At 48.7% G+C, this 65,168-nt stretch overlaps 2 protein-coding genes across 12 annotated transcripts; one reads left to right on the top strand and one right to left on the bottom strand.

Moving 5' to 3' along the window:
- The first annotated feature begins 6,213 nt into the window (after positions 1–6,213).
- On the top strand, positions 6,214–18,599 carry SMIM29 (small integral membrane protein 29). 7 transcript variants are annotated; one of them, XM_077839088.1, is made up of 7 exons: positions 6,214–6,327; positions 7,579–7,690; positions 8,489–8,539; positions 10,259–10,447; positions 11,912–11,937; positions 12,766–12,871; positions 17,526–18,599. In XM_077839088.1, the coding sequence occupies exons 4-7, from the start codon at positions 10,337–10,339 to the stop codon at positions 17,586–17,588; spliced, it is 306 nt and encodes a 101-aa protein (XP_077695214.1). In that variant the 5' UTR covers positions 6,214–6,327; positions 7,579–7,690; positions 8,489–8,539; positions 10,259–10,336; the 3' UTR covers positions 17,589–18,599. The 7 variants fall into 7 exon arrangements, with proteins under 7 accessions (XP_077695214.1, XP_077695217.1, XP_077695219.1 ...); XM_077839091.1 differs by having other exon boundaries at positions 8,489–8,540; positions 10,251–10,447; XM_077839093.1 differs by having other exon boundaries at positions 8,440–8,539.
- A 1,970-nt stretch (positions 18,600–20,569) lies between these two features.
- Positions 20,570–41,670, bottom strand: HMGA1 (high mobility group AT-hook 1). 5 transcript variants are annotated; one of them, XR_013348536.1, is made up of 6 exons: positions 40,644–40,771; positions 32,262–32,370; positions 29,558–29,641; positions 27,828–27,878; positions 23,671–23,824; positions 20,571–23,071 (listed from the first exon to the last, which is right to left on the bottom strand). XR_013348536.1 is itself a non-coding variant. In XM_077839383.1 (5 exons), the coding sequence occupies exons 2-5, from the start codon at positions 32,361–32,363 to the stop codon at positions 23,768–23,770; spliced, it is 294 nt and encodes a 97-aa protein (XP_077695509.1). In that variant the 5' UTR covers positions 32,364–32,370; positions 41,517–41,670; the 3' UTR covers positions 20,570–23,767. The 5 variants fall into 5 exon arrangements, 4 of the variants coding, with proteins under 4 accessions (XP_077695509.1, XP_077695510.1, XP_077695508.1 ...); XM_077839383.1 differs by lacking the exon at positions 40,644–40,771 and adding an exon at positions 41,517–41,670 and having other exon boundaries at positions 20,570–23,824; XM_077839384.1 differs by lacking the exon at positions 40,644–40,771 and adding an exon at positions 40,848–41,022 and having other exon boundaries at positions 20,570–23,824.
- Between the last annotated feature and the right edge of the window lie 23,498 nt (positions 41,671–65,168).

The following is a 65,168-nucleotide window of genomic DNA, read 5'->3' as shown; positions in this document are numbered from 1 at the left end:
TTGAAATGCCTGTGTGCTCTTGGGAGGGCTGGGTTCTTCTCCGCCTCGCGCTCTCCTTCCTCGTCTTTCCCTCGAAAGCCCCCTGCACGGCTCCTAGCATGGCTGCTGGCTTTCCGAGAACAGGATGCTGAGAGGCTTGTCAGCTCCTGCGGCCCCACCCCATTTTGCTTTATGGCTCCATTTCTCGTTTGACCCAGTTAGCGGTGCCATCTGGTGCCTCCGCGCCCGCAAAGAGGATTATGCAGCAGCCGGCAGGAGGGATGGGAACTTGTGCAAAGAGGCTCGCCCTCCTCCCCTGGCTAAGCTGAGGTGGGGGTTGGGTGCTGCGGGGAGGATCCAGGCTTGGGCTCCCGTGCGAGACGGCGAAGATAATCGGCTGGCACGTTTGTGCATCTCCCCGGTGCAGCACAGAGGGCTACCCAAATTCTGCCAGGCCAGCTGTATAGAAACAACCCGGTGCACTTTCCACCTGGCGTTCATTATCTAAGCTCGAACCCCACCCCGGGAGCTGGGGGAGTATCAGTTCCATTTTGTTTTACAGGGGGAAACTGAGGCATAGAGAGGTTGCAAAAAGAAAAGGAGGACTTGTGCCACCTTAGAGACTAACAAATTTATTTGAGCATAATATTTCGTGAGCTACAGCATCCGATGAAGTGAGGTGCCACTCTAAGGTGCCCCAAGTCCTCCTGTTCTTTTTGTGAATACAGACTAACAGGGCTGCTACTCTGAAACCTGGCATAGAGAGGTTGGTTCGTTTTCAATGTCCTGCCCCAGATCACGGAGTGAACCACTGAGCCAGGAAAACAAGCCAGTTCCACTTCCCAGGCCCACTAGATAACAATTCCTCCCTACAGATAGCTTTATTCACTACTTCAGTACAGCCACTCATGTGGAAGGCAGCGGCTGTTTGACAGAGCATAGCAACAGTGCAGAATAGGGCAGAAAGTGGAGAATGCCAGTGCCAGTGAAACTGCCAGGGGATTTTAAGAAGGCAGAAGAGATGTCCTGTCAGGACGCTTCGGCTCTTGCAAACAGTGCGATTGCATTATGAATGCTCCCAGGAGAGCAGGAGCCTGGGTTTATGTCTCCTTTGAAAGGTGGCACCTGGTAACAGCGCGGCACTCCCTAATGACACACACTGGGACCCCGGAGACGGTCTAGAGCTGCGTGAATCGGGGGGAAATATTCTCTGCTTGTTTCTGTTTGAATGCCAACGCACATTGGCATTTGTCCGCCGTTGTGATTTCTTTTCGTGTCCTTCAGTGCTTAAGCTTTACTCGCATGTGCGCAAGGAGATGACCCGTCTGGACCTGTGGTTAAGGCACTGCAGTCAGGAGACTCTTGATACTGATACTGCCATGGACTTTCTGGGTGACCTTGAGCAAGTCACTTTATCTCTCTGTGTCTAAAATAGGGGTGATACTTCCTTTCTCCCACCCTTTGCTTTGGGGGCAGAGAGTCTCTCTTAGTGTCTGTAGCACAAGAGGGCCCTGATCTAAGCGCTATGGTGGTAACACACTGAATAAGATGCTCACAGAAGATGGATATAAAACTTGAATGTTTGCCAAAGGCGCATTGTAGATTCACTGGTAAAATTTCCCGTTTATGTGGTGTTGGTCAGTTACATAAATCATCCACTCAAGGAAGGGAAACAAGGCCCCATGTCATTATGATCACTACCCAATGCAGTGCAAATTATGAATAGCTGCTGCATGGCATTTGTGAGCAATAGGCAGGCCAAGTCTGATTCCCTGAAGAAATTTGCACATCATGGTGGTTAGCTAATGAATTTGAGAATCTCATGGCCAGGGCATTAAGCCAAAGTTTCTGATTAAACGATTCATTGTGAATTATTCGCTGTCAGATACTGATGGGGTGAATTGTGCAACCTATTGAATTGCCAACACCACCTGAGCTTTCCCTGAAGGGCATCTGACTGCAGCTTTGGTCCAGCCTTATGAAATTAAACAAGATTGGAGCCTGCGGTGGAACTAGCTGAGATCTCTCCAGCTAGTCTTGTCCATTTTCCCTTTGGTTCCCTGTGACCCTTTAGGAGCTGGGGGAAGGTTGCAGAGATGTGCGCGTGTTAAGGAAAGCAACAGTTTGCAAGAACCATGCAAACTTGGCAGCTGCTGGTAGAAGCAGCCAGTCTCTGCAACATACCCCGAAGACAGCTGGAGGGAGGGAGTGATGGCTGATGCAGGCTGCCATTTGTGTTGCAGGGTCAGTTTCCAATAATGTTCAGAGCAGCTCAACAGTTTGTCCAGTCTGCTCTCCTGTCTCTAGCAGCAGCATCTCCCAGATATTTCAAAGGAAGGTGGTGGTGGTGGGGAAATAAACACAAGGCACCAGACCAGGGGTCCAATATACTGTATCCCAAAGGGAACCCTGACCCCAGCTGGAGAACAGCTCATGCCTTGAAGCATGAGAATGGAAAGTCTGGTCATCTTGGCTACGGTGCCTGCAGATGCCATCACTATTCTAGTGCTGTTCATTCACGCTAGTGGGAAGTGACTGAAAGGCACTAGCCGATCCGATTGGTAGCAGGGCAAAGGAGAATCAGGCTCCTTCTGCCTTATTTTCTTTGTATTCTCCTAAACCATTTGCTGCCCTCATACCCTGCAGCAGTGAGTTTCCCTGGCTAACAATGTGGCATCTGAAATAGCTATAAGTAAGCTTGGAAGGATTAGTTTTTATTGATCCATGTTGGTAAAGGCCGACGTCACTGTACACACACAAACTGACGAAACAATATTTCCATCCACCGTAATCACAATGTACAGTGAGGCAAAGTAAGAAAAACGCTGCTTGGGAACTTATTAGGGATTGATTTGAGGATATTCACTTGGTATATGTTGACATGTGCTGTTGATAATTTGTGCTTTAATGGTTATAAAGCTTTAACTTTGACTCGCAATGCCTACTGTCATTAAATACATAATGTCTTGCCCCTCCCCCCGAATTTCATGCAACTGTGAACATGTAAATCAATAAGAAAATGCTTAAAAATAAATATCTATTGTATCTGTCGAAATGATAAGAAAATAAAAATAAAATTCTTCCAAGCCTAGGTATATGTTCCTCTTAGAATAGTTTCCTAGCTGTTGCTGTTTACATGTATAAAGATAATTCTCTTTTTACTCTTGAACCCTCCTTCTCCATAACAGAGTGTCAGCATTTTCCACTTCCCCATCTTAAGTTTGACACTGAATTTGGTCCATGCATGCACTGAAATTCAGTTATTGTCCCATCCACACAGTGCTTTAGGCACATCAGGTCTGACAAAGCATGGGATTAATCTGTGGAGCTCCATGGGAGTGGATTTACGCCAGCTGACGGTCTGGCCTGGCGAATGAGAGAGGATCAAAAGAGCTCAGAAGAACAGAGACCCCTGCTGGTCTGGACGGTTTTAAGCCACGGGGTGCATAGGCTGTGGAGCATGCAGACTTTTCAAGGAGCCTGAGCCTCAGGTTGAATTCCCCATAGGTTGCACGCAGCCCTGTGTGGATGTCTGAGCTCATAAGCCATGTCCGTGTGCCTGTGGTGGGTGCATGCTCCTCCTTTTGAATCTGCTTGAGAAGACACATGGCATTTCCATTCAGACCTGTTAGCGCTGTGTTTGCCTTCTTGACATGCATGTTAAGGTCAGAATAACCAACTGACACGGTCCTGTCTACACTGTAATCTCTGTCTAGAATCTATAACACAGTAGTCCTCCCACATGGATAAACTCAGTTTGCTCTGCAGAGTAGATAGGACTGAGACAGACTCTCAAACCATGCCACCACGTTGGACACCCCCAAAGCGAGGGAGGTATCATCCCCATTTAACACATAGGGAAACTGAGGCACAGCGGTGATGTGTCACACAGGCAGTCACTGGCAGAGCTGGGGAGGTGGAACCCAGGTGCCCTGACTTTAACCCACTTCTCCTGTGCATTAACCTTGAGACTATGCTTTCTCCCATTCCACAGTTGCTCTTCATGTCCTGCCTACGCTTGCCAGAGCTATTGCCTTGACTACAGATTCCCTGAGGCTGGCTCTCTGCCTCGTGAACACGTTGGTTTTGAAGCATCTGGCCAGGAGCCAATCAGCGCTATGTGAAGAGTGGAGACATCTCCCAGTGGGATAAGGCCGATAACATAATGGGGACATCGGAGGATCTGCCCTCTCCTTGGCATGCAGATCTCTCAGGCGCACAGGGACAGGGAATGTCCAGGGAACGTCAGACTGGCATGTCCTGGCATTCCAACCAGAAAGACTTGGCAAGCCCAGGCGTAGCGTAATGCGGTGTCTGCCAGAGGCAGGTGGCCTCCTCCCCACTGCCATGGACTCTTCGAATGCTGCTTTAATCAAGGAGAGAATTCCCTCTCCCAAGGAAACTGCAACCCAGCCTGGTCTGAATGGCAGGGCCAGAATTCCAATTAGTGGGGAATCCAAAGAGAAGAGTCACAACATGGTGGCCGGGGAGGAGGGAGTTTCAAGTGAGGTCCCTACATCCCTATGGAGGCATCCAAATAAGTGGCCTGATTTCCAGAGATGACCAACACCCCACAACTCAGTGGCAGTCATGGGGCTCTGTGGGTGCTTAATCCCTCTGGAAATCAGGTCTCTTATTTATGTGCTGAGATAAGGATATAGGTGAATAATTTTAAGCATCCAAGTTTGAAGACTTCAGCCACCGTCTTTGATTCAACTCAGCCGTTCCTTGATTGCTAGTACAAGAAAGACACCCCTGTGGCTTTGCTGTCATGAGCTCTGTACTAGCCTGATTTGCAAAGGGGTGTAGAGCCCTCTACCTGCATTAACTTCAGCGAGAGTTATGGGCACTCAGCTTCTTGAAAAATGAGCCCCAAATTGGCCTTTGACACCTCTGCCCCCAAGCTCTCAGGAGGAAGGGACAGCAGACTTAGCTCTGGGCCATTGAAAGCTCCTGGATCTGTGCTGTAAGCATCTCCCATGTTACAGGATCTGGTGATGACACGATAGTCACCTGATGTAGTTAAAGCAGGGTATAGAAGGGACTGAACAAGGTGTTAACAGGGTCCACAATTTAGGGACCGTGGATGCTGCAAGGCCAAACCATGTGTTAATTGGGCTGGACACAACTGTGTTGCAGCTGGATCTGAGGATGCAGTACTAGTTTCTGTAGTGAGGAGGCTTAGAGATGGGCACAGAGCACTGAGGTGATATGTGCTATGGGGCTTGGAGATATGATATGGAACCTCATGGACTATTGGGCCGTCTGTGGCACTGGGCCTTGGAGACCATTTGTTAGGACACAGGATGGGGCCACAGAGCCGGCTGGGGGTCCCCTACTGCCCTATGGCCTTTGCCAGTTGGCTGAGGATGGGGTGGAAGACCTGCAGTTGAGGGACATTTAAAGCTTCTCCATTATGTCTGCCCTGAAGTCTTTGTTGGATTCTACCCATCCTTCCCACAAGTAGGAAAGTCCAGCTCCTCCCAGGAGATCCCTGGTTTTCTCCTCCTCGTGGCCATGGAGGTATGTCAGATAGCTCACCACGCGATAGCTGGAAGGCATCTCCCCTCATCCCTCCCATGGAGCAGTCTCAGGATGCTGACCCGAGCTGGGTGGCAGTGGGGCGCCACTGGACCCGCAGCAGCATCTGAGCCGAAGCAAGGGTGCGGCAGCAAGACCCATCGACGTCAGTGCCGGTGCCTACGGCCCGCCCGTGGCCCTGGGACGGCTACCACGCCCCCGTGGCACTGAGTTCATCCGGAGGTGGGAGGGACCTTAGGCCCGGGCGAGGCGGCAGCAGCCCTGGCGAAAGGAGGGACCCTGCCCCAGAGAAGCCTGCAGGGCACAGTGCACCGAACGGCTCCCTCGCTGCTGCCAGAGCCCTGGGCTGACAGTGCCTGGTCCCCTGCTGTAGCCGCGTGCTGCCCCTTCTCCCCACCGCAAGACCCCCCCCTCCCCCGGCTGGTGTGAACCTGACAGCCCCCCCAACCTGACAGCACCTCCCCGGGGGGGGCTGCCCCACTGCAACCCCTTCCCAGCCCGCCCAGGGCTACTGGGGCAACAGCTCCTCCCAGGCCTTCTTCCCTTCCCTCCTCCTCCTCCTCCTCCTCCTCCTCCCTGCCCCTGATCGCCCCCGTCGCTGGCCGGCTCACCCTGGCCGCGGAGGCGAGCAGCTGCTGCCCCCTGCCGACTCCCCGCTGCACCAGCAGCCGCCCCCGCCGGCCCCGCCCCGCCCCCTGCCCGGCCCCGGCCGAGGCCCCGCCCCGCCGCGGCCGGCTGTCAGTCATGCGCCTCGGGGCCCTTCCGGATGGGTGGGGCGAGGAGGGGGTGCGCGGGGCCGGGCGGCAGGTAAGGGGCTGGCGCTGGCCGGAGCTCGTGGCATGCAAAGGTGGGGGCTGGAGGGTGGCAGCAAAGGGAGTGGGGGGGCCTGGGGGTGGCAGCGAAGGGAGAGGGGACGCAGCAGGGCAGAGGGAGGGTCTGGGGGTGGCAGCGAAGGGAGTGGGGGCAGGGCGGGGGGGGACGCAGCAGGGCAAAGGGGAGCTGGGGGGTGGCAGCAAAGGGAGAGGGGGTGGGGTAAAGGGGAGCTGGGGGGTGGCAGCAAAGGGAGGGGGGTAGGGTGGGGCGCAGTGGGGTAAAGGGGGGCTGAGGGGGGCAGCAAAAGGAGAGGGGGCAGGGCGGGGGGACATAGCAGGGCAAAGGGAGGGTCTGGGGGTGGCAGCGAAGGGAGTGGGAGCAGGGCGGGGGGGGACGCAGCAGGGCAAAGGGGAGCTGGGGGGTACCAGCAAAGGGAGAGGGGGCAGGGCAGTGGGGACACAGCAGGGCAAAGGGAGGGTCTGGGGGTGGCAGCAAAGGGAGAGCGGGCAGGGCAGGGGGGATTCAGCAGGGCAAAGGGAGGGTTTGGGGGTGGCAGCGAAGGGAGTGGGAGCAGGGCGGGGGGGGACGCAGCAGGGCAAAGGGGAGCTGGGTGGTGCCAGCAAAGGGAGAGGGGGCAGGGCAGGGGGGACATAGCAGGGCAAAGGGAGGGTCTGGGGGTGGCAGCAAAGGGAGAGCGGGCAGGGCAGGGGGGATTCAGCAGGGCAAAGGGAGGGTCTGGGGGTGGCAGCGAAGGGAGTGGGAGCAGGGCGGGGGGGGGACGCAGCAGGGCAAAGGGGAGCTGGGGGGTGCCAGCAAAGGGAGAGGGGGCAGGGCAGGGGGGACATAGCAGGGCAAAGGGAGGGTCTGGGGGTGGTAGCAAAGGGAGGGGGGCAGGGCAGGAGGGACACAGCAAGGCAAAGGGAGGGTCTGGGGGTGGCAGCAAAGGGAGAGGGCATGGGGTAAAGGGGGGCTGGGGGGCAGCAAAGGGAGAGGGGGCAAGGGGTGGGGTGTAGTGGGATAAAAACGAAGTGGAAGCTGGCAGGAGTGGTACTGGAAAGCGAAGGGTGGCCAGACTAGGGGAAGGCAGAAGTCTCTTTGGGGCCTGCAGCGGGACTGCAGGCGGGGTGGGTTAGGGGAAAGCGTAGCAAGCAAAGCACAGCACGCTGCAGGGATTGTCCACTAGCTCACAGAGTTTTCTGGTAGGGCTCGAGTTTGAGCCTGTGCTTTTTCTTCCTCTGGACCCAGCTGTAGGGCTTCGCAAAGCCTCCCTGAGCGGGTGATGAACGCAGCTCGGGAGTGACACCTTGCCAGCAGCAGCCGTTGCACACACTGCCCAAGCGCTGTGGAGTTTTTGGTGGTGAGCAGGGCATGCGCTAACAACGGGGGACCTGGGAGGGGGTGCTATGTGTAAGGGGATGGAGAACACTGCGGGTAAAGGGGGACACTGCCACCAGGTTAAAAACGATAAAGCCCCCTAGCTCAGTACCAATAACCCTATAGATAACTAAGTTCTAAACATCTATTCATTTCTCAATATGCATGCAGGCCCTGATCCTGCAATGGACTCCATCCCAGCAGATCCCTGCTATAGGGGGTCAAAAGGCTGATACCTGTTTCAGGATTTTAGAGCTTTATTCATTGCATTTCTTTTTTGCTTGGGCAATGCAGGCTGACTCCTATGAGTCTCGTGCGTACATAAGATAGATGTTACAATTCTATTTTTTTTTTCTGTATTGCCTTTGAGTACAGGGAGACTCCAGGCCCATCTGCTACGGTGTCCGTTCCAGATGGGCTTTAAGGGCGAGTCTGAGTGCTGTCTTTTGTGCAGACTTTACATTCGTTCTTTCTTTGTTGGGCTTTTCCCCCCCAAATCTGAAATAAGCCTTCAAGGTTTGTAAGTCATCTGTGCTCTGTCTGGGGGATACAGCACCACAGAAATGTAGGGATGGAAAGGACCTCAAGAGGCCACCTGTTCCATCCCCCCCCACGCTGAGGCAGGGGTAAGTAAATCATGGATACTAGGATTAATGATACCATGGCCTAGTACTGTGGGGTTTGGGCTGCTGGTGGAGAATGTTTGCATCCAAGCACGACAATATTTCTTAGGACCATTCTGCCTTCTTTCCCCCAAACCTGGCTCTCGACTGGCTGCCAGCATTCCTTCAAAGGAGGAGAGACCAGATCGTGGATTTAGAAGCTCTTTGGGGTACAGACTTTTTTTTGTTTTGTTTTTTGTATAACACCTAACACAATGGGCTCATGGGCCATCATGAGGTGCGACGGTAATACAAACAATAAACAGTGGTGGGGCCTGGGATGAGTCCTGCACAGGACTCTGTCAAGCTGCTCCCTGTGGCTCTTTGGGTAATTCCCTGTAGCAGATAAAGGCCCATTGTGCTCTTCTGAGATGCATCTTCATGGCTGTTTGGTGCGTAAGGGCTTCCAGAGTGTCTCCTGACTCCAGAATGCTCGGGGGTCTGCTCCCAAGCCAAGGTCTGGCCTTTGCTGTTGATTTCAATGTGTGTCTTTATCCATCTCAAGAGAGTTTTTGTCTGTGCTGCGTATTGCAAACTCGTGCTCTGAGATACTTGTCCACGGCAGAGATTCTTTCATGGATTAAGCTGCTGGGGGAGGTCTTTGCACTCACGGAGGAGAGATTTGAGACAGAGTTGAGCTGTTTTTCCCCCTCCTCCCCACCTGCAAATGGCGCATTGTTAATTATTATTTGTATTACCGCTGCACCCAGGGCTCATTGTGCTAGGGGCTGTGAGCTGTCTCTGAAGCGATGTCCTCATCTGGGTGTTTCTGTGGGAGCAGTGATGCTGTGAAGATGTGTTGGCATTTCCTTGAGCCTAGTGCTGTTATTGGTGTCAGGCTAATGCCTAGTGTTCCAGCTGAGATCAGGGCCCTGGTGTGCTAGGAGCTGTATGTGCATGAAGTGAGGAATGGTGCTTACGATCTAAATAGGTGAGACAGACAAAGGGGAGGTGAAACAAAGCATTAACATCCCCGTCTTATAGGTGGGGAACTGAGGCACAAAGAGGGCGACTTGCCCAAGGTCATACAGGAGTCAGTGGCATAACAGGGAACTGAACCCAGGTCCCAAAGGCCAGTGCCTAAACCACAGGCCCGTCCCCTCTCTCTAGTAGATGCAGCGGCACGACAGGGTGGTGGCGAGGGGTGTGGGCTTCAATCCCTGCCCAGGTTGCAGGCTGATATTACCTAGCACTGCGGAGGGCTGTTTCCTTCTCTGGCACCTTTCCTCTCAGTGCCTCATAAACGTTACCAAGGGTGAAGGGAGGCGTATCATCCCCGTTTTAACTGATGGGGAAACTGAGAGAGGTGACTGGCCCACATTTGCACCGGGGCCGACTCTGTCTTGGGCAAATCACTTCCCCCTATTTTTTGCCTCCCCATCTGTCAAAATGGGGGTGAAGTTACTGATGCAGAGGGCTTGGGGCTCTGTGGCTGGGCCGTGTTCTCTGAGCACATTGAAGCATTGGAAAGCAGATGCTCAGCGAGTGCAGGCTTGTTTTTAAATGTGCCGTTTCCCTATGCAGCATGGGTAGCTTTTTAAAGTATCCCTTTCCTGAGTGCATTACTCATGCTCATAGGTTTAAACGCTAAGGATCCGATCCCTTACCTGCTACTCCTTCCCTTGACCCTAATGGGCATTGGGTGGGGTCTGAAGCAACCCGCTAGGCTACATGCCAAAGGCTTGAATATGTTTCCTCTGCGGGAATCAGCCGTCATGGTCAGTCTGTGACTAACTCATGACTCGTGTTATACGCCATGGTACCAATTTGGCAGCTTCACATCCTCCACCCCCCCTCCCCCCCGGCTGGAATTTGGCAGCTGAATGGGAGAAACTGATTTGCATCTTAAATCTACCCTCTTGTTTTGATTGTTTGTTTATGGCCGAGAGGGTCAGCCAAGAGGTTGTCTTCCCGATGAAGATCGGAGCCACCCCTCTGTCTCCTCTCGAGCAGCTGCATCCGATGCAATGAGTAACACGACCACTCCCACCTCCGCCGGGACCTCCAGCGACTCCTTGGTAGGGTATGTCCTGGTGCCCTTCTTCCTCATCACCGTCGTGGGCATCGTTGTGGTGGTGGTAAGAAACTTGTTTTTGTTTGGAAGAGTTCAGCCTGCCCCCATGGTGTATAGATGCGATCCTCTAGGTCGCTGGTTCAGATCCACGTCATTGACCAAAAGTTGTAACTGCCTTGGTGGCTGCTGGTCCCAGTGTGGATCATGCTACAGAAACGATCCCCTCTCATTGGGAGCTCCGGCAGAGACCAAGGGCTGAATGGGCCCCATGGAGACCACACTCCCCTCTTGCCCCTAGACGTGTTCTCTCCAGGTTGGGGCTGACCTATGCTGGTGTGTGATGAGCTTGAGTTGCTGCTGCCTGGGCCATCCCTGCTCTGTGGCTAGAGGATGTCAGTCCACCTGAGGGGTGGCTGTGTGAGGCCTTTCCCCAGTGCTGACATCCCCAAAGAGTTGGGGAGTGTGAGATCCGGGAGGGCGTGGTTCCCTGCTGGCCTGGCAGAATCTGCCCTGTCGGTACAGTGCCTGGTGGCTTCTTGTCTCTGACCTTTGGCTGATTGCTGGGAGGGCACTGGGCATTTAAATGCAGACATGGAAGTGCCTCGACTCTCTTTCTCAGTCGCTAGTGGCCTCCCCAAACACCTGACTACATCTTAGCTCCTTAGAGCTGGGCTGGCCCAGGCAGCTTGCTCAGTCGAAGAGCTCAAATCTAAAACCAAAACCCGAGAGATCCTCCTGCCCCAAACAGTTTTGTTCGAATCGAGGAGGGGAGACCTGGGGTGGGGTTGCATGTGAAGGGAGGATTCATTGTAAGTGGGCAATGATGGGCCAAAGACCATCCCCGGGGTGGTGTCTTGTAGACTATAAGTAGGGTGAGGGGATTGGAGGGCTTTTTTAAATTTTTTTTTTAAAGGAAGTGTGTTCTAGCTTGACCACAAGGCATGGACTCAATGCAGGAATCATTGGGTGAGGTTCTCTGGCCTGGCCTGTGCAGGAGGTCAGAGCAGAAGGTTCTAATGGTCCTTCCTGGCCTATGGTAATGGGGTACAGAGCCTTTCGCCTCTGCCAGCGGGATGGGTACTGCTTGCAGGCCACCCAGCAGCTGTCTGTGAAATGGGCGGATTTATCTGCTTCCTGCTGAACATGTGTCCGGATCACAAATCAGATGCCAATGCTGGCAGCTTGCTAGCAGTGGAATGGACTAGAGAGACCGTGCTTCTTTGGAACCGGCTCTTCTCAAGTGGCCAACCCCTCGCTAACACCCAGCGCCAGCGTCTCCAAAGAGCTCAGCCGCCAGTGTGCGGAGCTGTCCTGAAAATCTGGCTTCAGGTGCCTGGAGACCTCCAGCTAGAGGTTGTGGCCCACTGACGGGGCGATATAGGAGAAAGATAGTGCTGCCACCTTCCGAATGGAGGTCTCTAGGGCTGGCCAGGCCCTTTCATTAGGGCCAAACTCAGCTTAAATGTGATAACGCCAACCGATGGGCTGTGTTCCTGTTCACTACATGCTTTTTTCCCCCCCACTGCAGATGATGTACATTCAGAAGAAGAGGAGGTAAGTGGCTAAGTCTGGGGGCTGCTGGTGTGTTAGGAGGGGACGTCTGGGTTTGCTTTGGCTGGAGAAGAGTGGTGGTCATATGGCATCTGCAGCATTGGCCTAGCTGGAGATAGTAGAGTAGATCCAGACTCACTCGGGGGAAGCATTTGTGTGTCTGGGAGAGAACTCAATGGCTGTAGTCACTTGGTCCCTTTAGATTTAGGGTCTCCCCCCTAGATCAGGAATGGTGCTAAAGGAAGGGAGGGTGTGCAGTGAGAATTAACCTCTGTCCCCATGGTCTGTCCATGTCCACCTTCTGTGGCAATGAGTATCTTCCACCTGACTTGGATACTTGGCTCTGTGACACCACATCCTTTGTGTGCGGCTATGACCTGCGGTGGCAATAGCTGTGGGCTCAAACGCTGCAGTCCTTGCACGGGCCAAACTCCCATTGACTTCAGCGTGCTTGGTCCCAGCGTGCTAGGCGCTCCGCTGCCCCGAGGAGCTTAGACCCGAGTGTAAGAGGCGACAGCAGGTGGATTGAACAAAGAGATGGGGGAGGAGCGTGAGGTAACAGCAAGCTGGTAGCTTTGAATGAGGAATGAGTGCTGGCTTTGGCCCATGGGCTCTAGACCTGGGGTGAGATTTTCAAAGCCGTTTAAACATTCAAATTAAGGCAAGGAAGGTGTCTACATCCCCTAGGCGGCTCTGGAAATCTCAGCCCCCATGACTGTCCCGCCTCCTCTGCTGGCCGTGTGACCCTATTGTCAGCATCAGTCTTTGGTCCATGGCGGGGCTGCGGGTTCCCAGAGCAACCTCGCAGTCCCCTGTCTCTGCCTGCGTCAGGTTTGACAGGTTACGTCATCACCTGTTACCGATGTACAGCTACGACCCCGCGGAGGACCTGCACGAGGCTGAACAGGAGCTGCTGGGGGATCCAGACGACACCAAGGTGAGCTTCTCGGGTCCAGAGCCCATGTGCGAGGGCGGCTATGGATGGGTGGCATGAGCGGGCATGATGCCACTTGGAGCCAGGTGTCGGTCACGTTTGCTTTTGGGGTAACGTGCTTGTGAGTCAGGAGGATTGCCGGAGAGGAACATAGGGAGGCACTTTGGCAGGAGCAGCCTGGATGCTCGGTAATGTTCCTCATCCTATATCACCTGCTGTAGATCTGTCCAGGAAAGCACTGTGCATTCAGCTGTCTTGTACAAGAGACATGGGGGATGGGGTCTGAGCACAGGACCAGGATCAGTGCTTGAGTGACTAGTTAAGCGGGCCAGTAACAACCTTTCGGTGCCACTGTTGGCCTGTAAACACAGGGTGACTCAAGCTTCTGTGTAGTCTCCCAGTGAGCTTGCTCCTGGTGGTTAAGTCCTAAGGGCTGTTGTAAAATGCGAAGTTGAAAAGGTTCACTGTCAACTTGGCAAACCACATTTTTGGTCTGGAAATTTGTATCTAGTATTGTTAATGGTCACAGCGGAGATCACTATCACCAGAGTGTTAGCAGAAAAGTTGGGGGTTGTGGTCGAGAATCAGCTTGACAGGAGCTCCCGGTGTGACACTGTGACCAAAAGGGTTCGTACATCTTGGGATGCAGAAACGGGGATTTTGAGTAGGAGCAGAGAGCTTGTTTTACCTCTGCATTTGGCACTGGTGTGACTGCTGCTGGACTCCTGTGTCCAGCTCCGGTGCCCACAATTCAAGAAGGATGTTGATAAATTGGAGAGGTTTCAGATAGGAGCCATGAGAATGATCAATGGATCAGAAAACCTGCCTTATAGTCATAGATAGACTGAGCTTCTTGAGTCTATTTAGCTTAACAAAGAGAAGGTCAAGGAATGTCTGACTTGATCACAGTCTATAAGTGTCTACAGGAGGAACAAATATTTAACAATGAGCTCTTCACTCTAGCAGATAAAGGTTTAACATGATCCAAGGGCTGGAAATTGAAGCTAGACAAATTCAGACTGGAAATAAGGTGTTAAATTTTAACAGTGAGAGTAATTAACCATTGGAACAATTTCCCAAGGGTCGTGGGGGATTCTCCAGCACTGATCATTTTTCAAAGAAGACAGAATGTTTTCCTACAAGATCTGCTTTAGGAATTATTCTGGGGAAGTTCTCTGGCCTGTGTTACACAGGAGGTGATAATCACAATGGCCTCTCTCTGCATTGGAACCTATGAATATGTGAAATGAAATCGTCCTTTCTCTGGCAGCTCTTTCTGTGTAGTCAGTTCAAAGGATTTCCTCGGTATTGTCAGGACCCAACCTTGCAAACATTTTACCATGTAACTCATTGGGTCTATTCCCGGGTATAAAGTTACCTTTGTGTTTGCAACATTGGTATTTCCTCTGCTGAAAAGAGCCCTAAACTCTAACAAGAGAGCAGAAAAACCTTGTCATTTGATTTTCAAAGGATTTTAACAAGATATTCTTTTTAAAGGGGCTCTGTCAGAAACAGGATTTTTTTTGCACTTGGTCCATTTAAAAAAGAGAAATTCACGTTGATTGTGTTCCTTTAAATATCACTGCTGTTACTCAACAGGAACCATTGAATAGAAATGGAGGTATATTTTTAAAAATCTGGCTTCAGAAAAAAATATGAGGAAATACCCACTTGCCTCTCAAAAATGTGGTTTTGAAAACTCCTTCATCTGCTGTAACTAGAGCTTTGAACCATAATACTTCATAATACTGTGTGCAGTTCTGGTCTCCCATGTTTAAGAAGGATGAATTCAAACTGGAACAGGCACAGAGAAGGGCTACTAGGATGATCCGAGGAATGGAAAACCTGTCTTATGAAAGGAGACTTGAAGAGCTTGGCTTGTTTAGCCTAACCAAAAGAAGGTTGAGGGGAGATATGATTGCTCTCTGTAAATATATCTGAGGGATAAATACCGGAGAGGGAGAGGAATTATTTAAGCTCCGTACCAATGTGGACACAAGAACAAAGGGATATAAACTGGTCATCGGGAAGTTTAGACTTGAAATTAGACGAAGGTTTCTAACCATCAGAGGAGTGAAGTTTTGGAATAGCCTTCCAAGGGAAGCAGTGGGGGCAAAAGACCTATCTGGCTTTAAGATTAAACTCGATAAGTTTATGGAGGAGATGGTATGATGGGATGACATGATTTTGGCAACTAATTGATCTTTAAATATTCATGGTAAATAGGGCCAATGGCCAATGGGATGTTAGATGGGGTGGAATCTGAGTTACCACAGAGAATTCTTTTCTGGATATCTGGCTGGTGAATCTTGCCCCTATGCTCAGGGTTCAGCTGATTGCCATATTTGGGGTCGGGAAGGAATTTTCCTCCAGATTGGAAGAGGCCTGGAGGTTTTTCACCTTCCTCTGTAGCATGGGGTACGGGTCACTTGCTGGAGGATTCTCTGCTCCTTGAAGTCTTTAAACCATAATTTGAGGACTTCAATAGCTCAGACATAGGTGAGAGGTTTATCGCAGGAGAGGGTGAGTGAGATTCTGTGGCCTGCATTGTGCAGGAGGTCAGACTAGATGATCATAATGGTCCCTTCTTACCTTAATATCTATGAATCTATGAATTACCAGGATCAGTAAAAATCTGTACAAGATTTCTCCCTTTCTCAGATTGATCAGTCTGTCCTTTAAAATATGCCTGTAGTGACAGTGACCCCTGGGTGAAAGGAGGCTGCACAGTTGAGGGAATAAGTCATTGAATTGTGGGTCAGGAAAGCTGAGTTCTGTTCTCAGCTCTGTAATTGACCTGGCCGAGTGTCCTTCGCTTCTCTCTGACTGTTTCCCGATCTGTGAAATGGGAATAATATCAGGCTTTGTAATGTGCTTTGAGATCTATGGTTTAAAAGCCCTATATAAGAATTAAGCATTTATAGTAGTATTTTATTTATTATTTTATTATGCACTTGAAATATGTAGAACGTTCTGAATCTATAACTATTTAATGTAAAGCTCTCCAGAATAAAGTGGGCATATAGTGTTAAAAATCACATCTTAAAATAAATGAATTAATAATACTGTAGATTACTAAAACTGTACAGAAGTCCAGATCTGACTTTTCACCATTTCTACTGCTTTGCATTTCATTCCACTTGGATGATGAAAACAGGTCAGTTTCCCATTGTAGTTCTCTCGTGCTAGCCCAAGGCTGCAGTGTTTGGGTTGCAAATACAGCAGGGGAATTTTTAACTTAATTATATTGAATTTAAAAAACAACAACCGGCTTTCACAAAACCTAAATGTGGGGCCTCAAGCTCTAATTTAAAGGGTATAATGGACGGGGAGTTGAGAAGAGGCCAGGCGCTGGAGATAAACAACATCGGCCGTGTGGAAATTAGGTCAGTGATTCAGGCTGAGTGTGGCGTGGCTGATTACTGGGGGCGTGTTAGCGCTGAAATGATCACCAACAAAGCTGCATGATCTTGTTCAGGCCAGCTGTCCTAGGCATGAGCGTAATGCACTAGATCAAAACTAGAGGAAATTTAGATCAAAAGAGTTCAATCCTTGCCTGTTTCTACTAGGCCTTCTTAGTAAGGCCAGGTCTATACTAAAACATTGTCAAGCCAGCTATGTTGCTAAAGGGTGTGACAAATCCATGCGCTGGGTGATGTGCTTAAGCCGATCTATCTCCCGGTGTATGCAGCACTAGGTTGACGGAAGAATTCTACACTGGGGTTTAGGTCGCCTTACTATGCTCACGCTTCCGAGTAATGTATCTAGATTGACCTAACTTCATAATGTAAACCAGCCCATAGCACCTTTCTGAGCTAGACTGCTGATTCAAATCCTGCCTGGATCAGCAGCAAGCTGTGCATTTACTCTCTGGTGGCACTACGGTGCCCCCTGGTGAAATGAAGTGGTTTAGACTCAGTTCCGTTCCAAGCGGGCTAGTGTACACGCTACACAAACTTGTGGTGCTAATTTGGGGCCCCTTTTGCAAGCAGACTCAGCAGAGGCCATGATTTGACTGGCTCAGAGACTGACTCCTTTGGCCAGGGGAAAGGTGCTGGGGACATTTTTCCTGCGCTTGCCCATGTTCTGCCTGTTTGGTGCACAAACCGAAGGCTTGGGTCTGCAGGATTGTGTAGGTTTTACAGGGTGGTGAAAACTCATTTATGAAAATAACTGGTTTGGGCAGGCACTGTGGCTGTGATACTGGGCTTCAATTGAACTTTAAGGCATGTTTCATGAGAGAAACTGACCACTCCAGCTGATCTGGCTTCTCCAGCATCTCAAGAGCTGCCTCTTATTACATGCACTTGAGGAATGCTGTTTGCTGCTATGTCCTAGGCAGACAGCACCCAGAGTTTCTCCTCCTGCTGGAGACTGATGTATGGGATTTCCAGGTCATGACACATGTAGGGGGGGGGGAAGGAAAACCAGCCCCTCATGATACAGACTGTGTTTGTTTGTTTTCACCGCCTCAGTGGACCCTGGGAATTCCCGAGTTCTAATCCCGACGCCTTTCCCACCTCTGGCAAATCGCTTAATCTCTGAGCCTTGGTTTCCTTATCTGACCGAGAGGTTAACCCTGACCTTGCTTTTGTGCCCATGAAGGGGGGAATGCCTGGCACTTGGAAGGCAAATAAGCATGTATTGTTTGTTGCAGGTGATGCGAGGCTGGGGTGGATACCAGCCCCATCGGACTTCGCTCATGGACATGAAAGCGTAACGCAGCTCGGAGAGGCGACGTACTAACCACCTCCACCCCTCTCCCTTGTTGTCAATTTCTGTGCTAACGTCAAGTCCTCCCACCTGGAGTTAATTGTTAAAGCTCCATCCTCCATTTCGCTCTACTTCCACTCGCCTCTCCCCGTTCTGGGGCAGGTGGGTGTAGGCCCTGCCGGCTTTAGCTTCCGAGCATTGTCAGACCGTGCTGCAGCTGCCCCTGAGTGTGCCTGCCGGTGAAGCACTGAAGACATGAGCTGAATCTTGGGTTTGCACGTTTTGACCAGGAGCGGCTCTTTCCCCCTCTTGGTTGTGGATATAAAACCCTCTGAGCCTTTTCGCGTGGGCCCAGAAGAGAGGCTGTCGATCCTGAGAGTGTGTTGATGAAACTCCGTCGCTGGGTGGCTCAAAGACTCAACCCCAATAAACCCAGTTTATCGCAGCCTCCCCTTCAGTATAAGCCACTTAAAGCCAACACAGCTCTGGTATTGCAGATGCATCTGCTGACTGCACAGAGAACAAACCTCCTGCCATGCTGCCTATCTATTTATGCACGTGCTGGGCGTGTTACTTTGCGTGGGGGCAGTCCCATGCACAAATCTGATTGATTGTATCTCTTGCGCTCTCTGTATGGAGACTGTTGTTGAACTGTGCAGCTGGGGATCTTAATACCTAGTTTAATGGAGCCTTTGCTGCGATCTTGAAATAGCTGACAGCGAGCATTTGAAGCAGTCCTTTGATTCCAGTCACCCCAGGGCAGGGATGGGTCCAGTTTGCTTATGCAGTAAAAACAGGGTGCGTTTAGTAGAGCAAAAATGTCTGTCTCTGCATTCAGCCAAGAGGCCTTATGTATTTGCCAAGGAGGAGAAGTCTTCCTGGCACAAAAGCTACTGGATAGTAAAACAACCGAACTCTGTAATAGTTCAGCAAGGTGGATCTTTCTATGTGGGTGATTTTTGTATTCAATAGTAGCTCATCTCTATATTTTGTAAATAAAAAGGCACCATGAACATGAGTGTCTCTGGTAAGATCTCATCTTTTTTTTTTTTTGCTTTTTTTTTGGGGGGGGGTGGGTTATCTGCAGTTCCTGTCTTTCCGCTTAGAGCAGTCAAAACCCGTGCGAAGTGCAGCTTATGTTGTGTTAACCCTTTGTCAACTGCAGAGCTGGGCCTGGGATGTCCTGACTGAAGAGGAACTGTGTCCTCTGAGCAGAACAGAAACACCACCATCACTTGTCTTGAAGTCAGGTCCACTGATCTCTCCAGACTGTGGCATAGAGTGTGCGTGGGGGAAGGCTGGTCCTTGGCTCAGTCCTGTCTGCTTGCTCTTTAGAGAATCCTTTATTTCCAGGATTCTCCTCACACTCCCCCTATCCCTGCCCTGAATGCAGCAGAGATGGGTGCTAATGCTGAGTGCTTCATGCAAGCAGGTTGCATGTGGCTGTGACCCAGTGAGAGATCTTCTGCACTGGGAGATCCTGGGGTAAAAGGGCTGTTTTGTTTGCCTCCTTCAAACTGGGTGACAGGGAGCTTGGAAAAAAATAGAGATCTAAACCAATCGTGGTTACAATGATGCTGAAGTTACAGGTATACATTAGTAATTCAAATGCATGGTAACCATTCCAGAATGTCAATTTTAAAAATCCCTCAAATGTTAAAAACAGGGCTTTGGAGCTGTGCTCCGGCTCTGCTCCAGCTCCAGGCAAAAACCTGCAGCTCCGCTGCTCCACACTCCAGCTCCAGGCTCTGCTCCAAAGCCCTGGTTAGAAACCCAGAAAATGCAGAGTTAGGGCTGCACACTCCACAAATAAGGTGCCTATATCACCTTAACTCTGACCCTTTAGATGCCTCCTCACCATCTTGTTTGAAACCTGGCCTCGCAGTCTGTTCCGTTAGATAGGTATGTGTGAATCTGCTGCCTCGTCCCTACAGTAGCCTTTGCTGTTTTCACAGGCACTCTGTCGCGATTAGTGCCTGCGAGGCCTGTCTGGAGACATGAAAGCAACTGGGGTGCCATAGGGAATTGCAGCGCTCAATTCTGAGCTGAGCGCCCGGGAGGAGCCTTCAGCCCCTGGCAGGATCGGGCTCTCATGAAAGAGTGGGGAATGGTAACGTAGCAAACGCAGTTTAATAGGGAATGCGTAACATGAGCGTGCGCGTCATGGTCACCCAAAGCGCAATGTGGATAGCAGCCCACAAGCTAAGCAGCTGAGACGAGCACACATCATTTGTGGCATTGACCAAATGAAACTTGTAGCGGGCAGCAAGTTTCTAACTTTCTCTGCAGCTCTGAGCGTGCAGGCTTGCAGTTCTTTACTTGCTGAGGTGCTCACGCCGTGTGGAGGGGCACGAGTGGAAAATCTAGATGCTGGGTGTGGTTTTCTTTGACTTGAAGGTCCCACTACTTCCATCGGGTGTATTTCTGGAATCCCAAGGTCAGTGCACGGAACATGCTCTGTGTGGAGCTGTACGTGCCCTGCAGCCTTAACCAAAAACTATACAGAGGATCCATTTGCTGCCAGAAACCCTATTATGCTTGCACCCTTGTTGCCTCAGCTAACGGGCAGGCGGGGGGGTGTCGGATGTTCTCCCTGCCCTGAGGAGAGATCTATAAGGAATACCCCTAGGTGCTGGGGATATAGCCAGGGGAGCTATTTAGCTCAGAAGTGAACCATTGTTGCGAAGAGTAGGAGCTGCTGCTCTCACCTTTCATATATGTCTATGCTCCTGCCCCCCTTGTGGCTCCAGGCTGGAAGAGGGGCCTTGCGTCTAGTGCTGTTCTGCTCACCTGAGGTCTCAGTGGAAAGCGAGTGGCCACCAGCAGCCCTGTGTTGTGTGCTGTGACTGTATGTAGATTGAAAGGCAGAGGCCTGCCTGCCAGGGAGAGGGTTGGTGGTTCTGTGGCAGGGGCTGGGTGCGGCTCTAAAACCAACCCACCAGGTGGGAGAGACAGGGAGGCTGGAAACATCCATAAAATGTTTTATTCAAGTAACTGCAAATAGGAAACCAAAAGGTCTTTAACAATGGACCAAAAACCATCCACTTTTTACCAGTTATCAGCCATCTGCCTGCTTTCTCCAGCCACGGCTTACACTCATGTGGTGTCCCCCCCGCCGCCCTGCTGGACAGGTGACTTGAACACCCAGTAAAAACTCTCAATGTAAACCCCAAAACTGCTTTCACCCCTTTGTTCTTCCCCATAGTAATAACCTCCAGCTCCGCTGCAGTTGGTTGTAGCTAAAGGGATGGAGTGTGGTGTGGCGAAGGGATCTCTCAGGTCGTTGGAGGCAGCCGCTCACGCTGTTTACTTTCCTGCTGAGTCTAATCCCCCAGCCTGAGGCATGGAGCATGAAAAGAGTAAGTGGCCTGGTACCTGAGGTGGATTAACGAGCGAACAATATCTCGCCCCGGCCCCTCCTTTACCTGCCGCAAGCAGGGGCGCCTTCCTGCGAGCTAAGGCGCTCCATGTTGTTGAGTCACCTCACGAACATCATCCCCTCCAGAGGCAGGTGGGGAAACAGAGGCAGGGGCTGACTCCACCATTATTCAGACCCAGGCCTAGTCCCGCGCCCGACCCAGGCTGCTTCTCTCTCTAGAGAGCAACATCTCCAGTTCAGTGATCTCGAGCCGCCGGGGAATGTTTCCAGGCCACGGCAGTAGAGCACTAATCCCAATGGGGCAGAGGGACAGGGAGGGGTGTTTTCCCCACTGGCAAGTGCTAATGGCTGGTGGGGAATAGGTCATGGGTTGCTGCTTTGCCGTTTTCTCTTGTTTTTCTAACGTTGGCTGGAAAGCCCCGGGGAAAGGGTTGACGGGGTGTCTTCACCACACCCCCTTGAAAAATTCTGTCCCTTTCTATAGTAGAATAGCCTAACACTTTAAAATGATCTCCTCCCACCGCTCCCAGCCATCCACCCAGCTTCGGCTCCTGACTGTAAATGAATCATTCCCGGGGGGAGGAATAAAAACCAGAAAGACCATGTTGGAATAATAAATGTTGTAACCAGTACAGCAGCAGTAACAGCAGCAGCATATCTATGGTTAAGAGAATGGAACTTAAATTATCCAGAGGTAGTTGTGAATGGAGGAGGGAAAAAACAAACCAACAAAAATAAACCTTAAAAAAAAAAAATCCCCTGAAATCTGGCCTGGAAGTACAAGTGTCACTAAAAAGCCCGCGATGCTATTCCTGATGGAGAACTCCACAGAGCTGATGGGAAAGAGAAAGAATCAGCAATGCTGCCTGTGAAAGGCAAATTCCCCTTTAAATGGCAGACACCCCTCTGGGGCTGATCCCACAGTCCTGCAATCAGAGGGCTGCTGCAGCATGACTGAGGGTAGCCGGCCTTATGAGCCTTACACACAGGGTGGGGGGAAGCTGAAGCGAAAAGGCAGCCAACAGTGCCGTGTTACATCTATTGTGTGTTGCGGGGAGTCTCGGTCTTCTGCCGAGAGGGAAGTCTGCTTTTGTAAGTTGGAAGGAGGGATGCAGAAAGCATTAGTGCTTCCGTAATAGAAGAGCAAGGGGTGGCTGGACTTTGTAACTTAAAACAAAAGGACAACTATTCTTGAGCACTGAGTCTTAAAAGTTCTCTCAAGATGGCAGCAGGTCAGTTTTAATCTCTGCCCTAGAGTAATTCAGACAAATCTGGCTGCACCCTGCTTCCAGGCTTGTGATTGTGCACTGGTCACCTGTGGGGGCAGGGGTGGATCAGATTGCCAGCTGGTCCCTATACCATGTGTCTGCTCTGTGTTTCAGCTGTGCCATTCTTCTGACTGCAAGGAGGAGCCTGCTCTATCATGAGCAGGATGCTCTGTAGGCTTGTCTAGGGGTCCTTCAAAATGCACCCGATGGTAATACTTAGCTCTTGCCTAGCACTTTTCATCTGTAGCTCTCCCAGCACTTTACAGAGGCAGTTGGTAACATTATCCCCCTTTTACAGATGGGGAAAACTGAGGCACACAGGTGATGTGACTTGCCGCAGGTCAGCCAGCAGGCCAGTGGCAGAGTCTGGAATAGAACTTGGGTCTCTCTAGTCCTATCTCGTGGAATATTCCCCCAGCGGGGCTCTGCGTGCTGGGTGTGATCACACCTCAGTGCCAACAGAACATGCCTTGGTTGAACTGAAACAAACCGTTAACACGTAGCTGCAGCTCAGAGGCCCTCGTGCAGCCAGCCATGGATGCACTACTATTGCCCTACCCCCTAAAGTGATTTTAATACATAGCCCTGCTCTGCTGCTGGGCCCAAAGGAGAAAACTACACAAGTGCTGGTTCCCCTAGGCCAGCACAGAGCTTTGGGGAGCTCAGCCGGAGCTGGATCAGCACAGGAGAGGGAGCTTCCTTCATGTCCTCTCAGTTAGGGGATCCCAGAGCAGAAAGGGCGGCCTCCACCTTTAAATCTTCCCCGCAGGGCCAGCAGCTGAGGAGGGTGGGCTCGAACATCAGCACCAAGGAAAGAGGGGGAAGTGTCAGACGGTTCTGCAGCTGTGTGTGACAAGGGAGTTTGAGATGGGGGAGCGGTGCTCAGCCAGCCCTGTCAGACTAACATTCCCCACTCCCCTCGACAGACCTTGGCTCCCCTCTCAGGGCTGCAGGGAGAAGCTCATATCACCTGCAGCTTTGGGGAAGCTCCTGTGCAAAGTAGAGATGCTGCAGGGAAAAGGGGTGTGTGGGTGGAGGGCTTTAACACATCTGTCCCCAACTAGTTTAAAAAGAAAACTAAAAATACAGACAGCCATAAGCAGCCCCCTCTCCTCCTTTCCCTACCCTGAAGTGTGTTTGGAAAAAAAAAAAAAATCACAAAACAATAAAGCAACCGTTCTACAGGAGCCTTCCCTCAGTGAATTTCACTAGGAACAAAAGAAACTACATCAGCCAATAGGCTAAATTTTAACCCTGTCCAATAAGCAAGAGAAACAACAGAGCCCGGTTTCCCCCTTCGAGTTAACAGCGTCCGTCAGCGAGCACGGTGGCCGCTCTGTCGGTTTGATCTGAACCCCAGTGCTGCTGCTGTTTGAGGGTGAGAAAGTTGTGCGGGGGGTGGGGGGCACGGAGGAGGAAAAAAAAAAAAAAAAAACTCCCACCAAGGATTTCTGTTTTGTTTTGGTTCCTTCCTCAGTCCAAGAACTTGACGAGAAATTGGTAAGTTGAACGATGAGGTAGTGCCGGGTTCAAGCGTTTTCACTGCTCCTCTTCGGATGACTCCTGCGAAACGTTCACTTCCTCTTCGTCCTTCTGCTGTAAGAGAAGGGAGGAGTGAGGCAGCACCCGGCCAGCCTGGCTCCAGGTCAGCCTAGGGAGCATACGCCATGGCGAGTGCTGCACCCTTAAAGACACAGCCCTCATTAGACCTGCCCCTTGACAACTCTGTATGTTTAAAACGTTCACACTCAGCGGTCTTTGAGTGGAGCCCTAACCAGATTAAACTTCAAATCAAGCTCCCAAGTACCTCCAGGCCCAGCCAGGCACTTGGAACTGGCTCCGCTCCAAGGCATAGATCCGAGCTAGGATGCCAGGATTCTAGTCCCAGCATTGCCATGGTGACTTTGGGGAAATCACTCCGTCTCTTCGCCCGGGTTTCCATACCTGGGAAATGGGGATAAGGGCACTTGCCCGTCTTTGAGAGCTCCAGATTAAAAAGTGAGTGAGAGACAGAGTCACGTAACCAAGGTAGTCGGCATAATTGGCGATGGCTGGAACTGAACATGGAAGAATCCTGACGCTCAGTGCCCTGCTCTTAGCGTTGGACTATAGCGCCTCTGCCAAGGAGACACCCCAACTTCTGTGCCTCCAACGGGCCCCTGTAATGGATTCTGGTTACCGTCCTCAGGGAGAAGCACCTGCGCCGGCTGGTGTTGGCAGGGCCAGTCTCGGGTACTAATGTGGTGGTGGGCGCCCTGGTCCTGAGTAGGTCTTTAGCCTCGGCCATAGCAGAAATACTCAACACTAGTAACTTCCATGGACGTGAACAGCCCAACAAAAAACATATCCAGCGGCTAGATGTAATGCTTCCCAGAGGCCACAAGAGGGGACCGCAGCAGCAGCTGGAATCTCAACATGCCTGTTAAGACCAACCCTACTCTTCCTCCCCTTTTGCAATCGACCTCTGTTCGCCCACTCGGAGAGCAGCACCCTCCCTTGCTCACCCCACCTCCCAAACCTGCAAAGCAGGGAGCACGCGTCAGCACCGCTGGCAGGAACCCCTGGGCCGAGTGCCCCAGCGATGGCATGAAACGGAGCCGGGGAGCTAAGGCATTCCTTGAAATGCACTCTTCCGCCTGGCTCTCTTTAAAGAGACACGCACGCTCGCAAACCAGTCTGAGTCACCCTCACAGTCAGCCCTGAGTCAGCAACCTCCACTTCCGCGCGTTTCATTCATAAAAAAAAAAAAAAAACAAACCCTTGAAGCCGGCATGGAAAGCAGCTGCCAATTCCATACAAAGTTTTCCAGTGACACAGGCCTTCTCACTTAGCGAAGGAAGGAAGGGAGTGATGGGCCCTGGTTAACCCTTCTCCGCTCCTGGGAAGCGGATTGTGGTTAACTAGCATGCCAGGGCAACCCAAAATAGAAAAAGGGGTTTGGCAGCCCCACCTGGAGAGTGAGGAAGCCGGTTAGAAAATCCTGCAGCTGTGCGAAGCCAAGGCCCTGCTCGCAGGCAGAGTTGTTTTCAGTTTAGACATTGCTTTTGCTTGGAGAATTTCGGGTGTAGAGGTAACAGCTCCCCAGGGGAGCCTGCAAAGGAATTTGCAGATTTCAAAGCCAAAGACACTGTAAAAATAATTGGAGGCGAGCTTGGTGGATCACTTGACAATTACCTGTTCTGTTCCTTCCCACTGAAGCACCTGGCATGGAAAACAGGATCCTCTGGACTAGACGGACCTTTGGTCTGACCCAGTGTGGCCATTCTTATGTTCTAGAACACTAGTGAGCGAGGGATTGTGCAAGTTTCAACGAAGCAGCTTTGGGCTAGACCCCTGCAGTGCCAAACCAGCCCCCCGCTGCTGTTGCCATGGCAAAGCACCCCAATTCCCTCCCTCCACCACACAGGAATGCTGGGGACACTTGTGTCATCTGCATTGTGCAGGAGGTCAAACTAGATCATAACAGTCCCTTGTGGCTTTATGAATGCACCTCAATCTAGATCTGAAGCCCACCCCTTGCCATTCCCATCTCAGGCCTCATTTAGCTAGGGATGGTTCCAGAATTTGGCAAGTCAGGCATTTTCCTACCAGACAGGCCTAGAACAAGTATTCCCCTCTTATTATCCAAGCTGGGATTTGAACTTACGTCTTGAAGAGCGAGCGGCCAAGTGCACTGTGCACCATGTACGTTGTTATCCCTGGTCTTGAGTTTCCAGACAAACTCCCTTCAAAGCTGCATTTAGGAGCCCCCTCCAAATCTGGTGGCAAGCGGCAGCATCTTGCAGCACTGGTGCAGGATATTGGAAACCAACTATCCAGGCTCCCGCCCCTTCTCTGGATGTGGAGTCAGTACAGCCAACCAGCAGCAGGTGAGCATGACACATTTAGCCAGGCTGTTTCTGCCAAGGGCTGAGGTGGGGGGCGGGGGGGGTCCTGCTATGCAATGTGACCCTGACAGTGGCATAATGCTTAGCTTGAATGGAGTTACACCAGGGAGAAAGTTACGGGGTGTACAAAGAGAGGTGGTGGCTGGAGACAGCAAAGACTGAAATCCTCAGGGGGCTGGAGGGATGCAGAGGAGCCCGTGGAGCAGTCAGGGGAAGGTGGGAGGAATTCAAGTACTGTTTACAGGGTGCCCCAAATCACCAGGCTATTCAAGCTGGCTGTAGAAGGGGACCCAGCGGAAGAGGCATGCAGCGCTGCCTTAGCCTGGAGAGAAGAAAGAAAACCACGGCTCTGCAGAGCTTGCCGAGCCAGCAGAGTGCTCCCTAGGGCAGCAGATAGCAGCTTACAGCAGGGGAAGGGTGGGGCTGCTGCAGTAGCTTATCGCTCCTGGGGTGGGGCGGGGTGCTGCTGGGGGAAGCTCAGACTGCCAGGCACTGTGGGAGGGTCTGTTACAGCCAGAGATCCTCAGTGGCTGGGAAAGGGAAGAAAGAGGAGCAACATATGGGGGCAGAGGGAAGTTGCTGCACACTCACTCTGCAGGAATGCCACCCTGGTAACACACCACAAAGCCTTGGGCAGGCCTGTGCCAGCTAGCTGAAGAGAACAAGCCACTTCCTGTTAGTCACTCCAGGGAGCAGGGAAAGAACACTGAGCTAATTATAGCCATTTAGAGTGGTCATGGACCACAGAGAGGTGGATTATTACCTACCATATTAAAGTTTACCCCCCAGGAACCCTCTGGCAGTGAGACACCCGTCCCCTCGCTGTACCCCTCTGGGCGTCATCCGGCACCAGGATGTGACTGTGTCCCCTCGACCACAGTACACTGCATCACACCCCTAAGGTGTACCACAGTGCTGCTTCCAAGGACATCTGGCACCGATGCAGGACTGCGACCCTTCTGCTAATTCTATGCTGCTGCCCTAGGAACTTGCATCCTCCCTGCTATATTACAGCACAGGTCCCGAGGATACAACCTACCAAGATACAACCTCATGCCCTCTGCTCGGTTAGAGCATGGCCTGTGTTGCTAATGTTCAGCCCAGAGACGCAGCTCCTTGCACCCCAGCCCCTTCCACGCTCGGTTGTGCTGCTGTGGTTGCAAAGTAGTCGAATGAGCGTGGGACCACGTTGAACTGCATGATTCCCATGGAAATTCACAATGACAGAAGAGACAGCTCTCAGACCCAGCTTTTGGTGCAAAAGGAGATTTCCATCAGCAGTATAGGGGCTATGGCATGGGGCGCAGTAGCTGGCGAGCACAGATACCCATGCAGGCTAGCCAGTGTCAGTACATGCATTAGCCCACCACCAACTGGAAAGCTCCCAAGAACAGAGACCAGCTCTTATTACAGTGCAGAAGTGAAGCCATCCATCTGCAGTGTGGAATACCCGGACTGCCATCACCGTGATTCCTCCAGGACACAAGAAGCTCAGATGAGTTTCATGCTACTCCTCTTGATCCCACCCCTCACCACCGAGACTGGCTTCCTCCCTGCAAGAAGCAGGCCTCTTTCCCCACCTTGTATCTGTGCAAGGGCCTGATCCTGTGGGGCTCTGCATGCTCTCAATTCACTGGGAGCAGAGGGGGGCTCCGCACCTGGCAGAATCGGGCCCCAGAGGAGAACGATTAGGAAAGGAAGGTTCCACTTACCGATTTTTTGGGCCGGCCTCGAGGTTTCCTCCCAGGTGTTACTGCAGCTTTCTAAACACAGAGAGAACTTTTAAATCCACAGAGGGGACCGAAGAAACACACGCTCGCCTCCTTCCCTGGACATCTTTGATTTCTATTGTCTTCTAGCTCAGATGTCACGACAACCGTTCCTCTTCCCCCCTTGTCACCTGTCAAACTCATCACACGAGGGGCAGTTCCCAGGCTGCCCTTAGGCTGCTGGACACAAAGATGGCCCCATGGGGCTAGATCCTCCCCCCCCCCCCCGCAATCAGAGTTATTTTCCTGCATGTGATGGCCAGGCCCCAGCCCCATGACTCAGAGAAATTTGCAGGATATGAGTCGCGTGTTTTCAAAACAGCTTTAAAACACAAACACACACACATACCACATTCCCTGAACCTTCTGTCGATCTCTCCCCCATCCCTTCCCCCACGGATAAGCATAGTGATGTCTCATACTCTGTCATTTATACATTCTGTCCTCAAAGACTTCCTGGGGAGGCGGGTGGGGGCCTGAAGGAAGCTGGTAACCTCATCCCCCTCACTAACACACACACGCGACCCCAGGAGAACAAGCACGCTGCTGCTGGGTCACTGCTGCCACAGATTCCTCCCTACGCATCGCCCTAGCTATAAGACTTGATCCTTCTATGAGGCAAGGATCTCAAAGCACTCCTCCCGCCAGTCCTGTGTGATGGGTATCCTTATTCCCATCTTACAGTTGGGCAAACTGAGGCACAGGAGAAAGTGACTTGTCCAAGGTCCCCCACAGCAGGAATAGAACCCAGGCATCCCAACTCTCACCTCCCCCTTCCAATTTAACCTTCCCATTTACTGGGGGAAAATATCCCTCTGGAACTGCTCCCCTCTTAAACTCCTTCCCTGTTGGGGCTGAGATCCAGGGGGCGCGGGCACAGCAATGGCCGGAGCAAGCACATGACTGGAAACGGCTGCAGAGTCTGGATCTGGAGGAATGTGCTCAGAAATGAGCCTCCTTCTATCCTCTGCCCCACACAATTCCTTTGGGGCCTGTCCACCGTTTGCAGCTGGCTAGAATAATGGTGGGATGCTCAAGGCTGCTGTTAAACAGAAGATGGGGTGTGAACCCTCCCCTCGTCCATCTGATCGCAGCCCAGAGTCTATGGTAAGACATTTCCCTGCTCCACCCCCACTTTCCTCCCTGGAGAAAGGCCTGGGGCCCCATGCAGCAGGGAGACCTCCTTTCCCTGCCCAGCCTCGGGCACGCAAACCCCAGCTGCCTCGATGCTGCACACGAAGCCAATGCTCATGCCAACACCGACAAACAAATGTCACCAACTGTCCCAGTTGGATGCAACCGGCTTCGTGTGACGGGGAAGGCCACCTAGGACTCTCCAGAGGGGCAGGAGGTTCCTCCCTGCAAAATTCTGGGTGCCCATCTGTCTGGTCCAAACCCTGTCTGTCTGCACAGCTGGGGTAGAAATCTCATCACTGAGCCCACTGCGTGCATGTGTGGGAAGTTCTGTTACCTCCTGCTTCCCAGAACAGAAATCCTGTGGATGCTACACTTTGGCCCCCAAGAAATCCAAGGGAGAGGGACATCTTGTGACCAGACACCCTCAGGCTCCCAGTGCCCAAATGCCAAGAAGTCGCTTCAATCTTAAATGGCCATTAAGAAGCAGTGGATGGGGAAGGTCATGTGGTTTCCCCTGCCTCCACCCCCATACCTACCCTGCCTTTAGAAGTGGCCTTGTTTTTGCTCCCCTTTGGTCTGCCACGTGGTCTCTTGGGGGTTGGTGCCTCGCTGGGTTCCTGCTGGAGACAAAGGACAGGACTTGTCAGCAGACACCCAGATCTGCAGCGATCAGCGCCGAGGGGCAGGGCTGGGGCAAGCATAGTCTGTTCACAGCCCACTTGCCCATCCAAGTGGGATCCCACTGCACCTAAGAGCAGGAAGGAATCCCAGCAAAACAAAATAAACGGGAGTCCCGGCATTAGAGGAGCATGTATGCCACTGGGCCTCTGTTATAGAAATGCCCACAGCACGGCACTGCACCCACCCCCTCAATCTTAATACACAGATGCCAACCAAAACACCTGGCTAGTGTTTGCACTGCAGCAGAGGCAGATCAAGGGGGAACAATGCATGCTGGGACCTGTAGTTTCCAAGGGCCGTGGGAATTCAAAGTGAAGAGATGGCCACAGTGGGCCTGCACTTCGACTTACTCTGCTTTCAGGTGACACACTCTGCTGTGGACAGAACGCACCTGTCACGCTGCGCACAGGAGGGACGTGGGACAGAGCAGACGGGGGCTACCTGGACTTCGATGGAACGGGCCATTGGTGAGGGGGGAGGAAAGGCATGAACCTGTCGAGAAGAGGCTGCTTTTCCTCCCAGATTTGGAGACGTAAGAGAGAACGCCATAGGGCTGATTTCTGGAGCGGGCGCTGGGATATCTCCCTTTAAAAATTAAAACTGTTAACCCCATCGCCCAAGAAAGAGCACCCTGAAATTTTAACACCTGGGAGACTCATATGAAAAACAATCTAATGCACAGTTCACAATTCTGGTGTCACCGCTACAGTTTCTAATACCCAGGCACTTTCCGTTTATAGCTGCAGCTATTAGCGAACCAGTAATCCAACACCCGCAGCCCTGCCCCCACCTCCACCGAGTGACTGCCTCCCCCCACCAATCCGAGCCCTGCGAGGGAGATATTCCACCAACCGGAAGAGGAAGGAGCTGGGATCAGCTGGCTCAGGGCAGTTAAAAGACTGATACCAAGGGCCAGTTGCTGATCTTAGTTAGGCTGGTGTCAATGTGGAGAAACTGCAATGGCAGACAGCAGAGTTAAAAACTCTGGGCTTCCAAATGAGATGTACTCACAATTTCCTGTGCTTCCCTGGGTTTATGGTTAAGGTAATACTGCAACAACAAAGGGATCAGAGGAATGACACTCTCCAGGGGTTAGAACAGTAAATGGGAATTGGGACACCTGGATTCCCTTCCTAGCTTTGCCACTGACTTTCCGTATGCCCTTTGGTTGCCCCAATAACATGCCTGCTTAGCAAAATGCTTCCGGAGCCTCATCTGCACAAGGCACTAGACCATCCTCAGCTGAGCCCAACTGGTCCTAAAGTTTGAGGGGATTATTGGTGGCTAGTTACCTGCTGCAGTTCCTGGTGATGGGCAGGGGAATTCTCCCTTCCCTGCAGGTTTAGCCAGTCACGTTTCAGGTTCTGCCATAGGAGTTATAACTAGTTGGCTAACTAATCATGTTGGCTGCATGGCAGAGAGCAGAGAAATCAAAGAGTTCGTGCCAGGGCCTTACATGAGAGAAACTTACACAAACAAAATTCCCACTGGCTCAGCAGGACTGATTAGTTAATCAGCATTAGTTAAACCTGCTGAAAAAGCAGGTTTCATTAACTACCATGATCATAAAACTTGGTTCAGCTGCAGAAGTCTTGTCTATAGTATGACTCCCCTCAGTTCAGCTAGGTGGGTTTTTTTTTTTTGGTAAGTTTCCCTACTGTAGCTAAAGCCTCTAAGGTCATCTTGTTGCCATAGTCTTTACTTAGCTGGAGTCTCCTGAGGACCTTTGGGCACAGCAAGGAGAGGAACATTATGCTTTTGTAACTCCAAGGGACTCAAAAACCGTACACCTACAGAAATGCAGCCGCCACCACTGGGGCAGAGGAGAGCAGCTGAGAGGGAGGAAATTTTGGCAGAGAACATATCCTGCCAAACTTTTACTCTATAATAAGTTCCAGGGGGTCTCTACTGTCCACATGTAGCAAAGAGAGTCGGGGGTTATAAGTCTGTATCCAGGAGACAAGTTATGCATGTGTTCAATTCCATGGTGGTGAGCCCAATGTATAGAAATGGGATGTATAACATGATTCCCAATGCCAGTAAGTACCTTCCCTGGAGCCCCGTTTGTTTTGTTGTGTTCATCCCTAGGGTAAATGTTACTCTTTACTGAAAGTTCCTGCTGCCTTTTCACCTTGCCTTGCCTCTTAAGTCCTTCTGGAGAGGGCCATTTGGCCCCAGCTTGGAAGCCAGAATTTAATCTTACCCAGCAATAGAAGCTATTTCTTTGCCCCATGCTAGATCTTGGGATGAAATCTCGATAAGTATCGATTCAGCCCTCTCTGATGTTGAGAATAGCCTCATTTTGTGGATCACAAGTTAAGAAACTTGCCCAAGGCTGCCACATGTTGTAAGCAGTGGCGGAGTTGAGGAGAGAACCCAGGAGCCCTGACTCCCAGTCCTTGGCTGTAACCACCAGAGCATGCTAGATGGGTGATGCCTCCCAGGTGGCAAGTCAGTCATGGAGATGCCTCATTTTTTCCTTTCTTCCCCACAGACCTCCCGTCTGCACGCCTTGTAGAGCCCCTCTCTAAGAGCATGGAAGAAAGCAATTCTTCATACCTGAGGCTTCTTCCTGGGTCGTCCCCGCCCTCTCTTCTCAGACACGTCCTCCTCCTGTTTGGAAGCCAAGGGCTGGCTGGATTTTGCACTAGATTCACTCATCGTCTTTCTTCCAGAGGACAAAAGAAAAGAAGAAGAAAGGGTAAGTACAGAACACGTGTCTAGATGACCCCTGTTCTATAGGCCACAATCATCCCCATGATACTGATGGGGAAACAGGGGCACAAAGAAGGGAAGGGTCATGTGCATGGTTGATTTGGTTGGTGTTGGTCCTGCTTTGAGCAGGGGATTGGACTAGATGATCTCCTGAAGTCTCTTTCAACCCTAATAGTCTATGATGCTATGTTTCAGAGTAGCAGCCGTGTTAGTCTGTATTCGCAAAAAGAAAAGGAGTACTTGTGGCACCTTAGAGACTAACCAATTTATCTGAGCAGAAGTGTAGCTCACGAAAACTTATGCTCAAATAAATTGGTTAGTCTCTAAGGTGCCACAAGTACTCCTTTTCTTTTTATGATGCTATGGTGTCCAAGGAAAAGCCACCCAGGTCCTGGCAGTCAGAATTACAAACTGGGGCTCACTGGTCAGTCCCATGGCATCTGCCATGTCCCATCAGAATCTTGCACTCCCCTGCCCCCTGCACCAGTTCTCACCCTTCTTTCCCCACAATGACCTGTGTTGGATCTGTCAGCAATAAGTTTATTGGGGAGCAGCAAAGCAAGGAATCTTGGTGGTTCCTTCAGAACATGAAGGTTTTTGTGCCTCGCCCTTTGCCCACCTCTCTGCAAGTACCCAAAATCAGAGGCCCCTTTTGAAAGTCTGGGCCCCCTCTGTTGCAAGTAGTTGTCCACACACCCCAGGGTGGGGTGGAATGGCAGGGGTGTCAGGAGTGCTCCGTGAAGGAGGGAGTGAATTATATACAGTCTCCTCCTGCTATGCCTAGTGCTAACCAGCAACCCTTCGTTGCATGCACCCTCTAGTTATTTACACAGGTAGAGGAGTGTAAATGCACACTCGGACAGAACTACGTGGAAAAGCCTCAAGAGCAAGACACATGAAAGCTATGGAATAGTCTCCCCATGGAAAGTGGTGGGAGTCCCATTGCTTAGGGCACAGAGTACCACACCAGGGAATAATCCTGCCTTGATGGGGAGATGGTCTAGGTAGGACCTCAAAGGACTTTTCCAGCTACCAATTCTATCTTTCAGGCTGATCCTCTTCCGATAGGGTTTTTAACCCATGCTCTGTGCAGTGCTTCCCCTTCTTGTCTTGGGAACACTTCCCTAAGGTTGCTGGAGAAGATATTCCAGTTGGCATTTATGCTTCTGTTTATATTGCTGAACTCAGGACCCCCCTGTCCTAGGTGTTGTACATATGAAATAGTAAGAGAAAGTCCCTGCCCTGAATTGCTTACAGCCTAAGACAAGACAGAGAAAAGAAGGATTATTTATCCCTGCTCTGCAGATGGGCAATTGAGGTATAGAGAAAGGAAGAAACTTGCCCTGGGTTGCGCATGAGTAGTCATGGTTCAAATCTTATAAATCCCAGCCCAGTGCATTAGTTATAAGACCCGCCTTTAACGCCGCTGTATCTCATGCTGATCCCAACAATACCCCACCCCAAATGTGGGCAGGATCCACACCTTGGCCTAGTTAGAGTGCCTGGTACTTCTGATGCTATTCCACAGCTCTGTACTGTCCCTCTCAAAGTCACACGCAGATCTTAAGGCATACAGAGCAAAATGCATCCTGCACTAGCCGTGGTCACATCCTGCCAGGCTGAGAAATGGATGGAAGGGGGGAGTACGTTCCAACCTGACACAGATTCATAGATACTAAAGTCAGAAGGGACCATTATGATCATCTAGTCTGACCTCCTGCACAATGCACACCACAGAATTTCACCCACCCACCCCTGTGAAAAACCTCTCACCTATGTCTGAGCTATTGAAGTCCTCAAATCGTGGTTTAAAGACTTCAAGGAGCAGAGAATCCTCCAGCAAGTGACCTGTGCCCCATGCTACAGAGGAAGGCGAAAAACCTCCAGGGCCTCTTCCAATCTGCCCTGGAGAAAAATTCCTTCCCGACCCCAAATATGGCAATCAGCTAAACCCTGAGCATATGGGCAAGATTCACCAGCCAGATACTACAGAAAATTCTTTCCTGGGTAACTCAGATCCCACCCCATCTAATATCCCATCACAGGCCACTGGGCCTATTTACCATGAATATTTAATTACCAAAACCATGTTATCCCATCATACCATCTCCTCCATAAACTTATCAAGTTTAATCTTAAAGCCAGATAGATCTTTTGCCTCCACTGCTTCCCTTGGAAGGCTATTCCAAAACTTCATTCCTCTGATGGTTAAAAACTTCGTCTAATTTCAAGTCTCAACTTCCCGGTGGCCAGTTTATATCCATTTGTTCTTGTGTCCACACTGGTACTGAGCTTAAATAATTCCTCTCCCTCTCTGGTATTTATCCCTCGGATATATTTATAGAGAGTAATCATATCTCCCCTCAACCTTCTTTTAGTTAGGCTAAACAAGCCAAGCTCCTTGAGTCTCCATTCATAAGACAGGTTTTCCATTCCTCGTATCATCCTAGTAGCCCTTCTCTGTACCTGTTCCAGTTTGAATTTATCCTTCTTAAACATGGGAGACCAGAACTGCATACAGTATTCCAGGTGAGGTCTCACCAGTGCCTTGTATAACGGTACTAAAACCTCCTTATCCCTACTGGAAATACCTCTCCTGATGCATTCCCAAGACTGCATTAGCTTTTTTCACAGCCATATCACATTGGCGGCTCACAGTCATCCTGTGATCAACCAATACTCCAAGGTCCTTCTCCTCCTCCGTTACTTCTAATTGATGCGTCCCCAGCTTATAACTAAAATTCTTGTCATTAATCCCTAAATGCATGCATGACCTTACACTTCTCACTATTAAATTTCATCCTATTACTATTACTCCAGTTTACAAGGTCATCCAGATCCTCCTGTATGATATCCCTGTCCTTCTCTAAATTGGCAATACCTCCCAGCTTTGTATCATTTGCAAACTTTATTAGCACACTCCCACTTTTTGTGCTGAGGTCAGTAATAAAAAAATTAAATAAGACTGGTCCCAAAACTGATCCTTGAGGAACTCCGCTGGTAACTTCCCTCCAGCCTGACAGTTCACCTTTCAGTAGGACCCGTTGTAGTCTCCCCTTTAACCAATTCCTTATCCACCTTTCAATTTTCATATTGATCCCCATCTTTTCCAGTTTAACTAATAATTCCCCATGTGGCACGGTATCAAACGCCTTACTGAAATCTAAGTAAATTAGATCCACTGAGTTTCCTTTGTCTAAAAAATCTGTTACTTTCTCGAAGAAGAAGATCAGGTTGGTTTGGCATGATCTACCTTTTGTAAAACCATGTTGTATTTGTCCCATTTACTACTGACCTCAATGTCCTTAACTACCTTCTCCTTCAAAACTTTTCCCAAGACCTTGCATACTACAGATGTCAAACTAACAGTCACCCAGATGGTCGCCCAGATCACTTTTTTTCCCTTTCTTAAAAATAGGAACTATGTTAGCAATTCTCCAGTCATATGGTACAAACCCTGAGTTTACAGATTCATTATAAATTATTGCTAATGGGCTTGCAATTTCATGTGCCAATTCCTTTAATATTCTTGGATGAAGATTATCTGGGCCCCCCGATTTAGTCCCATTAAGCTGTTTGAGTTTCGCTTCTACCTCAGATATGGTAATATCTGCCTCCATAGCCTCATTCCCATTTGTCATGCTACCATTATCTCTAAGATCCTCTTTAGCCTTATTAAAGACTGAGGCAAAATATTTATTTAGATATTGGGCCATGCCTAGATTATGGTGCTAGGTGCTGTACGGAGACCGTCCCTGCCCCCAAAATATTTAGTCTGAATTAATTCCCTGCAGCATTGGAGCCAAACTGTATCCTCTGTGGAAGAGCCAGGGGTGGAGGGTGGGAGGGAGAAGTGGTGCAAAGGTCACCTTGGGGCCACTGTTAAAGCCAGTCAGAAGGAAGTGCCCTGGGCTGGCTCCTCTGCTTAGGCCTAGGCTCTTCGCCTCCAGCTGCTGCTCCCAGCACTGGGGGTGGAGCTGGGGTTCCCCTGCACCCTGCCCTCCACAGCCGCTGCTATCCCTTCCCCCAGCCGTGCAGTGCCCTGCACACTTACTGCACGCACCAGGGACTCCCTGCAACTCCAAATTCTCTGTGTGCCCCCAACCACGCTCAACAAAAGAAGTCCATTTTTCTAGCAGTTAAGCCACTAGTCACCAGTGCTCAGAATAATGTCTAACACTTCCCTCCCTCCAAGTCAGCAGCGACTAGAATGGGTCCAATTCCAAAAGGATCATCAGCAGTCAGGAAACAAAACCCACCCCCAGCAAAATGCCTTTGAGCTCACTAAAACAAGTGACACCAGCATCTAAATTAGTTTGTCTAAATAAATCTGTGGCAGAGCAGTTGGCAATCTCATCCCCAACTGATCACAAGGGAAGCCTTAACATAGTCTACATTAGATCATCTAGAGTTAATGGATTCCCATCCAACTCGAGGTAGCTAACACTTTGGTAAAGGTTAATCCGGATACTTTAGCATAGTAACAAAGTTTCAAGGACCCTTCTCCCATCTATAAAAAAAGAGGGTGTTTGCAACCCCCTGAAACCTGTTCACAACCCCCCAGTGGAGAACCCATGTCCTAGGAAAACAGGTGCTTAATGATATTGGTTGTCAGCAACTGGATCCCATTCAACTGACTTTGCAAGTTGCGTTCAGAGAGGACAAAGCTCTTTCCAACGCCGTTGCCTGCCTACATCAAGCAATGGTCAGTCCCATCTACACTCCCAGCTGTAGCAACCGAACAGGGTCCCCTTTGCAGACAACTGCCCCCCGCAACGGGTGGTTTGCTCAAATTCCACACCAACAGTTATTGTCCTCGGTGATGGGCACGTAGCCGTCCTCGGCAGGGCTTCGCTGGGAAGTTCAGATTTCTAAACAAGTTGCATAGTGGGATGAAAGCCCAAGGAAACCCCACACACGCATCCTGAATGCACAGACCTTCTAGGTTTTTAAAACAGTACAAATGGGCTCATGTTCAGCTGTGGAAGTGACTCACAAGTAAGTAAACCTCAGAAGCCAGAGCCTCATGTAAACACCCCTATGTATTACTCACGACAAGGATTCTCTCCCTCAGAAATATGGTCCCAATGTTTTTGGGTTGGGTTTGTTTTTAAGTAAAATTCTTGGCTACTTGGGTATCCAGTTAAGAAGTCAGGACGCTTGTCAGATGTGATAAATCCTCCGAGCACCCCCTTCCATCTCTGACAACGTGGGCATGCAGGCATGGGGAGCGCTGGACCCACAACATATGCAGCCTCTTCAGGGACCTGCATGGGGCAGGGCTCAGCCCTGTGGCAAACAGCCCACAGTGCTAACTCAGGGTTCCTGGTCCCCATTCTGACCCCGTAGCGAGGTTTTTGGTGGAGCTGTGTTGCCATGGAGGGAAATAGAGAGCCAAGAAGTAGCTTAGAGACACAAACCTCTCAGTAGATGGCCCTCGCCTCCAAAGGACTCCTTCAAGAGCTGCACGAACCCATGAGGAAGAGATTTGCAGGTCCTCTAGGTTGAGCCCCCGGCCAGTTTTTGCAGGGGCCTTAACAGGCAACCTCACTGCAGGATTAGGCTGCATTGGGAAATGGCCCTATACCTATGTTGGGATGGGATAGGTCTCCTCCCTGTCTAAGACAGAATCTATGCTACAGCCATGCCACTGTAGTGACGTAGCATAGACATGTCCTGTGTCGACGGAAGACTTTTTCCCGTCCGCATAGTTCATCCACCTCCCCAAAAGGCAGTAGCTAGGTTGAGGAACGAATCCTTCCGTCTACGTCCGCACCCGCAACAGGGGTTAGGTTAACCTAACTACATACAGTGTTCTGGGCACACAGGTTTTCACAGCCCCGAGTGAAATAGGTCGACCTAAGTTTTTAGGTGCAGACCAGGCCTTAAGCTTATGAAGAGAAGACTTCAGTGGTGTGGGAGGATCTAGTCAGGTCACATGGTTGTCTCTCTGCTCTCTGGCCTAAACCTCAGCAGCCAGGGGAGCAGGAAGTTAAAGCACAGCAGAGAGACACAACTGGCTGGCATCTGAGGAAGGGACATGGCATTTGTAAGACCAAAGGTCCATCTAGCCCTATATCCTGTCTTCCGACAGTAGCCAATGCCAGGTGCCCCAGAGGGAATGAACAGAACAGGTAATCATCAGGTGATCTAGCCCCTGTTGCCCATTCTCAGCCTCTGGCAAACAGAGGCTAAGGACACTGTGCCCTGCCCATTCTGGCTAATAGCCATTGATGGCCTTTTCCTCCATGAACTTATCTAGTTCTTTTTTGAACCCTATTATAATCTTGTCCTTCACAACATCCTCTGGCAAGGAGTTCCACAGGTTGACTGTGCATTGTATGAAAAGATACTTCCTTTTGTTTTAAACCTGCTGCCTATTAATTTCATTGGGTGGCCCCTAGTTCTTGTTTCGTGTTATGAAAAGGAGTAAATAACACTTCCTTATTTACTTTCTCTGCACCAGTCATGATTTTATAGATCTCTATCATATCCCTCCTTAGTCGTCTCTTTTCCAAGCTGACAAGTCCAGTTTTATTAATCTCTCCTCATTTGGAAGCTGTTCCATACCCTTAATCTTTGCTTCTCTCCCCAATCTCCACACCTGGGACTGATTTCACAGCTCCTTTGCACCAGACAGGAGCCCTGCCAATCCAAGCCCTAGTCACCACCTCGCAACTGAACAACAAAAGAAAAGCAATACCCACAGGAAACAGTCTCTTCACGCCCAAGAAGTCCTCTCAAAGCAGTCTCACAGGGACACCACCCAGAAGGCAGAGCAGGGCAGTCCCAACAGCAAGGGGATAAAATAAATAAAACCCGGTTTTATTGATGAGCCCAGGAGGGGCTCAGGACAAAAGGCGCATGCAATTCCCTATTAACTTAACTAACATTCCAAGGCTCTGCTTTGAAGACCCCCGCTCTATTGGAGCAGCCATCCTTTACAACAGGGGTTCTCAGACTTTTGTAGTGCTGACCCCTTTCACACAGGTTTCAGAGTAGCAGCCGTGTTAGTCTGTATTTGCAAAAAGAAAAGGAGTACTTGTGGCACCATAGAGACTAGCCAATTTATTTGAGCATAAGCTTTCGAGAGGTACCGCTCACTTCACACAGCAAGCCTCTGAGTGCGACCCCCCCCTTATAAATTAAAAACACTTTTTAAAAATATTTAACACTATTATAAAATGCTGGAGGTGAAGCGGGGTTTGGGGAGGAGGCTGACCGCTCATGACCCCCAGTTTGAGAACCCCTGCTTTAAAACAAACATGATAAAGGTGGGCAATGAAGGGGGACAGGAAGAGACAAGACCATAAGCCCTTTGAAGATCTCTGTCCTAGAGGTTATAATCAAAACCACCCTCAGCAAGAATAGCTCGATTTCAGGAGTATGGTGTAGACCCCTCCTCGAGAGGAAGGAGGGGGAGTGGAAAGAAACCTTGTGAAGTTTACAGTGGGGAAAGCCCCCATCCCATCACTACACCTAAATGGGACTGAAGGAAAGACCAACAGATCTCTTCATCTCTGGACCTATAATGAAACCAAGCCCCCCAGCTGGAAGGGAAGTCTGGGAGCCAGGTAGAGCCCACAGCTGCTGGAACTGGGGGTGTTGCTGCTGCACCCTGTGGCCTGATAGCTCAGTGGTTTGAGCATTGGCCTGTTAAACTCAGGGTTGTGAGTTCAATCCTTGAGGGGGCCATTTAGGGATCTGGGGCAAAAATTGGGGATTGGTCCTGCTTTGAGCAGGGGGTTGGCCTAGATGACCTCCTGAGGTCCCTTCCAACCCTGATAGTCTATGATCCTATGAAGTGGATTCTATCAGACAGGGTTTACAGCCTGGTTCAATAGCTCTCAGCACCCCAACTATACAAATTGTTCCTGCAGCCCTGGTAGAGGACCCCCCCCCCCGCAACAAAAGCACCTCTAGGGAGAGAGACACACTTTAGAGAGCAGGCAGGGAGAAGTTATTTCCCACCGAACAAGCCACCCCCCGCCCCCGCCAGATGGGGGAATCAAAGAGCCCCAGCCCCGCAGAAATAAAAAGTACCCCCTTGCCCTGTGATCCACCCACCGCAGCATGTTGGGAACACTGCACCCCTGCCGACAGTCGGCCCAGCACCCCCAGAACACAAGCAGGCAAGCGACCCCTCTCCCTAACGAGCACCCCAGAGCCCAAGGAAAGCGCCCACCGCCCGCCCCCCGGCACCCCCAAAACACAGCAGTGGGTTACCACAGGCTCTTCTTGGTTGGCGAGGGGGAGCCATGGCTCTGGGAATCGGCCCCTTTAAAGGGCCAGGAGAAGAAGGAGGAGGGGTTTCTTGCGAGCCCAATGCGCTACCTGCTCTCTGCAAAATAAATGGGGAAAGAACGAACACCCCCCCTCCCCCCCCCGCTCTGCCTGGCTATTGGCAGAAATGCCGTGCAAAAAAAATACCAAGCCGTGGAGGAAAGTGCTGTCGCGCGATTTGAAAATGAAACCGGCTCGGAGTGTGCGTATTTGCAAAGCTCGCCAGGGCCGGGGCAGGAGCAGATCACCCGAGCCCGGCAGGAGCGAGCTCCGCCAGCAACCCGGAGGCGACTGCGAGCTCGGAGCTCCCTGCCAGGGCACCCCCCCGTCGCGGCTGCTGTTTCTCCTCCTCCTCCTCCCCAGCGCTCAGCTGCTGTCTCCGGCGGGGCTTTTCCATCCCTCCGCTCGGAGACCTGCTGAAGAAAGAGCCGTCCCCTCCCCCTCCCCAATCAGGTGCTTTAATAATAATAATAAAAAATAAAGAAGGGTGGGGGGAGGTAGCATTGCAGATTCTGCCCACCCCAAACCCAGGAAAAGCCCTCCCCACTCCCATTCTTGCAATGCATGATGAGAATAAAAGCAAAGGGCATATTTATTCCGCATGCCTTGTTGGCTTCTCTCTGCAAATTCTAAAAACCAGGCTTCATTATTATTATTTGCAATTTGCAAATGATTTTTTTGCCCTCCCCCCCAACCGTGCCCATTCGACTACAAAATAATCAACAAAATAAACAAAACACCAACTTACTAACACCCCCCACCACCTCCACCCAAAACAAAACGAAAAAAAAAAAAAAAAAAAGGCCAGACACTCACAATTGCTCCTGATCTCGGATCTGTGTGGGGTGTGTGTGTGTGTGTTTTTTTTTTTCCTTGTGTGTCTGTGTTGTGATCAAATTAAACCAAAACCCCCCTTCTGGCTGCTGCTGATTGCAAATGCGGATCTGAAACAAGAAGGCAGGCAAGGAGAGACTCACTCACACACATATACAGACCAGCCAGGGCGCTCTTATTTATATAAATAAAAAAATTGTTCCAAGAGGAAGGAAGCTGGGTCAAAATCATTTGCACGGGGAGGGGAGGGGGGGGCAGAGAGGGGGAAATAGGAAAAGGACCAAAAAAAAAAAAACCCCAAGAAAACACCCCTCCAAGCCTTGCTGGAGGGAATCCAGCTACTAAAAATAGCAAAATCACACTCCAAATTAAATAAGGGCAGGCAGGCTAAGCTAAAGGGAGCTTTAAGCCCTTCCAGTTGAGGAGGGGTGGAGCCCAGCAGAGGCTACGCTACGCCATCACCAGTGGGTGGGGAAGATGCAAAGAAGGGGAAGGGAAGGGTGATTTAAAAGGGCTGCTGCGGTTAAAGCCAATGTTGGAAGGTGGGTGGAAAGTGGGTAAGAGTAAAAAACCAGCAGAAGCAAAAAAAGCAGCAAGATTCGCCTCCCAATCCCCCCCCCTTAACAAAACAAACCTGGTCAGATGGAGGAGACAAGAAGAGAACTATTTTTCAGCGCTGTCATTTAGACATATAAATATTAAAAGCGGGTAGAACCCCCCCGCATTGTTCTTTTGTTTAAAGGAGAAATGATTCCTGTTAGTTGGGCCTCCTGCTGGGGGAAAGGTAGCGTGGGAACCTTGTAGTTCTGAGAGCGAGGTGCTGTTTATTATTTTGTAGAGAGATGCTCACAGGTAGCTTTGAGCCCCCCCGTTTTTAAAACACATTGCCTTTTTTTGAAATATACAAAATCACTTTGATCCTAAGCTAGGGCAGGACCTGGTTTTGTTCCTGGTCCTTGATTGGTGGTCCTAGGCTCTGCTGTAACAGAAATAATAAATAATTATGAAAGGGATACAGTCAACGTCAACCTGATGGGGATGTGAATATGTTCTCTTACGGAGTGCAGTTACTCCTGATTTGCAACAGTGTGCGTGAACGAAGAATCAGGGCAATATAGTGTAATGTAGGGAACTTTTTCACAGCATGGGTTGCATAGTCATAGATTGTCTTGTGACCATCTTCCCTCCTATTTGTTTCAGAGTAGCAGCTGTGCTAGTCTGTAGTTGCAAAAAGAAAAGGAGTACTTGTGGCACCTTAGAGACTAACCAATTTATTGTGATTGTTCAGGCCCACCTCTGGCCCACGTTCGCCATTGCAAGACATCCTTGTAGTAGCTACAGCAATTGCTTATGTGGAAAAGTAACAGTAGGAATGTATTTAACGTATTTTTAGCTTATTTTAATGTGATTTAACTGCTGGAAATAATGAAAAGCCAGCGCCGTGTGACCAGCCCCGGACCATCAGCCACACACACCCTTTTTTTCAGAACCATTGTTGTAAACAACACCCATTTCTTTACCTAGGTTGTTATAGCATCAATCTACTAAAAGTGAAACAGAATTTTTAAAATCCAATTCACTTGTCCCTCTTTATGGTCTTTGTTTGTTTTGCATTTCTCCCAGCTTGGATAACGAAAATGAATCAGCTTCTCTTTTTCTGAGGGTCATTTTCCCATCCAGGCTTTTCCTCCATCTTTGGTTTTCAAACTCTGCAGTTAGTTTAAAGTTGTTTCGTTGTCTTATTCATTTGAAATGGCAGAAATATTTCTGACAGCCAAAGTTTTCAAATCTGCATGCTTAAAGTTAAGTTCCTAAATAAAGATTTAGGAACCTAAATCAAAGTAGCTGGATTTTCACATGTGCTAAGTAGCTGTAGCTCTCACGAGGTCTGAGCCTGCAATGAGCCGCAAAGGTTCACCAGTGCAAAATTCAGGATCAGGGCTATGGATCTAGATGGGAGCTGAGAGTCTCAGTATCTCTGGAAATCAGGCCACTCTTATAGGAGGGATAGGATTTTTGGCCAGTGCCTAGCACACTGGAGTCCTGGTCTCTGACTTTTCAAAAGCGCATAAACCCTTTAGGAACACAGCATTGTTGTTTTTAAAGAAACCTAAAGGAGTTAGGTACTGAGCTCCCATTGCAATTAAATGGGAGTTGGGTGCTTAACTCTCTGACTCCTTTGAAAATTCCAATCACAAGTCAGACTGAATGTTGTTTGTTTCTCAGTTCGTTAGGCCCTTTTGAAAAACTCACCCTTAGAAGCCTGAATGTAGATTTAGGCGCTTAACTTTAGGCACGGACGTCTGACATTTTTCCATTTGGGTTGTATGTTTTTAATAAAAGCTTTTTTTCCCCAATACAAAATTAACATGTTAAGCCAAATTGTAAATTGCTATTATCTTTTTAATAGGATATTTTTCATGACCTTAAGAAAACAAATACATATATGTAATGAAAACAAGCATATCCTGGCTTTTTGGTTTTGATTTAAAAAATCCCTTGCAAATTCCTCTGTATGTTCCTAATTTAAACACATAATATTGTTCCTGACCGCTGGAAAGTGAAACAGACTAAACATGAAAGGGAAACTGCTTAGTCTGTTTTTAATGTTTAGCAAAATGCAGGAAAAAAATTAAATGGGACAAATGATAAAAAAGTAAATATTGGGGTGATTATCCTTTCAGACCAGTTTTACACTAGGTAACTCGACTGAATTCAATGGGGTTACTCCTGATTCACACTGATTTGAGAGAAGAATCAAGCCCATATAATGGTGTTTATCTCAATTTACACCGTTGTAGATGAGACAAGAAGCAAGCCCCTCTGATGTGCTTTTTGTTTTAAATCTACTGTTTTATATTATAAAGCTTTAGTAACACAGGGAAGGAACTTTAAAAAAAAAAAAAGAAAAAGAAAAAAAAGAAATACGCCTGGTGCTACGCAAGAGTAAATAATAAAATCACAATAGATCTGATTCTCTGTTGCTTTGCAATTTGTGTTCTTATTTACACCTGTGCAAAGTGCGTTTCAAATGCTACCATTCTGACTGGAGATTTTTTTTAAAAAATGTGTCCTTTCAGGCACTCTCTTTAGATCTAGGAATGTGACTATGATGGAGGGGTGTGTGTGATGATTTTTTTACTCACTTCTACAGTCCATCAATGAATTCATCAAATGGAGACCGCTCAGTAAGGCACCACGCAGCACTGTAATATATGTTTTTAATTATAGTGATGTCCTGTGGAAAATACAGGATCGTGGAGGAATTCATAGGGTGCTTGGTAAGAGACCTGTAGATTATACGTGACAATGTCAACTACTTAACACAAGGTTAAAAAATTCTCTATATTTACAACACCCCCATGGAAGGTTGAAAATAAAAAAGCCATATCTTGCTGTCTGTTTTTAAGCAGAACTCCCTGCTGGAACCAATGCTTAAAAGCCAATGCATTGTATAGCCCCAAATATCTTTTTCACTATTATTTTTGCCATCTGATTTTCCTCTTCTCTGAGCTAAAACCAAAAAGACACTGCATTGATAGGCTGCAGGTGTAATATTTATAAAGAAAAATAGAAGGGCTTACAAAACCGGATTATAACAAAAATGAGCTCTTTGGAGAACCTGCCTCCATAAAGCAACGTTTACAAATATGGATTTAAAACATTTGCCTCAAGAGTTTCGAGCCCTTAAATGGCAGCCCGGGGCTATTGCAAAACCAGAAAGTGAGGCTGCCTAGAAACAAAAATAAAAGTGACCCACGTTTCCGTTGTCCCAGCTGGGCGAAAGGCAGAAAGTAACTGAGCAGCATACATTATTAAAGGTGTTTTAAAAAAAACCCTCCTTTGTGCTAATAATTTCTAGGTACTCCTACTAACGCAGGTAAGGAACTGTTTGTTAAGCAATATTTTTAACCTGATTGTGTCCCTGACTGTATAGCAGAGGTGATATTATAATGGGATTCTTTCATAAATAGCTTCAGATGACACTGTGACTCATCAGCCAAAGCACTCTGCTTCATATGTCTCGTCAGTCACCACGACTGTGGGAGAAGCTTTTGTTGGACAGTATGATTTATTAATTATTTGTACTGCAGCATCCAGAGGCCCTAACTGAGATCAGGGACCCATTGTGCTGAGCACTGTGCGCTGCCATGGTGGAAGATGGTCACTGCTCTACAGAGTTTACAATCTAAATAGGCAAGACTGACAAAGGAAGGATTAGGTTTCAGAGTAGCAGCGATGTTAGTCTGTATCCGCAAAAAGAACAGGAGGACTTGTGGCACCTGAGAGACGAACAAAATTATTTGAGCATCAGCTTTCGTGAGCTACAGCTCACTTCATGAAGTGAGCTGTAGCTCACGAAAGCTGATGCTCAAATAAATGTGTTCATCTCTAAGGTGCCACAATTCCTCCTGTTCTTTTTAAAGGAAGGATTAGTATCCTCATTTTACAGATGAGGCTCAGAGAGATTGGCTCAGGGTCGCACGGGAAGGAATTTCTACTGCACACCCAACAGCGGGAAGCCCAGAATTTTGTTTTTCAGTGGGTCCTACAAAATTGTAGTTATGTTTTGAAACGGACAATTTAAAAAAAAAAGAATCTTCAAGGGGAAATTCTATTCTTGGATAAACTGGTGCCAGTCTGGAATCATTCTGATGGAGCTACTTTGGTGTGAATGAGCAGAACTTGGCTTTAAGAATCTAGCAGATTCCCCCCCCCACCCTTGGTTTATTAAAGTAGGTGAAGTTTTGAGCACACAGCCCCAAGAGTCACTCTTTAAAGCTGGCAATGTCATGTAGCCTTACATAATGGAACGGAAACTGGGGGTGATGCATTTTATGTGAGTGTTCCATATGTTGATCCAACTTTAGTATCAAACAGAGTAGCTAATGAGTGGATGTGGGCACAGATACAGAGCAATCCTGATCATATTCTTATTCCATTTATCCCCAGCAGAAGAGGGGGAAAGGCTGGTGTGCCAAGATAGGCGAAAGTGAGAGAGAGACCTGAGAGGCAGGGGCCCTGTCGAAATAGACTGTTTTAAGGAGGCCTTTCACTGCGGCATTAACAGTGTAACTCAACTGGTTCTAATGCCAGTAGACCGAATGTTGGCAGTTTTATACGACTGTATTGTCTAGATCTGCTCTGAGCAGACAGGGCATGGTGGTAAAAATGACTTAGCCCTGTGCATACGAGCACCCCCCACTGTTGATCCCGCTGGTGAAATGGCAACAACACTAGTGCAATAGTGGGAGATTGCTCTAAAATTGTTGGGTAGATGCAACATAAGAGGGTTTGTGGGGTTTGTTGCTGTCAAGATGACACGGCTGGCTGCCCTTCTGTCCCCTTCCCGGTCTCTCTGAGGTCACACCTTCAGGTATCAGGCCTTGTGCCATTACCTCTCCTGGGGTGGAATATCACAGTTCTCCCACTCGTAGACCTGGCCTTGGCCTACAGCATCCAGTCTATCGACTGCGTTTGGCACCTGTGGTTCTTCCCTTCGGGAGCCTGTGACCGGTGGCGACCAACGTACTGTTGAATTTCAACAGTCGGAACGCAGCATTTGGAGAAACAAGATTTTAAAGCAACACGCTATCTACACGCACGTCTATCTCACTTAAAGCCCTGCCATCCTGTGATGGTGACCTAAGCAAGCCTAGCTTCTTCAGACACACAATAGGTGTCTGTGAGTCTGAACAGCTTCCCAACAACTGCCTCCCCCTGGGAAAAGAGAGTTCTTTCTTATCCAGCCACAGTCCCATCTTCTGGTTATTACCTCTGGCTCCGCGTGGCAAAACAAGTTTTGCAACTTGGCTAGAAGCAGGAGATCGAATCTTCACACCTAATATCTTGGGTATTGTCTCTTAACAACACCAAAGTGTTATATGGGGAGCAGAGGTGGCTTCCCTTGAATCATTGTTTTCCTTTCTACAGTAAACTTCCCAATAATCTGGCCAACTCCCAGTATTCCTAAACTTTTATGGAGCAGCTCCTCTTCCATTGCAACTGACAAAGCTATTGTTCATTTATTATTAGTAATATTGTATTTTTATATAGCACTAATGAGGATTTGAGTGTGTGTGTGTGTTTATAGACTTAGGTTAGCTAGCTGGCTATCATTTATGAAAGATTTCCCAAACTAACTAGTGATTTGGGGTGCCCAGCCTGAGACATTAAAAGAGCCTAGTTTACAGAGGGGTGGGTGTTCTGCAGTTTCTAAAAGCTAGTTGGTTTTAAAAATCTTAGCCATGTATATTCCAGTGGATATACTGTGTAGATATACACAGTGGATCATTCATCCATCATTAAAATGCAGCCACCTCTGAGTTGGAATGTGGCAGCTGCTCTGGGTCTGCAACACGAAACAAAAATGAAGAATATACCATATTCAGTTGAAATGACAGAGAGAATTTAGGGAGGCAGAATTGTTGCAATCCTTTTGAACATCGCTTGAAAGACTACAACTCCTGGTAATGAAGGCAGATAATTGCAAAGCTGCATAGGGGATTTTTCACTGTTGAGGGCTATTGATACATTGTGATTGATATTGATTGACAGCTATTAATATTACACCCTCCAAAAGCTATATAGACGACTTGGCAAAAACTGCAGGCCACGCAGGACTCAAATGCAGTTAAGCCAAAATACACATCCTTGATATTCACACGTCAAGCAGTAACATCATATTAGAAGGAAAAAGCATCAATAAAGTAGAACAGTGTTTACCTGTGCAGCACCATACTATCCAGCAGAGACCTCAAAAAAGAAGTGACACCAAGACTGGGAAAGACATTGACTAAACTCTACAATGTATGTAAACCACAGATCTGTAGAGCCAAGAGAGAAAACTGAGAATTTTCAGCGTAGACGTAACCTCAGTGCCAACACATGGCTGTGACCATTGGAGATCTATTAAAATGTGAGCTAGAAAGTTAGATGTGTGAGAGAATAAGTGCCCGTGAAAGATTCTGGGCATTGGATGGAGATACTTTGCCACCACTGAAGAGATCTGAGGAATCACCAATCCACAGCTCATCTCCACCACAATGAGAAGGACACAGTTGGGGCATAAAGAACAGGAGGACTTGTGGCACCTTAGAGACTAACACATTTATTAGAGCATAAGCTTTCGTGAGCTACAGCTCACTTCGTCGGATGCATGCAGTGGAAAATACAGTTGGGAGATTTTATATACACAGAGAACATGAAACAATGGGTGTTACCATACACACTGTAACAAGAGTGATCAGGTAAGGTGAGCTATTACCAGCAGGAGAACGGGGGTGGAGGGGACCTTTTGTAGTGATAAGCAAGGTGGGCCATTTCCAGCAGTTGACAAGAATGTGTGAGGAACAGTGGGGGGGAAATAAACAAGGGGAAATAGTTTTACTTTGTGTAATGACACATCCCCTCCAGTCTTTATTCAAGCCTAACTTAATTGTATCCAGTTTGCAAATTAATTCCAATTCAGCAGTCTCTCCTTGGAATCTGTTTTTGAAGTTTTTTTTGTTGAAGAATTGCCACTTTTAGGTCTGTAATCGAGTGACCAAAGAGGTTGAAGTGTTCTCCCACTGGTTTTTGAATGTTATAATTCTTGACGTCTGATTTGTGTCCATTTATTCGTTTACGTAGAGACTGTCCAGTTTGGCCAATGTACATGGCAGAGGGGCATTGCTGGCACAGGATGGCATATATCACATTGGTAGATGCGCAGGTGAACGAGCCTCTGATAGTGTGGCTGATGTGATTAGACCACACTATCAGAGGTATATACTCCTGAGGCCAGCACACAAACTCCCACGTGAAGCTGTCAAGTGGAAACCAACTGGTGTGAGGAAATGAGGGTGCCCAAGAGAAACCTTATGAAGTACCCTTAGCAGGAGGGCAGAACAGTCGATCTCAACACAGAGAGGGATGGAAGAGCTGGAGTTCCGACATTGGAGTGAGGATGTAATAATACAGGACATGAACATAAGTATTGTGTTTGTCATCTTCAAAGTCTTATGGAACAATAATTAATCCTCACAACTGCATTGTGAAATAGGAGAGTCTGATTATGTCCATTTTACAGGTGGATAACTTGGGGGACACAGGTGAAGTGACTTGTTCAAGGCCACATAATAAATCAGTAGCAGAGTGTGAATTACAGTTCCTGGCTCCCAGTCTGGTGCTCCGCCCACACCTCTCTCCAGTAGGAGGCTTTGACTCTCTGCTCAACCAGACCCCCTGGGTACACCGTCTCCATCCTCTTTCTTCATGTGTCCACACAAGTGAAAAATACGGTCTGCTTCCCTTTGAAATGGGTGCTCAAGCGTTTCAGAAACAATTTGGGCAGGGTGCTCCTGGCTGAACTGGTTATCCGGTGGATGGTTCATTCTCATGGCCAATAAGCCAGATTAATAACAACACTTGGTTCTGCTTTGGTGCCTTTTATTGGAGGAGTTTCCAAACACTAATGAAACCAAACAGCCCTGGGAATTAGGTGAGCAATGATGTTCCCATGTTATAGATGGACAAACTGTGGCACATAGAGGTGATGAGACAAGCCCCCAGAGCCACAAAGCCAGGGGTAGAACCCAGGAGTCCTAACTCAGAGTCCTGCCATCCTCCTTTTTCTCTTGTTTTTTACTGGCATGCCCCTCCTTTTAATCACCGCAAAGGAGTTCAGACCCCACCTTGGCTCATGCTGGAGACCATATTCACATGGATCAACTATGAGACGCAGCATTCGAAAAGCCTTATGGTGATCTGTCTCAATTAACTATAGAAACTTGGAGCAGCCTGGGGAGTACAGGGGAGGAGGAACTGGAGGAGGGAGCCAGCTTGATGGTGAGGGGTGGTTTGTGGGGAGTGAGAGCCTGGAACCTTGGGGATTGTGTGTGTGGGGGGATTCTGGTGAAATTTATCTATTCTATTACTGCCTCCCATTACCCCCCTGCAGCCACCTATCCCACCCTCCGCCATGCTGAGTCCCTCTCCCCCTTTGTGCATCCCCTATAAGCCTCTTTCCCCCCCATCAAGACCATTCCCACATTGTGCACCCCCTCTAAACCCCTCGCCCACCCACTGAGCCTATCCCCCCATTGTGCACCCCCTCTAAGCTCCTCACCCACCCACCAACCCTGTCCTCCCATTGTGCCCCCCCAAACGTCTTGCCCCCAATGAGCCCACCCGCCCTGATTCTGTTCACCCTCCATTGAGACTTTGTCTCTCCCCTCCACTGAGCCCCTTGGACACCTGAGCCATTCTCCTTACCCACCTCCCTGCTGATAGGGCTCGGAAGCAGACATCGGCTGCTGGGGCCTTCTTCAGCCCCGGATGCTGCACACCGGCTGGTCACCCCCAGGGGGAGCGCTGAGAACAGAGAGGAGACAGGCTCGTCGCTCCTCCGTGCGAGTGCTGCAGTGGTGGGGAGTAGCCAGTGCAACCCTGGGCAGCAGCTGTGCAGTGCCCACAGCCCTGCTGGATGAATGTCAGAGCCTTCCGCTGGAGCTGGGACAAAGACACAGTTAGTCATAGCAATATTATGTGTACTGAGTGAGGTCTGGGTCCCAGGGTGCTCGGTGCTGCATGTATGCATGCCAGGGTGAGAGACTGTGCCAATCGAAAACACATGCAGCCTTTGGCATTTAATTATTAGCAAGACTGTAAGTAATAACAAAAAAATAAGATGAGAGTTTCAGGTCCCATGCAGACCCAGTCTGGATTTCACCAGTGGGGCTGGCCCCATAGTCTGCAAGAAATCTGCAATTGTCTAGCCGCTAGATAGCGATGTTCTTGGGGACTGAAAGGTGAGACTGCCATGCGGGAATCCCTCTCAGTAGATCTCAGAGTAACAGCCGTGTTAGTCTGTATTCGCAAAAAGAAAAGGAGTACTTGTGGCACCTTAGAGACTAACCAATTTATTTTCCCATCCTGGCTGTGGCTCCTGGGGAAAAAAATTCTCAGGGCCTAAATTGTCAGAAGTGACTAATGGTTTTGGAGGCCCAACTTGAGAGACCTTTAAAAGGGGCTGATTTTCAGAAAGTGGTGAGCATCCAACCCCCCTGGAAAATCAGCCATCTCAGTGTGGGCACCCAGAATCACTGGTCATTTTTGGAACATGTAGGCCAAAGCTCTTTCCAAAATTCCCAGAACATTTCTTTCTGTTGGGTGAAATCCCAACACCTGTGCTATGCAAGAGGCCAGACTAGATGACTACCTGCCTGCAGTGGAGGGGGTCCTGGCTCTGCTAATGTCAATGGCAAAATTCCAGTTGATTTTACCGGGGCCAGGATTTCACCCCATGACTCGATGAACGTAATTATTCGACCACTACAATTATTGCTGAGGCTTTCAAAAGCCTAAGAAGGACCAAACCTCATATTGATTTCGATGGAGAGGTGGTAAGGTTGGCCTGAAGAAGGAACATGTTAGTCCTAGATGAGGATTCTTGAGTTTGAGACTCATTCCAGGCTGGTGGTTGTCTTGCATTTTCAAAGCTGGATTAACTGAAGGCACTCAAGCCATCTCTTGATGGATGGTGTGACACATCTGGATCTGTTTCTCTGCCTGTTTTGGAAGTGCTTTTCAGAGCCTGTGTACTTTACTCCAAAGAGCTGATATATTACGTTTTCAGTTGCGTGAAACCGGTGACACTTTTTTGGCTCTGGCTTTTGATAGTCATTCTCCCTGGGTCTGCAGTAGCTCAGAAAAACCCTTCCCATATGTGACGGTTCAGGATATAACTGTCATAACCAACCTTGCAGATGGATTTTATAAGGCCATGCTTCTGAAGCAGTAGTCAATGGGTCATCAGTGACCTGGCCCACCCTTCGTGGGGCTCCGCAGAATGAGTGGTCTTGAGAACCAGGCAGTAGTGGATTGGTGGAGGTCCATGAGAAGGTTTTTCTCCTGTGAAGTGGTTTTCACAATGAAAAGCTCAGCCCCCCAGTAAAGACGGTGGTTATTCTGATGATGAGCCTGCTTGTCAATTGGAGTGGGGTGCTGGGAGTCTGTTGTTGTTTGTATCCAAGTGAAGGTGGCATTTATTGAGATTATCGTTCCTGTGGCGAGTCTGTCTAGCTAGGTTCTTATGTGGCCCCCATCCCTGTACTATCTGAGAACCGCACAAACGTTAATGATTGTATGCTCACAACACCTCTGTGCGGTAGAGAAGTGTTACGGCTAACAAGGACAGTTAAGGATGGGAGCCGGTTACCTAGGACGGTTGTGGAATTCCTGTCATTGGAGGTTTTTAAGAACAAACACCTGTCCGGGATGGTGTAGGTATACTTAATCCTGCCTTAGTGTGGGGGGGATGGACTAGATGACCTCTTGAGGTCCCTTCCAGTCCCGCAGTTCTACGATTTGCATCTCCATTTAACAGATGGGTAAACTGAGGCACAGAACAATTAAGTGACTTGCCCACGGTCACCCAGGAAATCAGTGGCGGGGGTGATATCCTCTTGTACAGCTGGTATATAGAGAGATTGGACTGTGAGGCAACCCAGCTCTTTGAGGCAGGGCTCCTCTTTTCATTATATGTGTGTATACAGCCTAGCCCAATGGGGCCCCGGTCCCTGGTACTAGGACAAGGACAGATGAGCCAGAGGTTGTGCAGGACATCTCTGGCAGAGCCACGATTCGAACCTATCTCTCTTGAGCACCCGTCCAGCGCTATAACCACAAGCCCATCCTTTCTCTGGAAACCGAGCAAAAGGTCCCTCTTCCCTCACTGGGGCCCTGATTATTCTGGAGCAAGTAGAGAATAATTAATTACATTTGTCTTTCATTCTAACGCCATTTAAAAGGCATGGTGCCACGTCAGCTTTGCACAGTAGTCTTTCCCTAAGGCAACATCCACTGTCGTTCAGAGCCTAACTCCTTGTCCATGCTAAAACTCAGCCCCTGTTTGGCCATTGCCTATTGCACCCTTGCACGTCCCATGCGGAGGAGGCTTGCCCCAGTGGTTAGAACAATTACAAACGAGACGCCTCCTCCATGGCATGCTGACGTGATGGGCGAAGGCACAGCCAGCCAGTTATCAGAGGCAACGAAACCCTGTTGTGCTTATGGCACACGACCATCGTTAATGGGCGCAGCAGAAAGGTATAGCTTGGCACAATAATAATTTGCTTTTCTCCAGAGCTGCTCAGCTGACAAACTCAAGGTGCAAACATTTAATTCAGCCTCTCGGCCCTCTGGTGAGGCAGGTAAATATTACTCTCTCCATTTGATGATGGGCAAACTGAGGCACAGGGAAGGGAAGGGACATGCCTGGGGTCATTATTACGGTTTTACGGTCACACTGGCAGGCTCTAACAGAGCTCAGGGCCCAGTTGTGCTCAGAGCTTTGTAAACATATAGTTAGAGATAGGCCCGGCCCCCAAGAGCTTACAAAGTAAATAGACAAGGCTGACAAAGGAAGCATTGTTATCCTCATTTTACAAATAGGAAAATGGAGGCACATAGATCAGGGCCCTTTATGCTAGGTGCTGTACATAGACACAGTGAGAGATAGTCCCTGCTCCGGAGAGCTTCCTGTCTATATAGACAAGACTGACAAATAGTGGGAGCGGGAAATGACTTGCCCAAGGTCACCCAGCAGGCCAGTGGCAGAGCCACAATCACACCTAGTTCTTATCTAGCACTTTCCATCAGTAGATCTCAAAGTGCTTTACAAAGGAGGTCACGATCGTTATCCCCATTATACAGAAGAGGAAACGGAGGCATCAGGCAGTTGAGTGACTTGCTCACAGCCATCCAGTAGCTGAGTCAGGAATAGAACCCAGGTGTCCTGAGTTCCAGCCCAGTGCCCTTACTACTTGAGTATCCTTCTGCTAGAACAAGGGTATCAGAATCTGTCCCTCAGTGACTTGCCCAATGTCACTCAGAATTGTGGGGGGGTTGAAGCCAAACTTCTTGACTCTCGATCCACATGTCAGCAACAGAGCCAGGAAAAGAACCTAGGTCTCCGGACTCATTTTTCACTGTGCCAACCATTAGACAGACTTGTTCCCCTAAGGGATAATTCCTGAATATTCATGATGGAAGACATGGTATTCGTGAGTTTCTTTCAGAAAAGCCTGCCATTGACTTTGATGAAGCGACTCTGGATTTACTCTGGTGCAGCTGCTTAGACTTTGGTTTGCGGGGCCTGACTCTGCTCTCACTCACACTGGTTTTTACTGCAGTGCAATTTCACTGGCTTTAGCAGATGCGCTGCTTATTTACAGCAGGGTATGTGAGAGAGGATGGTCATGAGACAATGTCTTGGGAATTACATAAAATGACAGAATGGATCAAAAGGGAAGCTCTTGAAGAGTGACAATGCAGCGTCATTATCCCGCTTCTGGGCACGTCAACCTGTGCTAAATGCAGCTACGGAAATGCTTCGAGTTTTGCTATCAGGAGGAATTAATTATTGATAAAAATGAAGGAAACCGCCAACCAAAGTGGATGCTATATTTGAAAGCGAACAGCTGGGACCCTTGCCTCCCGTGTACTGTTACGCCACCAGCCGCTGGGAAAGTGTAGGGTGGAGAATGCAGATACCCAGTGAAGAGCTAACACGTGTGCTTGTGAGCTGGGGAGATGTCATGTCCAAGGGGTGGGAACACTGCATGGAACCCACCACCGCGTTATTTCAGCAATGGCAAAATCCGTAGAATTCCAGTTCTGCTTGATTGGGAGATGCCATCTGGAAGGATGCCAAGCCAATGAAGCAATAATAGGAGAGTCCAGCTGACTATGGCAGGCAGAGAGCCATGCTAATGTAGGCTTCAGTCCTGGTAGGTCTTCCAAACTCAGCCAAGTTTGGCTAGGTCCCTTCTTGGATATTCCCTCTGAGTCAGTGCCCCGCGAGGGAGCTAGGAGCTACAGCACTGCTGTTTGGCTGTCGCTGTTAAAACGCAGAATTGGCTGGGAAACAAAAATTCAGAAACTTTTTCACAAAATTCCCTTTGTTTTTCTTCCAAATTTGAGTGAAATTTTCTGTCCGGCTCTAGCGAGTACAGATCCTTTGGCACTTTCTGCAGGAGTTAGGCGCGATAGTCTGGTTAAATCTCCCCTGCTGTGTCTGGTTACAGTGTTCTCCTTTGCTCTCTGTCCCCCCTAAGCTGTTGTAGCTTTGTGCCGTTAGAGAGCTGCTGTGTTTTACTCCCGAGGAAGTTGCGTTTAGATAGTGAGTGACGTGATCTATATAGACAATGGCCAAAGCCGTCGAATGTGAGCGCCTTAAGTTATGCATCTAAATCTGTTATTTGGTGCTTAAATAGGTGCCTAACTTTAGGCCCCCGAGTTTGAGAATTTGGGGTTTTGAAGAATCTTGGTTTTAAATTCTTTGAGGAGCAAGGTGCTGTTATGATGTACATTACAGTAACACCTAGAGCAGTGTTCCACAGACCTCAGTGGTTCAGAGCCAAATTAGCAACCAACATTGCCCAGAAGAGCCACAGTCATGTGAATTCATTGTTTGCTGGTTTTTTTAATATATAAAATCTTATTGTCACAGCAGAATGACTGACCAAATATTCTACAAGTATTCTACACCAAGCCAAGTGAGCATCCCACTTAGGTGCACCTGCAGAGCATGCTGCAGCTGAAGAAGACAAACTTAAAAGGGTGAAGCAGGCCCCAGATTAGGGGGAGGTTTGCCCAAGAAGAGAGACTGGTAGGGAACCTTCTAGCCAGATCAAGGCAGTGACTCGCCTCCTCTCCACCCTTCCATTTTAGGGCAGACAGACCCTGCAGCCCTGAGAGGGGATCTGCATGTTTGCTGTCTGTTAGTCCAAGGAGCAGCGACGGAGACTGGAGGTAATTAGACTCAGAAAGGAGAGTGAGCTCAACTCCTGCAGGGAACAGTGAGCTTGCCCATGAATGGAGGCAATGGGCAAGAGATGATGGCCGAGCCCAGGCTGAGAGCTGGCCAACTGGCCAACAGAGAGATGAAATGATTCTCCCCAGCTTGTACGGGGAGTATTTAGCAGAGATGGGAATTGGACACAGGTTTCTTGAGTGCTAGGCCAATGGCTTAACCCCAAGACCAGTCGTCCTTAAAGGAATCTGATGAGGTTCAATAAGGATAAGTGCAGGGTCCTGCACTTAGGATGGAAGAATCCAATGCACCGCTACAGACTAGGGACCGAATGGCTAGGCAGCAGTTCTGCGGAAAAGGACCTAGGGGTGACAGTGGACGAGAAGCTGGATATGAGTCAGCAGTGTGCCCTTGTTGCCAAGAAGGCCAATGGCATTTTGGGATGTATAAGTAGGGGCATAGCGAGCAGATCGAGGGACGTGATCGTTCCCCTCTATTCGACATTGGTGAGGCCTCATCTGGAGTACTGTGTCCAGTTTTGGGCCCCACACTACAAGAAGGATGTGGATAAATTGGAGAGAGTCCAGCGAAGGGCAACAAAAATGATTAGGGGTCTAGAACACATGACTTATGAGGAGAGGCTGAGGGAGCTGGGATTGTTTAGCCTGCAGAAGAGAAGAATGAGGGGGGATTTGATAGCTGCTTTCAACTACCTGAAAGGGGGTTCCAAAGAGGATGGATCTAGACTGTTCTCAATGGTAGCAGATGACAGAACGAGGAGTAATGGTCTCAAGTTGCAGTGGGGGAGGTTTAGATTGGATATTAGGAAAAACTTTTTCACTAAGAGGGTGGTGAAACACTGGAATGCGTTACCTAGGGAGGTGGTGGAATCTCCTTCCTTAGAGGTTTTTAAGGTCAGGCTTGACAAAGCCCTGGCTGGGATGATTTAACTGGGAATTGGTCCTGCTTCGAGCAAGGGGTTGGATTAGATGACCTTCAGGGGTCCCTTCCAACCCTGATATTCTATGATTCTATGATTCTATGAATGCAATAGTAATAACAATATTAATTAATACTTCCTAGTTCTCATGCACTTATTTTCATCCCTAGATCTCCCAATGCTTTACAAGGGAGGCCAGTAGTAGCATTATCCCCAATGTGTTGATATTCTTAATAATAAGTTGCACTTACAATCATGGTATAGTGGCTCTTAGCCATAAATCACAAAGGTGGGGCAGTATCATTGTCTCCATTTTAGAGGCATAGGGAAACTGAGGCACAGAGAGTAATTTTCCAGGTCAGTGTCATGATTAGAATCCAGCTTTCCTGATATCCCAGGGTAGCAGTCAGTCCACGAGGTCACTAACTAACTGAGAAACTATGTTCAAACGACATTCCTCTGCTGTTGCGGTTCAGCTATGTGCTTTCTCAACCATAATAAATAATTAGCTCCTTGGGTAGTAATGTTCTCCAGGCCAGATGCTCACACTAGTATAAATCAGCATAGCTACAAAGCAGACGTGAACTAATGAATCACTTTATCCATGACTTTCTTAACACCTTTGATGTGTCTTCACAATGTCCATCCCTGGAAGAGAAAACATGATTGAAATGTACGTGCTGGTTTGCTGTCCCAATGTTCATGGAAAAGCTTGGCTGACTAATATTGGTCACACAGGATGTGTTCAAAGTTTGTTAATGTTTATGTGGAGGGTCCAGCCAACCACAATGAATCTGGTGTTTACGATGGAGACACATATAACGTTGTTCTTTGTCTACGTAGAACAACCTTATTATGGACCTTGCATTAGACCGGATCTCAGCCAGGCTACCATGTACAAGGCACTCTTGCTGTAACAGTGTCATTGACTGTACCAGCTGCTGACAGGCTGATTCAGAAAGCTAGCACTGGTGGCAAAATATAGAGTCACTTGTCAGTATCACTTTGGAGGTTGGACAAGTGCCACCTTGTGAAAACCCCAGAGGCACAGTCAGAACTATTACAGGTACCTGAATCAACCTCTCCTATGCTGCTTCCAGGAAATGACCACCTCGCCCGGGCTTCATGGACACTACATCTTCAATCCAGCAAAACGCATCAGCACATGCTTAACTGTTAAGTGCCTGCACGAAATCCTGGCCGAGGTCTCTGGGCGCTGCTCCAGTATAAACGATAGTCATATCATAAATGGAACCTTTCATCTAAGGATCTCAAAGTGCTGTAGAAAGGAGACTTCCAGCCACTAGGGATTTCAGGGGTGCAGGGTGCTGATGTGCCCTTCCCCAGGGGTGAGTGAACTGGTGTTGTGCCAGCAAAGCAGTGTGTAGCTCACTTAACATAGGAGTAGGATCAGGCTCACTGCCTCTATCAGAATGTAAGTTCATTGGGGGCAAGGATTGTTTTTATCTTTGTGTCTTGTACAGCTCCAAGTGCGTTCTCAGGGCTACTCAGGGAAATAACAGTAACGCCGTACTCCCTGCATTGTTGTCCGGCTCTTTGCTGCCCTATGTTGCATCACTTGAATCGTTTTGTCCTGCTTATAAATCTTAAGGGCAGAAGGGACCACTGTGGTCTGACCTGCTGCACAACATGGGGCAGAGACCTCTCCTAGTAATTCCTGTGTCGAGCCTGCTAGCTTGCAACTGAGCTAGAACAGTGGTTCTCAACCAGTGGTACCTACATACCCCTGAAGGTACGCAGAGCTCTTCCAGGGGGGACATCAGCTCTGGCCTAGTTAGATATTGGCCTAGTTTTACAACAGGCTACGTAAAAAGCACTGATGAAGTCAGTACAAACGAAACTTTCCTACAATGACTTGTTTACACTGGTCTATATACTATACACTGAAATGTAAGTACAATATTTAGAATCCAAATGATTTGTTTTATAATTATATGGTAAAAATGAGAAAGTCAGCCATTTTTCAGTAACAGTGTGCTGTGACTGTGTGACACTTTTGTATTTTTGTGTCTGAGTCTGTAAGCAAGTCGTTTTTATGTGAGGTGAAACTTGGGGGTACGCAAGACAACTCAGACTCCTGAAAGGGGTATGGTCATCTGGAAAGGCTGAGAGCCACTGAGCTAGAGTACAGCTCTCTAATGGAGCTGTGCTGATGGAGCCTAGATATCCAGACAGGCAGGTGAGTCATGTGTTTATCTGTGAGCTTTTGTGTACTGACTACGGGGGATGTATCAGAGGAGCATGTGGGAGTCTCACCTTGGACTGGTGTTAAGATAGAGGTGGGGGGAAGGGTTCTTCAGCACTGCAATCGAAGGTGTATTTCTCAGCTGGGGTTAGGCCTCAAATGCGGAAAGAGCTGTTTGCAGATAAGTAGGAATATTTGAATGAGAGCATGCCAAGGCATGCACCTCCCTGCTACGGTGTACCCACCCTGGTCCTATAGCGCACACTAGCTAACCTCCCACAGCCAGCCTATTCTCCCACCCTCTCCTAATAAGTGTGGTAGCTATGATAGCTGTGAATGGTTCATCAGCTCTTCCCTTACTAAGCTAGCCCCAGTGAGACAAGCCTGGGTTTTCTGTGGTGTCCTGGTGAACAACCCTTCAAAATCTGTGGCCAGGACTTTGGAACAATCAAAGGCCTCGTCTACACTATAAATGCTTTGCCCGTAGAGCTACGCTGGGAGAGCCCACCAGCCCCCTCCCTGAATGACCCTTCTGTTGTCATTGCTGGGGTTTTCCCCAGAAATAGCTATGTCAGTGGGGGACTCACGAGAGACAGACAGACATGTCTGAGGGGCTGCCAGTCACCTGGGCCATCCCTCCCTCTGCATACATTGAGTCATTGGGGGACTCATGAGAGAGACAGACATGTCTGAGGGGCTGCCAGTCACCTGGGCCATCCCTCCCTCTGCATACATTGGGGTTGCTTCTACACAGGTAGAAATGGGACCCACAATTCTTCGGCAGTGCAACTCTATCGGTGGTGAAGGCTGTAGGGTAGACAGGGCTCCGTCTTTTAACCACTGAGCTAGGTGCCTCCCCTGTGTCCTGTCTACAGTAGCACTCCCGTAGGTGGAGCTGCTCTGGTGAGGAATTATGAGTCCCATTTTGCCAGCACAGACACAGTCTTATTTCGTCCGAATCTATTCTCTTTCCACCAGCTAAAGCTGCTCCTGGGTCCTGCTAAGGAGCCCTGATGATGGGCACAGCTATCCCTGGTTGCTTGCTTCTTGGATAAGCTATGGTTGCAACTAAGCCCCGTGCGGTGGGAATTTGATTCAAGAGGAATGTGGGAACTTTATACTTACAGACGTACTGTCTGCTTACAGAATACTTCTGTGTCACTTCCCCAGCCATCTCCCAGCCCTCAGCTGTTCTGCAGTAGGGATGTGCTGGGCCCGAGCTCTGGGAAAAGCTTAGTCTGGTGGGACTGTTACCTCGTTTCAGCTTTGTACCCCATAGTCTGCCTTGCTCAGGAAGTATTTATATTGTTGTCTGAGCCTCCCCAGGTTGGCCAGAATTTTCCTAAGGGCTCAGCGCCCTCATGGGAGACCTGATTGTGAAAAAGAGCTCAGCATATGGGTTGCTGAGCTCTTCAGAAAATCTGACTCCGACTCTGGGTGCTGCTCAGCATTTGAAAATCCTTCCCTGACATTGGAACTCTGGCTTGGTATTGCTGGGCTAGGTTCTCTGCTGGCGTGACCCCCCCAATCTCAGTTACAGTATTGCCACCGCTAAGCGTTCGAAAATAGCTAGTCAGGCCTCCCTAAAAATCATCCGATTGGCTTCAAAATCAAGAGTGTTTTTAATTTATTTTAAAAGTTGGTTCTTTCAATGTGCCTGCTGGTTTCTGAACCTTTAGAATTCATGTTTTCAGGCTTTCCCCCCAAAATACAAGGGTGAGGAATATACTTTAAAAATATATATATTACTCAATCACATGACTCCGGGAGCTGGGGGCTTTAAGAGAATCCCCAAATAGCACAAGAGTTACGACAGTATCCCAAGAGGTGGCAATGCTGCGTTACGCTGTGGGAGAATTTGGCTCGCTGAGGCTGTCCAATGGATTTGCCTCCTTGGGGAAATAGAATTGCGTTCAGGCCCAGAAGATGTAGCACCCCAGCTTCACCCCTCTTCGGGGCAGGGACTGTCTACTAGTCTGTGTCTGTACAGTGCCTGGCACAATGGGGCTCCATTCTTGGTTGGCCCTTAGGCAGTGCCATAATGCATATGATTAAATCACCAGGGCTTGAAGGGCCTGGTTTTCCAGGCGTGTTGAATAATTGCAACTCCAGTTGACTTGAATGGGAGCAAGAGGTGCCTTGCAAATCCGACCCTAATTGTACCAATGGGGCACGGGGTTAGTGGGAAGGTACAGGGGTGCTGGAAATCATTTCTGACTCGTAAGATCGGCCTGAATTTTACTGCCAGGCCTAAAAGGGAGTTGGCAGCGGGAATCCAGAGACAGTGGGAGACAATCTATTTACCCTGCCACACCTACTAGAGTGTTTGTCTATCCCTTCCTCCTCCTATGCATGCACAAACAGGCTAGGTACTAACCCATAAAAATAACCACCGTCCACCCCCAGGCTCCTGGGTATCTATTCTGCTGGGAGCTGCTGCTGGCCTCCATGCTTGTTTATCCAGGGTCTGCACTTTGCTTCTTAACACCTGCCAGTCTGCTGAGCTGGGGTTTTCCTGGAGGAGGAGGAAAGAAACATTTCTGAAGCATGTGGGTGGGTGGCAGGGGCTGGGGGATGCTAGGAAAAGGCCCAGCTGAGCTTGTACAGTTAGCTGCCACTATCCTCCATGTGCCCAGGATTTAAAAGTAAAAGGTTGAGAGAGGAGTCTAGTTTGATCTGAAATTTTGCATCCAAACATCCCAGAGCTCGGATCCCCATAATGGGCTTGCCTGAAATACTAAATGCAGCAGGCTAGGATGCAGGGGAACCTTGAGTCTAGGTTCTGATCCAAATTGTGTAGCTGGGGTCCATCTCTTTAAATAAAACAGAGAAATCTGTTCATGCTGAAGGTATCACTTGATATTTCTCTGAGCAACTAAGCAATAGTTAGTTTTAAAAATCCCTGTGCCCTGCCCATTCTGTACCTGGGTCCCACCCACAGCATCTCTTTTTCCCCCTCCCACTCTGTCTTTGTCCCTGGACCTTGCCCGCTCCTGAGCCTTTGTTTCCCCAAGTCCCTCCCCACTCCACACCCTTCTGCCCACAACACAACTTCTCCTTTCTCCCGCTCAGTTGCTCCTGTGCATTTTTTCCATCCAAGAGGCAGCTGGATTTCAGATATTAAGTGATTTCTGCATGTCTAATCTATGAAGCATTATGAGACTTTCAGATGAAAATGCTCCATAAATCTCATTGTTAGTCAGGGTGGATTGATTTAAATCAGCCATTTAAATCATGATTTAACTCATCAAACAGAAACCCTTGATTTAAATAGTTGATTTTAATCTCATTTTACATTGCACTTTTTATTTACCTAGGGAAGTGGTCATTCTGATTGGTTGGTATAACCATGAAAACATAGAATCATAGACATGTAGGGCTGAAAAGGACTTTGGGAGGTCATTTAGTCCAATCCCCTGCATTTAAGCAGGACCAAGTATATCTAGATATATGTTGATTTGCAATTAACTTTGGACTAAATTTGGGACTTCTTTTTGCTAAGCAGGAGCAAACACTGTATCTATACACATTTATTTAAGCATTTACGTAGTTTAACATATGTGTGTACAGATTCTTATCTTTTATGATGTTAGAAAATGGTGAATGACGCATTTTGTATGATGATTTTTTACTTGGGATTTGTGCCAAGCGGCATTTGGATGGAAATGAGAATTCAGTGGGAATGTGCAATATTGTTTTTAATTAGTTAATGCTGTCATGTACTGGATACGTGAGGAGAAAAAAGTAAGTTTATCAAAACATGTTTTAAATTTAAAACTCATTTATTAAACAAAGGAAGTATTAATTGCAGGTGGTGAATGGACTGATTGCTTCTGGATCCCAAGGGCAAGAATTTCAAAGGTATTTAGATGCTTAAAAATGCAGATAGATGCCTGGTGCAATTTTCAAAAGTGGCTAACTGGGTTAGATGCCTAACTCTACTGAAATCTAATCTGCTTATGTGCTTCTGAAAATTGCTCTAGGCGACTCTCTATAGCTTTAGATGCCTAAAGTCCTTTGAAAACCTGGCTCCATGTCCTTCAGCTTTTTAGAATTAGTAGATCTCATCCTCTCCCACCTGTTTTTTATTCATAGAGTGGAAGAGGAAAACAAGTTTTCCTGCTTTTTCCATTCAACTAGACCAAATGAAGAGAGTTTTCTCTCTGCATCCACTAGTTAAACTGAAAGCCAGAGTAATTAAGGCAAAAGCTTTTCAGTCCACCAGAAACTGAAAGTACTTATTTTTGGATATATCTAAATGCCAGCATTTGCTCCATTGTGAAGACTGAAAATCATAGAGACAGTTAACACAGCACATGCTATGGTGACAAATTCATACAGCTTGAGTTGACCTCAAAAGTTAAAGATGTTTTTCCCCTGATCCTGTATATAATTAAAAAACTCGTTAAATATTGAGGAGTGCCCATGGATGCAGCATTTATTTATTTAGATCATTCTAATAGAACACAGTAAATTTGGGCCTTCCCATAGGTTGTCAGAATTTCAAATTTAATTTTAAGCAGGTGCATTTTTAAAAAGAAAAATGTATTTTATTTAAATTTAAAAAATCTGATTTTTATTTATTGTTTTTAAAAATCAATTTCTATCCACCCTGTTGTTACCAGTACTAATAAGAGAAACTGGTGTAGCTGTGGTCTCATAGCTGAGCTGCAGAAATGCTTCCTCTGGGTGCTGTCTCCTTGTCCCTTTGCACCAGTATTTCTCAAACCGTGGTCCAGGGTGCACGTGGTGGTCCGCAGAGAGCTGACTGGTCACAAGGTGCTGGCCCCTCCCCTTTGCTTCCAGCTGCAAAATTCCATTAAAGACAGCTACTCTTCTGCTACTACAGTGTTACCTATGCTCGCAACAGGTGGTGTTTTTGTTAAAGCTCGAACTCCTGGAGTCACTGGATTACATGAAAAATTCTTTTTTTCTCTTTTTCTTTCCTTTTCTCTCATTCTTTCCTTTTTTCTTCCATAAGGTTTCTAGCTCATGTGGTTGTGGAGAAAAACATGACCTGTGAAGGCTCAGAAACTAGAAGACAAACTCAAAAGAACCCCAGATTTTATTAGTTTTTCAACCGAGTTTTTTAACTTGGTCTCATGGGTTTTGGGGGACTCATGATCTTTGAATGCCTGGGACAGGCAGTACTAACTATTCCATCCAAAGCAATTGCTGTATTGTTCACAATGATGTTACACAATTGGGAATGGGATGGGAGGGATCCCTGAGATTATCCCTCTGTTAAAATGTGGTTTTCAGTCGGAGGAAGTAGGAGAGTTCTAGGTTTCTAGGTAGAGCTGACTGGGAACATTCTAATGAACCACATGTTATTGGAATTTTCCAATTTGTTGAAATGGAAACAGTTTGCAGAGACAGTTCAATTTTCATGATGTTCCGACAGAAACCTGCCAGCTTGCCTGTGCATCTCTGGGGCAGCCTCCAGGCTGCTAGAGATGCCAGGGCTTCCGGATGCAGAGCTGTGGGTCAGCCCTGGCATTCAGAGTGCCCTGGGGCAAGGGGCACCAGGGCTTCCAAATCCAGGGCTCTGGAGTAGCCTGCTGAGTGGGCTGCCCAAGAGCCGGGGCTCCATTCCCATTTGCAGAGAATTTTGAAAATTTTGGGGTTTGTTCCAAACTGGAATGAAACTGAATTTTGAAATATCGAGCTCCTCCCCCAGATGGAACGACC

This window comes from Eretmochelys imbricata, chromosome 21, assembly GCF_965152235.1.
Source record: "Eretmochelys imbricata isolate rEreImb1 chromosome 21, rEreImb1.hap1, whole genome shotgun sequence".
Lineage (NCBI taxonomy): Eukaryota > Metazoa > Chordata > Testudines > Cheloniidae > Eretmochelys > Eretmochelys imbricata.
This window is presented reverse-complemented; position numbering and strand designations above follow the sequence as displayed.

What these genes read in the sequence shown, in the direction of transcription:
- SMIM29 (XM_077839089.1), top strand. Translation starts at nt 10,337, where the DNA reads ATGAGTAACACGACCACTCCCACCTCCGCCGGGACCTCCAGCGACTCC. An exon ending in TACATTCAGAAGAAGAGGAG is followed by an intron (nt 11,938 to 12,765) that starts GTAAGTGGCTAA and finishes TGCCTGCGTCAG; the next exon opens with GTTTGACAGGTTACGTCATC. An exon ending in GGGATCCAGACGACACCAAG is followed by an intron (nt 12,872 to 17,525) that starts GTGAGCTTCTCG and finishes TGTTTGTTGCAG; the next exon opens with GTGATGCGAGGCTGGGGTGG.
- HMGA1 (XM_077839383.1), bottom strand. Translation starts at nt 32,363, where the DNA reads ATGAGTGAATCTAGTGCAAAATCCAGCCAGCCCTTGGCTTCCAAACAG. An exon ending in AGGCCACTTCTAAAGGCAGG is followed by an intron (nt 27,879 to 29,557) that starts GTAGGTATGGGG and finishes CTCTGTGTTTAG; the next exon opens with AAAGCTGCAGTAACACCTGG. An exon ending in GAGGCCGGCCCAAAAAATCG is followed by an intron (nt 23,825 to 27,827) that starts GTAAGTGGAACC and finishes CTTCTCTTACAG; the next exon opens with CAGAAGGACGAAGAGGAAGT.